The sequence below is a fragment of the Sardina pilchardus genome, chromosome 2 (assembly GCF_963854185.1).
Source record: "Sardina pilchardus chromosome 2, fSarPil1.1, whole genome shotgun sequence".
Classification (NCBI taxonomy): Eukaryota; Metazoa; Chordata; class Actinopteri; order Clupeiformes; family Clupeidae; genus Sardina; species Sardina pilchardus.
Genome location: NC_084995.1, coordinates 10,545,138 through 10,596,010, shown reverse-complemented (window position 1 = coordinate 10,596,010; position 50,873 = coordinate 10,545,138). Strand labels below are relative to the sequence as shown.

The following is a 50,873-nucleotide window of genomic DNA, read 5'->3' as shown; positions in this document are numbered from 1 at the left end:
ACAGTGATGTCCTCTCTAAGTGTTGCTTTTTATCGTGAAGTTTTGCCATTTGAACAGTATCTTGCTGAAGCACACTGCACTCAGCCATTCAGTAGTAGTAATGTACTGAGTAAGGTACAATGTCCTTGGTTGGTTGTTTCTGCCCTTGTTGATATGGAATGTGTATGCTGCTGGAGTTAAAGGTTCATGCTGAAGTCAGCACAGCTGCAGTTAAGATTCTCTCAGGACTAGCTGCATCGCATCTCTGTTGCCTTCTCAGACAGACATAATTTTGTTTAAAAAGTGTGCATTCACATTCAATGTGTTAGCTATTTGATTAACTAACTTACTTAACAAAGCCTAAATATCGCTTCCATCTGTTGTTCAATAAAGCATTCCTTTTGATTTCCTTTCATTGTGATATTTTTTTTGTTGAATAACATGTGTGGTTTGTTTTGTAATGAAAACATTTTTGGTAATGAAAACATATTTGCAGCATAATGATTTGGAATTTATTTCCCACATACAACAGACATGACAATACAGAACAGAAATGGAAAACTGGCTACTGATAACGATGAGTTCCAGCACATGGAACTTCACTTGCAGTAGCCTACAGTAGGTCTGCTTTAGAGTGAACTATCCAACTTTTGCATAGCAAAGATATATTTGGAAAAGTCTGACGGAAACAATAAAAACAATACAAATTTAAAGTAATCAGACAATAACTAGACTGAAATATAGACCATCACGAAGGTCAATGTCTAGGGGATGCTAAATACAGTTAAATACCTCTTACAACATTAGGTCGATGACCATGAAGCCAACTCCAAGATATAGCCAAAGTCCTTTCAAAGTCTTCGATAGCTTATGGCTATTACTGAACATGAAAATGTAAGTTTACTCGTGTGTGAATACACTACAGTATACAGGGAAAACGCTTAGCAGCCTACTGAATGTAACGATCAAAACAGTTCTGTCCTAGGCTACATAGATTCTGAACTTTTGTCGTCCGACGATTCATCAGAGTCATCTGTGATGGAGCAAAAGTCCTGATTGCTGTCGATGGAAGATTCGCTCCCCGTGCTCTCACCCGAGAGCAACCGTGTCACTTGCATGTCAGTTTTCAGCGTGTGTGGGTCGTTTCCCATGCACAGCTCTCCCAGGTCGTTAATGATCATACACAGTTCTTCTTTTCTGTCCTCGAAACAGTCTTCGTCTAGAAACTCGTCGCACTCGAAAAGTACAGACGTCCTCTGCTCTTCCTCCTCCCCAAGCGAGTCTTCGGTGATGGAGCCGAGTTTCGGTGCGCTCTTGCTGCGCTCCACGGGAGGTTTATAGTAGCACTGTCCATTCATCTGTTTCCTCATGGGGACCAGCGGGATTGTTTGCTCGCCTATCAGAAGTTGTTGCTGGTGTCTGGCGTCCTCTCTTCGTTTAAGTCTCTGAAATTCGGCCAGAGCCGTAGTTGAAGTTTGGTACAGGAGAAGTGCCATGGCTTTAGCTTTCTCAGGTTTCGATACAAGCACTGCATGGCATCGGAGCATTACAGCTTTATGCTTGATTTCATGCCTGTAAATCCATGCAAATATCCTTGGAAAACGTGTGTCAGCGACACAGTAAGTTATCCTGTGCATTAAGTACAAGTGGCCGGGCTTCTTCGTCTTCTCGTCCGTGTGCACCATGCGAATACCTTGTGAACTAATTGTAAGCGTCATTTTCGTGCCGTGCTTCCCATTGTCGCTCTTGGTCCAAATTTTGTTTATGGCAACGTCTGCACATCCGTCCCCTTTTGACTGAATTGTGGTTGAATTTCCAAGATACTGAACAGTGTAAGAAGGGTTGTCGTTGGAAATGCTTAACTTCTTTTTCCTTGACCTGAACATGCTTCCAATCCGATGCAGTGTGCTTTCAGGGTAAAGCTTTACAAGAGATGTCAGTGTAGAGTAGTTCAGACAAGCGCCCTTCTCTTCGTCCGGCAGCCCACAGGAACGCGTACGCTGCAGCATTATCTAGCTCTCGAACGCACAATTCAGTGTGTTGGCCTAATTCGGTGTGGTCATTTGTTGCCGCTGCCCATCATAAAATTCAGCACGTCTCCAATTGTTCAGTCAAGTTGATTGTAGACCTGATATATACACAGTGGGTTGCACCATCTAACAAGGATGTAGGGGGTGGCTCTAAAGCAGAGGCGACATCAGAGAAGCTCGCTTGCATACTTAAACCCACAATGGATATCCTACCTTTCAGTTTCATGATCATACAGTGCAGTAATACATGTTAAATCCTGAGGATATAATGGCAAAAAAATCAGACTATTATATTCGCTAATGGTACGTGCGTAATTCCTTGTAACACCTATTAGTGTGAATGCTCTGTTTCAGAGAGTAAATAGTTGATGCTTCGTGTTATTATTCTTGCTATAGATTCGGAACTTTCAAGAGGGGCGTCCTAAATACCATGTTCAGTTTACATGTAATTAATTAATGAATTCCTATCTTAGACTTGTGAACTGTATATTTATGATTTTGTTATAAAACTCACAATTTTCATGATTGACATTTGATAATGGCATTGATATTATTAGTGTTATGCTTAATGTAGGCTTTTTCCATTTCAAAAGAAAAGAGTAGCCTACATTGATTTTAGCCCTAACTGTTGTAATGTTCACATTCTGTAGCCTAAGTGACTTTGGACCAACTATGATATTCTCATCCATGTGATAGTTCTGACAGTTTCGAGGTCGCGACTGTGTGGTTGATAGCGCCATCGCTCAGCCTGATGAGGTAACTACACCAACGCTCCTTAGTTGAAGAACAACAGTTCACACAAAGTGCCTAGAACAAATAAATATGGATCAGATGCTTAAGGTCAAAGCCACAGAAAGATCCCATTTGTCCACTTTTACAGCCCTGAAAGATCCGATATAATATACATTTGTAAAGGTAATTCCTTTCAAAAAGACATGTTGTGTATATCACCTATGCATAATCTCTCAATAGCCCCACAATATCCCCTAGAGCGGAGGCTCCTCAAAAGAATGTGACCCAGGGACCAGCATTCTGAGGAAACACCTTGAGGGCCACCACTTTATGCCATAGTTAAACTACATGCTCAAGGACGTCAGCAATGCCTGCTCAGACCACCATGGGCCCATGGATGACCCCTGACATAACATACCCTACCCATAATTAATAGATTTATTTGTTGAGGCTGCATTTTATGGTCATGTCCCTTTTTCATGTTTCCAGCCTACACAAGTCGCCACACAGCCCAGCATACTGTGTGTCTGAAAAATAGCCCTGCACATGGATGCTCCCACCAAATACACACTACAGTTTATGGTGTAGGCTACAATTAAGAGGAAACTTGCACGGTAAATTCCACATTAAGACACATTAGTAATTATTCACAATGCCAGAGGTAAATAACAGAGCGAAGAAGGGAGTGATTGAAAAGCTTAAGTGTGGAAAATTATAGAAGTGTTTTTTTATGTCCTGTTGAACACCACTGGATAAATAAAAACGATATAAAAGTTGCATCACCACCCAGATGCTTTGGAGAAAACACCAGACCACTTCTCAAATATCAACTGATTGAGAATGGGTCTGGAAAGGCTTCATGGACTTATGACTACCAGAGCTGTAACCAGCATCGACATTAAACTTAAATTGGTGGATTAAACTCTCATTGAATCATTTCAGAAGTGCATCAAACACATTTTTCATGTAAAGAAAGGTTTCAAATGCGGTTACTCAATTCTAATGAAAATTCTCATCCATCTGTTCAGACTTGTCGATGTCGCCATCAGCGCATCCATTGGTTGTGAATGCACTGCCCTGTCATAAGCCTTCCCCATGCAGGATAATCAATTGTGATTGGATCCTGGGTTTCTTTTATGCGTTGGGGAAACAGGCATCAATGGGCTAGAATAGATGTTCTCCACCCTTTAAAAAAAAAAATGGTGACAAACAGCAGAACTGTGTCACTTTAGAAGACTTGTTGAAGAGTGTTGTTGCAGCAAAGGTATTTTCATGTAGCCTGCAACCATAGACTGTAAAAAATAGCCTGCAACACACTTAACATTTTCCAGATCTCCCTACTTCTACTGGGGAAAAGCCATTGTAGCCTCAATTTGTAATCAGAGGGCATTTCTTCTTTACAGTAAAATGACAATGATGTTCCAGCAGGTGGCAGTTACTGTCTAAATGTGTGATGAAAATACAAAATATATTGAAGTTGTCTGCTAAAGGGTCTATGGATTCTTGATCCTCAAGAATGGCATACTTTGGGTTATTTGTGATTTAATAATAATAATAATAATAATAATAATAATAATAATAATAATAAATAAGAATTATTAGTCAGTCAATTAGTAAATTGTGTTGTGGTCATAAGCTAAACTTTTGTTTTGCAAACATATTCATAGCCTACATACATTTTGTATTTAAAAATGTATTTAATTGCTTATCTAACATAATATTCTCAATGAGTCCACTGCATGTAAAATCAGCTATTCAATCTACAACTGGGATTTTAGAGTTTTTAGCCTATGCAGCAGTTATAACTGAAGACCTTATCACTGCTCTCTGGTTATAACATTCGACAGAATTCAAAACCAGACTGCTACTGATTTTGGAACACAAACGGACCTGGCTGGCAGTAGCGGTTCAACAGACTGGCCATTTGTCAGCTGTCTCCGATCCTAGCCGAATTTAGCGGGTTTTCGAGTTTTAAATGACCTCATATCCTGTTTTTTTTACTTCCTCTGTGCTTTGCTGGACCACCAGTCCGGAGACTCCAGAGTCTTTCTCAAACAACCTCATGCGCATTCATCTCTCCCATAGATCTCTCCCCGTAGCACCTAACCAATATCTGAAGTCTTGACGGGTATGGCCGCATGAGTTTCTGAAGAATCAAGATGCAGACTCTGCTGAAGATTTAGCCCAGCCCATTCAGAGGCGGCTTATAGTGGTAGGTCACTGTATTATTATGCTTTAATGAGAGGAGTTCACACACTTTTGTCACCTCATGAGGAGTGTAGTTTAAAGGTCTTTAATTCCACGTGAAACGTTCCGCGTGTTTGAAGGTTTATGAATTCTGGCAAGTTTTCCATCCTCTTGTTTTCACATAGCCTATACCATTTCGTGCATTTATGTATGCTTCCAGGTTAGTTTCGTTTCTAACATGCCTTATACAACTTTATCGTGGTATTAGTTGGTACAAGTCTGAACCTCGCTTACCTGCACCAGTGTTTAGATTGCTTGCCCAACAGCAGAGTGGCGTCGTTCGAAGTTTTTGTTCACGGTGTAACACATTCCACAGCTGTTGAACAATTAGGAGCAGCAAAACTATCCTAATATTCCTACAATTAAATTATTTAACTAATCAATTAGAGTAAGATGTGTCCTGCATCTGCTTTCATGCAGAATCGTTAAAGCGGAAAATTGATCACAGATAATTACCGCGTATGAGGCTACTGCTTAACACAGGCCTATTTCTGCTATTTTCGAAGTAGTAAATTATTAAGCTGGAAGTGTTTTTGCACTTGATTTGCGCTACACTGTAAATCCGAACAGTTATAGTAACTCAAATATATTGACTAACATAGCTTTAAAAAAGTAACTCATTGTTCTCTCTCTCAAAACAGTTGGTTTTATTTTGATTGCCTCCTACCTACCTAGTATCCCATGATTTTAACACACACACACACACACACACACACACACACACACACACACACACACACACACACACACACACACACACACACACACACACATTATGTGTGTAGTTTAAAAAAGTGCATTTCTGGTTCAGGTTCTAGTCTTTTGCATCCATTTGATTGGTTGTTTCTGCAGTGTTAAAATAACCAATCTTGCAGGGGGGAAGCTTAAGCCGGTTGGTACTGGTTTTGGCTCTGACTGACACATTGTTTTCAGATGTGGGAAAGAGATGACGACACTTTGACAGATCGAAGAACTGTTTTGAAAAGCTACAGATTGAAGAGTTCATTGCTCACCGAAAGAATAAAATGCATTTGGCCAAAGGTTTTTTATTCAAAGAACCTCGATGAGGCAAGCTGACACTACCACAGAAGACAGCAGTGTCACAGCAGACTTCCCTCGATGACCAATGCCCTTACGCATGTGACCCAGAGCGAGTTTTAAGTGGCATGCAATGCCAAAATATTCTGTAATCAGGTCACTGGCACTGCTTGCATTATAACGTTTTTACTTAAAAAGAGGACTTGTAAGGGAGTTAAAGAAGCCAAGTTTGGCGTCAGTGCATAATATTTTAATAATTATGTCACATATGGTCAGAGCCAAATTTGTTGACAACAGCAGCTATTTAGCATCCGATTCCAAGCAAAACACAAAAACTGCAACTTTGTAACTTAGCTCATAGTGTATATACAGTACTATCTTGCTTGCTACTAAATACTCTTTCAAACTGATGCATTTCTGCTTTTAAGTACTTATAGGACTATATTATTAGTGTATTCGATATTCTGCCCCTCAGATTTTTTTTGTTTGGACAGAATCAATAATTGCTAATCAATAATCGTTTCTGTTTTAGGTGGGTTCTTCTACATCTGTCAAAATGGAGAAGGAAGGTATGAAGATTATCAACAAAGGGCTGGAGGATGAGATGGTGAGTTTGTGGAACATTGGTGTGGAATTGCCATCCATATTTGTTTGCTGCATTGACAGAATTTTTGCATGCATTTTTGCCTCACTTGTTTCAAGTAAACACCTTTCCCAGCTATGCCATGAGTCCATAATGGATTCATAGTGAAGTATTGGAACAGTAGTGAAGTATTCGTACAAAACGATGAGTTGAAAGTCTTCTTACAAACACTTTACTGTTTAAAATTTCAATTAGGGCCGAAGCACTGTCTTGCCAGGTTGTGTGTTGATGGTTTACTGAAGTGTAAGTGTAAATTACAACCGGGGCCGTGTATCATCCCTGACTTCAGTTGCTACAGTACAGTACATGCTCTTACAGAAACTGTCTTGTGCAGTCACTGTCTTGTGCCGAGCTACAAGGGCAGTGGTGACCTCTCTGTTCTTGTAGTTCAGATATGATTATCATTTGCAACCCAAGACAAGCATGCTTTAGACTGAAATGGAAATAATGTTCATGGTCATGTGTGGGGCATGGTGGAGCAATTCCTACAGAGGGCATCAGTGTAGCAGCACCTGAGAAACAGGTGGCCCGGGTTTGACAACCCAATCCGATGTTACGAGTCCACGTTTGCTTTGGATAAAAGCAGTGGGCTTTGGATCCTGCTGACTTGTCTCCTCCTGCTCCATGCCCAATGCTGCGTGCTGGCCTGGCTGCTGTGCTGCAGGAGGTGTGGGGCTACCGCGTGAGCCGCTGGAGGCTGGTGCTGCTGGGTGTGGGGGCTCTGTGCACGGGGGGGCTGCTGCTGCTGCTGCTCTACTGGCTACCGGAGTGGGGCGTCAAGAGCACCTGCACACCCTGCCCTCTGAAAGATGCCCACATCCTGCTGCTCAGATCCACAGTAAGGCCGTATGATGTTTATGTCACACACACATACACACACACGCACACACACACACACTCAACATTATTGACGTATCCATTGAAAAACGTTAAAGATTATTACAATGTCCTCACTTCATATGACTTGCTTACACATGTATTGTTTGTTGTTTGTGCACAATTTAAAATGTTCTGTTACTATATCTACATACAAGCATACATCAACTGTTGTTAATTGACAGAAGAGATTTTTCAGGTGCATTCTGTCAGTTGTATCATTTGACTTCCCCTCATGAGATCAACTAGGCTGGGTGAACCCTGCCTGAACTTCCGGGGAATTTGAATTTCGCCCGGCAGCTCAGTCTGGATACCAGCAGATCTATTTTCGCTGTTTACTGCCAGAATCTTTGGCTCCAATCAGAAACGGCCATACTCTAGTCCTGGCACGCTATTGGCCGGTGACGCACCCAAAGCGAAACTTAAGCGACGCGAAGTGCAGTAGAAACAAAGCGCAGCTTCGCCAGACTAATGTTCAATCTTAAAAGATTGAGTTTAGTATGGTGAAAACCAGACTAGAGATCAACAGTCCTGAAGAGACACTTTGTGTAAAGATAGATTATTTGATCTGGGTAGAAAAAACTCAACTGATGAGAACATGCCTTCTTGGTCTGCCTTTTGAGAAAGATGCCAGTCAGACATGAATGATGAAATAATCTCTGTTGCCGTGGTGACAGGATGAGTTCCAGAGCTGGTTCCGAGTGCGGGTACATGTGATGCAGGCTCCGGGGCGGAACCCCTTTGATGCTGTGGATCTTCAGACCGCACCAGCCAATGGGAACAGGGGACAGCCATACCCTGACGTCTCACTTACAGAACCTCAGACCTTGCAGGTACACATATGCTAATCAACTTGAAGCTGATGCTGTTGTTTTGTAGGGGTTTCTTTTGGCCTTAGAAGTATTTGAAGAGTTTGATTCCAAAACGCTATATATCCATTTTTAAAAACATTAAAAAGTCATGTTATTTAATTGTGTATTTCAGGTAATATCAATAACAATGCAGTTGTTTTGTTTTGATTGAGTAAAGATAAATCAACTAAACATAAACCAATACAGTTCCACTGTAATTACTTGCAAAACAAAATTAAAAAAATATATTTATGAAAATTCATTAAAATGGTGGATATAGCGTTTTGGAACCAAACTCTTCATTTATTGTATTTACTTCTGTTACATTGCTGTGGTCTGGAAATGTATACGTCATGACTCATGACTGTCTGTGTCCAGGATTTATGGAAGTAGCAAGTTTTATATTTGGGACCTCTACATATGGGACCTCCAATGGATTTAAGAAAACGAGTGATTTTTGCTTCTTATTTGTTACTTGACATCATATCTATGTGCTGGAAGGGAGAGGTTGTAATCTCTGAAAAACTGTTTCCATGGGAATCATATTGGAATCATTTGCATTCTTGACTTCTTCCTCTTCACAGATTCGTTACTTCAACCATCACAGCATGCAATACTTCTGGAATGATACCATGCAGAATTTTGAAGTGATAAAGTAAGTAACATTATTTCATAACTGCCATGGTGGTAATACCCGAGAGGGTTAAAGCGGAGCGAGAGGCGCAAACGTTTCCGTGTTCTGTTTTCGCAAAGGGGAGGGGTGCAAAATCCCCCTTAAAGCAGACCCAGAAAGTGACGTTACATTTGAACTGAACTGGTTGCCGATCGATATCCCACTATGACGTCTTTCCTTAAGCAGAGAGGAACTGTTCGAATTTTGCTTCCATAGAGATGCATTATGTTGCTCTATCTTGTCAGTAATGAAGGATCTTTGGGAATATCACTGATTATTGTGTCTCAACTTTGCCAAACAGGCAAATTGTCTTCTCTTCAGAAACTCAAACAAAGAAAGAAAACAATTATCTTCTTTCCCACTGGATGTTAAAGCACTCTTATGCCTCTGTGCCCTCCCCTGAGTCAAAAATGGTGTGAAAATGCTTGTGTGTGTGTGTGTTATGTGTGGAGTAATAGATGAGACGTGTGTGTTTTGTGCCTCTCTGCAGCGGCATGGAGGACCTGAGGCTGAGCTGCTGCTCGCTCCTCTCCGAGTACAGCGCAGGACTCAGCAGACCCCAGCAGGAGTACAGGTAGCTATACCACTGTAGCTATACCACTGTAGCTATACCACCATAGCTATACCACCGGAGCTATACCACCGTAGCTATACCACTGTAGCTATACCACCGGAGCCATGCCACTGGAGCTATACCACCGTAGCTATACCACCATAGCTATACCACCATAGCTATACCACCATAGCTATACCACCATAGCTATACCACCGGAGCTATACCACCGTAGCTATACCACTGGAGCTATACCACCGGAGCTATACCACCGGAGCTATACCACCGGAGCTATACCACCGTAGCTATACCACCGTAGCTATACCACCGGAGCTATACCACCGTAGCTATACCACTGGAGCTATACCACCGGAGCTATACCACCGTAGCTATACCACCGTAGCTATACCACCGTAGCTATACCACCGGAGCCATGCCACCGGAGCTATACCACCGGAGCCATGCCACCATAGCTATAGCAATGCATGTATCGATCACTGACAGTCCTCAGTGTGTACGAGAGCAACAGAACACTGTTCACTGTCACTGTTCAAGAATATACTACTAAAGTCAATAAATCAAACCTTAACATCATTTTAGCACATCTTTGTAGACACTGGACAAGATACCGGTAGACTAGTAATAATAATAATAATAATAATAATGATAATAATAATAATAATAGTAATAATAATCTTTATGTAGCACTTTATATTGCACTGAGCCACAAAGTGCAGTACCAAGTGGTATTACGATTATTATTTACATGCCAAGGATAGGCATGTTTGAGCATTAGCCATCCACAGTAATGGAATGCAATATTTAATGAGTTATGTTATGAGCTACCCGAAGGAGCTTTTTTTAAAAAATGTGATCAACTCACTGTTTTTATTTATTTATTACTTTTTAAAAACGTGTTTCCCCATGTGTCTTTTTGTCAACAGGGAACAGTTTTTTGGAGAAAATGAGATTGCTGTACGAGTGCCTTCAATATTTAAGCTGCTAATTAAAGAGGTCAGTGTCTAATTTCATGCAGATCCACAGTAATCAATGTGACCACTAAGTATGACATGTTAACTGTGACGGGTGTGTCTAGGTATATGGATATGCAATCATGTGTTTCTTTTATTTTGTGTTATGGCAGTTGTAAGAGAAACGATATTGTCTCCTCATATGAAAAACACTCTGGGGCAGATGTACTGTCACTTTTGCACCCACTTGAGGCGTATTCTCTGCAATGTGTGCGAAAAACATGGCCTGGTGTGTACTAATAGGCCGCACATGGGTAAAACTGCAGACTGCCTGCTGCTGGAGCTGAGAGTGGGAATTTGTGCTTTTCCGTGTCATGTATACATTCATGAGGGTCAGGCGAAATTGGGAGTTTTTGGGAGTATTCCCCTCTATGTACGGAAACTGCCCATGAAAGCGCACGCCTGTCTGCGGTGAAATATTGGCGCTTTGTGAAATCAGGTGTTAATCCAAATTGCGGTTAAATACTAGCCTGAGTTCGCCTGTCTACGCACTTCGGCTCAATCTCATTTCCCTTCAGTACTCTTTCTGGGATACCTTGACCCACTTTCATGCACCTCTGCCCAATCAGAAAACAGAGGGTGAGCAATTACATTTAAGTATCGTTGTGTCCCCCGTGTGCCCCGTGGTTACATACATCATTACCAAACGTTAGTGATTGAACTCCAAAGATTTCAACCAACCACCAACCAGGGAATAAATGTTTGCGAATGGGTCTCCTGGCTAGTTACATGCGTCAATAAGAGGAACTTTCAAAGACTTTTTTTTTGTTTGTTTTGTTGACCAATCTGACATAGCCTACGTATACAAGTAATTTTCGTAGAACTACTGCTCTTCATGATCTCCCTGCTCGTTGACATCTTATGATGTAAAGTATTATTTCATGGTCACTAAACGCTTGATTCCTTTTAATGTTGTCATCAGTTAACTTCATTCAAGTGCGCTTGTGATTAAAGTATGCTGTTCAGTTGTGAACGTTCGCAAATTGTGGGAGGGGCGGAGAAAGGCGCTGATTACCCGGTAGGGGCGGAGAAAGGCGCTGATTACCCGGTAGGGGTGGAGACAGGCGCTGATTACCCGGTAGGGGTGGAGACAGGCGCTGATTACCCGGTAGGGGTGGAGACAGGCGCTGATTACCCGGTAGGGGTGGAGACAGAGGCTGATTACCCGGTAGGGGTGGAGACAGAGGCTGATTACCCGGTAGGGGCGGAGAGAGGCGCTGATTACCTGGTAGGGGGCGGTAGGGGCGGAGAGAGGCGCCGATTACCCTGAGTAGCTCAGTGTGCGTTTTCTGCCCACTGCCATGGGGCTGATAACGCCAAATCTACCCACATGTGGCCCTCTGTGTTCTGTATGATTATTGCTTGATTGTGCTTAATGTTTAGTCTTATACAATAGGTCTGTGACCCCGCATTACTGTCATTCATGGTTGTCATCATTTATGTTCTTGCATAATTAGATTAGATTAGATTCAACTTTATTGTCATTGTGCAGAGTACAAGTACAAAGACAACAAAATGCTGCCTGTGTCTAACCAGAAGTGCAAAAAAGCAGAAAAAGTGCAATGTGATGTTCGAAGTATAGACAGCTGGTGCGTGGACAGGACAGGATATATAGTGCAGTGTAGACAGTAGTATACAGCTGGTTTGCAGAAGGTAGTGTGGCAGACTATGAATATGGCTATGTAGTGTGAACAACATGTACAGATATTTGCAGTGTAGCAGCAGTAACATTATAAGAGTAGTAGTATAGAGATTGAGAATGTGACGTAAAACGCAACGCAAGTTGTTTTACTGACGTGCGGGAACAACAAAGTGCAGTTGTCGAAATTCCGTTTACCTGCTGTGTTATAAAATTCAATAGAGTAACATGAAGCTTATCTTTTATCGTTTTCCAGCATGGAAAAATAATAGTACACGCCATGTTTCAGAGTTGACAAAAAGGCGAGCAATGGCATGGATAGCATCAGTAAGGAAGCGCAAGATTATGTTCTGTTTTTCACACAATTTTTTCACACTTAGTTTTCATTATCATCATGCCAGATCATAGACCCAGAACACTAGTTTACAATACATGGGCTGGCATCAGGCGAGCCAAACATACCCATAATTCTTTGTGTTTTGATGAAGTTGGTCACATATCTTGGCGATCTCTATAAGAGATAATGAAACATAAGTGGAATATAGGATTTATATACTGTATATCCATTTTGTCCATATCAAGGACTCCATTTAGTTTTAACTCAGTTAGCTGAGACAGTTATCGGACTCCTGACCAGGTCATAGCATTAACACGTTTGGATTTAGTTTTTTTTTCTTGATTTTGTGTCTTTCAGGTGCTGAATCCGTTCTACATTTTCCAACTCTTCAGTGTGATCCTGTGGAGTGCTGAAGAGTACTACTACTATGCTGTGGCCATTGTCTTCATGTCAGTCATATCCATAGCCATTTCTCTGTACACCATTAAAAAGGTGAGAACACTATTTTGCCATCGTCTTCTCGGGACAAAACACCTCGGGTCTTCTGTTCTGGTCTTGCCTGGTATTTTCCCTTTCACCAACATGAGTGCTAACGCGTGTGTTTCAGCAATATGTGATGCTGCATGACATGGTGGCGGCCCACAGTGTTGTCCGTGTGTCCGTTTGCAGAGGGAAGAAAGGTAACCAGATATAGAAATGTTCAGTGGCTCTTAACAGAGAGCGTTACTGTATTAGCTTGTATGTGTAGTGTCAATCCGAGAGAAAATATATTTTTCTATTTTATAATATAATGTGCCATACTCAAGTTCTTTTGATCAGTGTTTTACTGCTGCCCAGTACAATTGCTCTGTTGTCTCTTTTATATCCGGTGATGTCCAGATTATTCTGTGTTTAACCGTGTTCCTGAATTGTCTTGTTTGATCACAGAGGTGGAGGAGGCCATGTCCACAGACCTGGTGCCTGGAGACGTCATTGTGATCCCAAGCAAAGGCACCATCATGCCCTGCGACGCCGTGCTCATCAGTGGAACGTGCATTGTGAACGAGAGCATGCTCACAGGTGAAGTGGAGTTCACTCAAACATGACATTGATTCTTATAGGGTCACACCAGGCTCGTTACTGAAGTGTTCCGTTCGTGTTGCGTCTGTCGCAACAGTTAGCTACTGATGTAATCAATGGAACTGGCTACCGCAGGTGAGATAGCGACGCATGTCTTCAGAAAGATGGGATCTCTTCGGAAAAACATGAAATATGACACTCCTCTAAAAGTGTTTTACGCTCATAAATGGAGTGCTTCACCAGAGGACCCGGTGTAGCCCCCATGGTACACTTAACCGCTATTTCTCAAGTGATGGCCTATCATTGACAGAGTCATAGTAACCAGGACCTATGTGACAAACAAACACAAGCACACACAGCCAGTTCTTAAGAGAGAGAAGTTTGGCAAGGTCATAGCTCTTCATTCGAATTCTAGCACTGTAGTTATGTGATTTTTCACTCATGGTTATGATTGCTATTATCTTGACCTGAATGTTCCACATAAACTTCGCAAGTAAACATATAGTAGACTTTGGCATCAATATTCCTGTGTGTGGCTTCACGCAGATACACCCAGGAAATATTGATCGCGTCACACAGCATGCTGATAGAGGCTCACCCTTGATATGGAGAGAGGAGCACACCCTGCTGTTGTCATGGTATCATGTGCTGGACCTTGTGAACAGGCTTCACATATCACAGTGTCTTTGCCCTGTGGTGATGTGTGTGCTCTGGTGTGTTCCAAACACTTTGCAGTGTTTACAAACAGTGCTGCTTCTGTGTAGACAAAGGTGGTTGGTCTTGTTCATGCGCCCATTCTACCTCTTATGCCCCCCCCCCCCCACCACCACCACCAAGAGTTTTGCATAACAAGACATATTGCAGAGTAGTCTACAGAGAGAAACTTTTCCAGGTGTTTGAGGTGCAAACCGTGGTGTGTTTTCATGTGTGTTCATACAGGGGAGAGTGTGCCTGTGACCAAAACCAGCCTGCCTAACTCGGACGTGGAGGGCAGGGAGTTGTACAGCTCCGAGCAGCACAAGAGGCACACTCTGTTCTGTGGAACCCAGGTCATCCAGACAAGGTTCTACAGCGGGGAACTGGTCAAGGCCCTAGTGGTCCGCACTGGTCAGTAACAATCAGGGTTGTTTCGCTGTCTGACTATTTTCCTTGCTCCATAAAAGCAACAGGCATGTGCTTTCCTTGTGTCGTGATAACCAGAATGGTTTAAAAAGCAATTCAAATTCTACAGAAAAAAACGTTCAAAGCCTGAATTGGATTTGTCTTTCAAATGTAGGTGTTGTTAGAAATGATTTTAGCGATATTACTGTCTCAGTCTAGCCTGGCCCTGGTTTCCTGCCGTGAGTGAGTGAGTGCTTCTGTCTCCCCTCATAGGCTTCAGCACAGAGAAGGGCCAGCTGGTGCGCTCCATCCTCTACCCCAAACCCACCGACTTCAAGCTGTACAGGGACGCCTACCTCTTTCTGCTGTGCCTGGTGGGAGTGGCGGGGATTGGGTTCATCTACACCATTGTGCTCAGTGTGATGAACCAGGTGAGATGCACACTCAGTTGGGCCCCTGGGGCTCATAGCTCATCAGTAGAACAGGAAGTCAGGGTTTATTTCATGTTTAGTCCCTCAGAACACACCTCCATCCATACGGTTCAAAGGTCAGATGCCAATGGTTCCAAGATGCCATTTGGCTGATAGCCTGGGTAGCGCCTACCGCTTCTCAAATGAGACGTGGTCTGGCAACCAAAGTTCATTTTCTCGTATTTGAAAAACTGCCCAGATCCGTTCATTGGGCGCCACGGATGTCTATCAAATGCGTCTGTGCATAGCTCACCATCGCCTGGCTTTCTCCTCTGTTCTGTGATTGGTCCCCTATCTCAAAAGTTAGGGCGGTAGTTTCCAGACTGCCTTAGCAGCGTGAATGAAATTGTGCGCAAGGCAGCATTGGGAACACCCGGGCTATTTGGCTGATCCTTCTAAAACCCAAACGATTCCAAAACAAGATGGAGACTGAAAAAGGCCTTGGGCTTCACTCCATTGCTATGAGTGGCCCTGACAGTGCTGTGCCCTGTTCTAGCTAGTCTACTGTATATGTCTCTCCTGTAATAGACACATATCTACATCAGTCTAACCGGAATTTCCACATATTAGACAGCCTGCCATAAATATCACATCTTTCTCAGGAAAGGAGTATGTGCTTCAACCAAGAGATGTAGAATTTCAGCAAGTGGCTTCAGCCAGTTGTTGGCATTATTCAGCCAGGAGGCAACTCTTAGGGTTGTGCAACACAAGGACATAAAACACGCTGACAGTCAGTGGCAGGACGTGGTTACTTACAGTATGAGATCAGCTTTTCTGCTGTGATCTGTAGGTGTGCTTCAATGCTGCCACTGCCTTGGTTGAACTAGATAGTGAATAGTACATAGGAAATAGTGCAAATGATAACAGTGGCTGTATCATTTGAAACGGTACATGAAAATCACATATATGTATTATACAAGTAATGGATTCTTCCTCAATCTATTTTGAATGGCAACTTTTAATTCCACTGGGCCACTTGATCCAAAAAAATTAACAAAAGGAGATTGTTTACTGCATTGCCTATAAGCCATGGTGTTGATAAGGACATGAACCACAAACCTGTTGAATGCAGTTGTGTAGAACTGCATATTGGAGTTGGACCTTCACCACCGGCATTTTTATCTGCATACTGCATGCTTACGCAATCAATAAAGGCTCAGAGATAAGGAAGGCCAAAGACTGGTCATATGGTATGATAACGTAAGGCACAAAATGACAAACAATAGGTACAATCTTTAGTTGATATATACCATATGTTTTACCATGTGTTATGATACATTTCTAGAGGTTTGACGCCACCCAATGGGCACAAATGCTAAAGTTGTTTCATTGTCACAAAAATGAGCTTGGAGAGGGATGACAGTGTCATGGGCCCCACCACTGATTCAACACCAGATGGTCAAAGTGTTTGTCACTTTGATAACATTAGCAAACATCCTAGATAACATTGGTAACATGTTTCTGTGCCATGGCCCATGGCTCCCCTTTGCAGGTGCCTGCTAAGACCATAATCATCGAGTCTCTGGACATCGTCACCATCACCGTGCCCCCTGCCCTGCCGGCGGCCATGACGGCTGGCATCGTGTACGCCCAGAGACGGCTCAAGCGCGTGGGCATCTACTGCATCAGTCCCCAGAGGATCAACATCTGCGGGCAGCTCAACCTCGTCTGCTTTGACAAGGTGGCCCTCACCTCTGTTGCTGCGGCGTTAAGATATGAGCCGTTGTTTTATTCTGTTACAAATTGAGTCCAGTCATTCTCTTGTGACCATAATGTAACGATATTGGTTATGACGCCTCCCTCAACAGACAGGCACGCTCACTGAAGATGGTTTGGATCTCTGGGCTGTTCAGAGAACTGAACATGGAAGGTGAGTCCTGTGTGTCTGTCTGTCTGTCTGTCTGTCTTTTATATGGTTACAAAAAGACTCGTATCTGAAGTAGCTTGTGGTCCTGGGCGCTGCAGGTTTGTCCAGCCAGAGGAGGACCCAGGTGCGCAGTGTGAGGAGGAGTCCCCGTTCCTGGCCTGCATGGCTGCCTGCCACTCCCTCACCAAGATCGACGGAGAGCTGTCAGGCGACCCGCTGGACCTGAAGATGTTCAACGCCACCGGATGGGTGAGTGTGCTCCAGTGCTGCTGCCTCTGTGTGTGTGTGTGTGTGTGTGGGGGGATGGGTGAGTGTGCTCCAGTGCTGCTGCCTCTGCTCATCCGGCACTGCAGGACGGGATTGAGCTCTTCTGCTCTGGACAGCTGACTGGTTCAATGTTCTAAACACACGGCTCCCAGACGGGAAGTGTGAGGGCTAATGCAAGCTTCAGGGTGCTGCTGAAAGACTCAATATTTCAGAGAACTGCCAGCTTGTGTGTGTGTGTGTGTGTGTGTGTGTGTGTGTGTGTGTGTGTGTGTGTGTGTGTGTGTGTGTGTGTGTGTGTGTGTGTGTGTGTGTGTGTGTGTGTGTGTGGGTGTGGGTGTGGGTGTGGGGGTGGGTGTGTGTGTGTGTGTGGGTGGGTGTGTTTACATATCTGGAGGAGAAATATTTTCTATGTGGAGGAGAACTATTTTCTATGTGCTCCTGTTTGTGAGCAGATATTGGAGGAGGCCACGGAGGAGGAGACGTCCCTCCACAACCCCATCATGCCCACGGTGGTCAGGCCTCCCAAACAGCCGCAGGGCAGACGGGGCGCTCCCTCCGAGCTCACACCCACCGCCGACCAAAGCATGGTAGGCACTCCCACCACCAGAGCCGTTTTATTATGGACATCTCACTCTCTGTGCTGCGCTCACTGGCATGTCCAGTCTTGTTTAGATCAGCAGTCAGATAGGAGTGATATGCAAGACCTCTCGCTATAGGTGCAAACATGTGGTGGTAGCATATAAATCACCCATACAGAGCTAACCTGTAGAGTATGGAGCAGTTTCTGTGAAAGCAAAATTAACTTGTTTCATTTCCCTTTTCTAGGAGCTGTATGAGCTGCCTGTAAGTAATAAACAAAGAAATCTTCTTCCTCCTCCTCCTCCTCCTCCTCCTCTTCACTCTCCCTTCACTGTTATTTGCCGTGAATCAGCCGTGTGTGATGTGTCCCCTGTGCTGCAGGACACGTACGAGCTGGGGATCGTGCGGCAGTTCCCCTTCTCCTCCGCGCTGCAGAGGATGAGCGTGGTGGTGCGGCGCCTCGGGGGGAAGCACATGGAGGCCTACCTCAAGGGGGCGCCAGAGGTGGTGGCCAGCCTCTGCAACAACTCTTCAAGTCAGTGGCAACAACGGCCATGGGTCCTGCAGCACAACATACAGTATACTGTGCAAATAGAAGATAGATGTGTACTCTGCATGTAGATAAAGAATTATGCATGTTTGAGCCTGGGACAATTGCATGTTTTTTGAAAGGTTAAAAGGGGAATTTATTTGATAATTGATTATTCATTTCATTATTTAATATTTACATGTATTCTTATAGTTAATATTAATTTCAAAATTCCACATTCCCCATACCATTATATTTTTCAGCCTTATACCTTCTTATAGCAATTGAATTGCAGCAGAATCATTTATGATAATTTATCTCTAGATGTCTGCAGATTCTAAATGTAATTGTGCTTCACCAGCTTGGTGAAGTGTACAGTATGTATATGTTATGTTTCTGAAGATTGTCATGTTCGGCCATCAGTGAATGCTTTGTTTTGTTTCCATCTGTTCACAGTTCCGGAGAACTTCACGGAGGTTCTGGAGGGCTACACCAGCCAGGGCTTCCGGGTCATCGCCTTGGCTCAGCGCCAGCTGGAGTCCAAACTGACCTGGCACAAAGTGCAGAGCCTCAACAGGTTCCAGCCAGCTGACCCTCCCGTCCATTCTCCCTCTTTTCTGTGTAAGCGTGCTGATCTGTGAGCGAGCTGACCGCTGCTTGTTGTTGTGTGCCTCAGAGACCACATCGAGAACAACATGGAGTTCCTGGGCCTCATCATCATGCAGAATAAACTCAAGCCAGAGACGGCAGAGGTGTTGGAAGATTTGCGACGAGCCAACATTCGCACCGTCATGGTTACAGGTGACTTAATTATTTCATGAATGATAAATTCATAAATTCATAATGTAGAGCAAAAAACAGTCAGTATAATCATACTTCATGCTTTAATCAAGACTAACAACTTGATTAAAAAAGAACAGAAAAGAACAGAAAGAGGACCCCAACCACATGGAACTATTTTGTAAACGTGGACTGAGCTGTTTGCTGATCATTTCAGCCATGCGTGCGCTGCAGTGGACCTCATGAGTGCACGCTCTTGTCTTGCCAAGGTGACAACCTCCTGACGGCCATCTCCGTGGCCAGGGACTGTGGCATGATCGGTCCTCAGGAGAGGGTCATCGTAGCGGACGCGCAGCCTCCTGGAGGGGGCCGGCCAGCTGTGATCCTCTGGCACTACACAGACAGCCCCACGGCACCGGCCAATAAGAACGGCCATTTCCAGGTGAGAGTCAGGAAGGAAGTTGATGTGACGTAATAATAACGTTGAATAGTCAAGCAGTAAGCGTTCTATTTTTGAATAATTGTAGGGTCGTTTCACAATGAATAGGGACATACTGTAGAGCATAATATACCACCTTTCAAAGCGAAGATAATAGACCCTGACATCCTTAGTTGTGTTTCCATAGCCTCAGTGGTTCCTGGTTGTGTTGTGTGTGTGTGTGTGTGTGTGTGTGTGTGTGTGTGTGTGTGTGTGTGTGTGTGTGTGTGTGTGTGTGTGTGTGAGCTGTCCTGTTTCCTCTGCAGCTGGTGGACGTGGAGTCGGACAGCGCTCTGTCCAACGGCAGGCTGAGGGAGCAGTACCACTTCGCCATGAGCGGGAAGTCTCTGGCCGCCATCATAGAGCACTTCCCAGACCTCGTCCCAAAGGTCAGCCATGACGCCTGCGCTGCCTTATCAGCATAGACAGCCATTTCCTTACTGAATTGGAACGCAGCCTCTTTTTTTTACTTTTTATTGAATGACAATACCCTAGTCAGCCAATACCTGTTCATGTTATAGAGGTCTTTTCCCCTCTGTCTAGGATGTTATTTGTTTTTCTCGGGGCATCTTATTGGACATTGCACAGAGGTGTTGAATCAGTGACCTTGTTGCTGAGAGTACAAGTCATCAACTGGCATTTTGTTCCAGTTGTAATGAGGGGAGTCATTTAAATATCCCACAGTGTTCTGTCTCCAGCTCTCTCACTCTCTTCCTCTCTTCCTCCCCGCTGAAGCTGGTCCTCAGAGGGACTGTCTTTGCTAGAATGGCTCCTGACCAAAAGACCCAACTGGTGGAGATTCTCCAGAGCGTGGAGTGAGTTGAGCACTCATTGTACCATGTACCGTATGTGTGTAATGCAGTAGATACAAGGGTACATTTCCTAACTTCACACGATAAAATCTGATGCCAGGACACTTTCTGTTTGGAAGTTGATGGCACTTGTAATGTTACAGAAGGACCCTGTGGAGGTGTCAGAGGAGTACTGTCTCAGTTATTTATCTCATCATAGTTGTATGATGTAGTGTGTTTTCACTTGTGTTGTTTTTCATTTTTATTTTATTTTTTGCATTCCAATCTTTGCAGCTACTTTGTGGGCATGTGTGGGGATGGTGCAAATGATTGTGGTGTAAGTGTCGCCAGTCCTTACATGAAACCTTCTCCTGTCTTAGACCAAGCCTGAGCTAGAAACACTCAGTTAGTCTGAATCATTTGACTTTTGTTGTTCTAAAATCTACCCTTGTATGTAGAATATGGTCCTCTTTCATATTATTTTTGATTACATTCATGATTTATGATCTTGAGAAGAAGATACCATTTGCGTAGTATTACTTGACCTGCCCCTAATGTTCTGCAAGATATGTAAACATCTTTCCTCATGTACTTTACTAATTGTGAGTGACTATATAAGCAGCAGAAAGTAGAATCAGTGAATGGGTTTGTTGAGACGACGCATGGATGGGGCAGGTCACTCAGCTGGTTGTTCTGCTCTGGCCCCTATGCTTTATGCTCAGGCCCTGAAGCGAGCCCATGGGGGCATCTCCCTGTCTGAGCTGGAGGCCTCGGTCGCCTCCCCGTTCACCTCCACTACGCCCAACATCTCCTGTGTCCCCAACCTCATCAGGTAGGGTCCCAGCACTGCATCAGCGCACATAGCTCAAGCTTCTGGAACCTTCCTGAGACATGAGCAGTTATGAAATAGCAAATGCCATGTCGAGTTGCATAACTTATGTGAGAGTGATGATTGTACGCAATTGCTAATGTTATTGAATTCTCTTGATCTATTGTCATAAAATAATTGCACTGAATGGGATTTATAGTTTTGCCATAAGCTTGCGTATGTTTAAAGTGTTGTGAGTGAGTGTGAATGAGTGAATGAATGAGTGACTATTTTTGTCACTTTCTATTTTTTTGTCACTCTTACGGCACTCTACCCTTTTAAATTTTCCTAGAATTGTTCTTTGAATTGCTTTGAAAGGTGTAAATAGTTTTTTCCATGATGTAAGTAGCTGTGGTTAAAAAGTGTCAGCCCAATGTAATGTAATGTAATGTAATGTAATGTAATGTAATGTAATATAATGTAATGTGATGTGATGTGAAATGTCCTTTTCTCTCCACAGGGAGGGTCGTGCTGCTCTCATCACTTCCTTCTGTGTGTTTAAGTTCATGGCCCTGTACAGCATGATCCAGTACCTTAGTGTGACGCTTCTGTACTCGGTGAGCGCCGCATCTCAGTCTTCCTCACCGCAGAGCAGAGCAGAGCAGCCATTACGAGCGTCAGAGCTCCAGTGGCTCCTGTGTGTCTGATGTTGTTGTCTAACCGGAGCTCTCTTCCTCTCATGGCCAGATCCTGAGCAACCTGGGCGACTTCCAGTTCCTCTTCATTGATGTGGTCATCATTCTCATCATAGCCTTCACAAGTGAGCAGGCGTTCTGGAGGTCTAGTTATTTGGCTATGCCAATTATTTCTGTGAAAATGTGTGGATTCTTTGTGGTTTTTGCATCTAGGTGTGTGTGTGTGTGTGTATACAGTATGTGTGTGGTTTTGGTGTTAGTGATTGGTATTGATTAATCTGTGTGTGTGTGTACACAGTATGTGTGTGGTTTTGGTGTTAGCGATTGGTATTGATTAATCTGTGTGTGTGTGTGTGTGTATGTGTGTGTGTGTGTGTGTGTGTGCGTGCGTGCGTGTGTGTGTGTGCTGTTCCGTCCCCAGTGAGCCTGAACCCCGCGTGGAGGGAGCTGGTGGCCCAGCGGCCCCCCTCCAGCCTGATCTCGGGGCCGCTGCTCTTCTCCGTGCTCACCCAGATCCTGGTGTGCCTCGGCTTCCAGGCCTCCGCCTTCGTCTGGGTGCAGCACCAGAGCTGGTACGAGAAGTGGACGCCGCTCTCAGAGTAAGTGGGCCCGGACGCTTACAGCACTCAGAACAGCCGGTACATGAGCGTTAGTGCATTTATGAGGCTGTGGCACCTCTTCAGTAGCTCAGTGAACACAGTGTATGCATGGAAGGCGGTTGAACTTTTATGAAATGTTAGATGTAAGGAATTGTCAAGTTCTCTAATTTCTATTATTATCTACAAACTATTAATCAAATTTCGATAAGAAAAATGTGATTGTCTGTTTCTATTTTATTTATTCTGGAAATACTGAAACATGTCAGTCATTGTATAACTGACACCTGTCAGTCATTGTATAAAGCCTGCCCTCATGCTGGATAAGCAGTTGTGATTGGTTCCTGAGTTTTCAGTGCTTTTGTAAATTGCTGTGACTGATCTGCAGAGCAAATTGAAATGTGATTGCAGATACAGTATGTCTGCGTAGATATGTGTACTGAAGCATATCTTCTCAAATGTCGAACTTCTTTCTCTCTGTCTTCCTCTCTCTCTCTCTCTCTCTCCCTCTCTCTCTCTCTCTCCCTCCCCTCTCTGTGTCTCGGTATGATTTGTCTCCTGTCCAGTGCTTGTAATAGATCTCGAGAAGGTTTCTCCATCGATCCAAACGTAACCCATCCCGTAGACCACAAGAACATCCGGAACTACGAGAACACCACCCTGTTCTACATCTCCTCATTCCAGTACCTGGTGGTGGCCATCATCTACTCTAAAGGGAAGCCCTTCAGACAGCCCAGCTATAAAAACTGTAAGTGCCACTTCTCTTCAACCAGCCATAGTGGCAGTTGTTTAGTGGTTTGTTTTGGTAGCTTTATAGGCTGAGGTGCTACCTCTGTCGTACAGGTGTGGTACTACCATGTACAGTATGACTGATGGTCCATATTGGTAGCTAGAGAGAAAAACAGGCCCAGTTTTCAAGGACCAAACCTTTGTGTGTGTGTGTGTGTGTGTGTGTGTGTGTGTGTGTGTGTGTGTGTGTGTGTGTGTGTGTGTGTGTGTGTGTGTGTGTGTGTGTGTGTGTGTGTGCGCCTAAAACATGTGCTGTAAAGGCAGAGTTCTTGTACACGCCTGTGTCCCTCTAACATAACAGGATAGAGTAAGCTTGGAAGAATATTGTAATAATTACTACTGAATATACGGTATATGTTATGGTATGTGTATCTCTTCTCCAGGGCCTTTCGTGTTGTCCTGTATTAGCCTGTACATCTTCCTCTTCCTCATCATGTTATTTCCTGTGTCAGCAATTGACAACTTTCTGGAGGTGGGTAAAAAATACACTTTTATGTGCCCATCTTGGAAATACTATTTTGGGCAGATACTCTGGTCTTACAAGATCGGATACCTACCTAAATGAATGTAGAAAGTAATTCCATATAGAAACGTAAAATAGACCTTAAAAGTCGGATTCAATATTTCCATGTGATAAATGGCATATATTGTTTCAAAAGTCGCTAATGTTGTTGGTTGATTTGGTCATAAGAAGTTCTAGAGAAGTAAAGTTAGTCCTTTTCCAAAACATTTTCAAAATTCACAGCAGGACTTTTAATTTAGCCATGTTTGGCTTAACAGACTTGGTTTTTCTGAGGATCAACTAGCAACACATTCATTTCTAGACAGTGAAATCTGAGATTATTGGAATTATGGATTTGCAACCTTAAAACAAAGCCAGCGGCATCCATTGTTCACATCACAATTGGATACTACATGTATTTTTCTTGTACATTTGAGAATTCTATTACTGAGTTGCTATCAATATTTCCATAAAATCGTTTGGTAGGAGACAGCAAGGTTGGGCTTCAAGTGCTCTAATTATATGAGAATTTGTTCTTGCAGATTGTTTGTGTTCCTTATGAGTGGAGAATTACCATGGTGATCATCATCTTGGTTAATGCAGTCGTGTCATTTGTCCTGGAGGTAAACAGCCTTGGTCTGAAACACATAACGTTCTAATTCTTCTTCTAGCACCACTATGTGCCTTCAGTGCTTTATAAATCTATTTTCAAATGATTCTGGCTGTCTTGTTAAATACCCAAATCAAAAACATCAAAATATCTTGACAATCAATTTCCACTTGATTGTGAAACGTTGATTATTTCTCTTCGAATTCTACGTGCTTTACTGTGTAACTCAATCGCCTGTACTGTGTATGATCGGCAGCCATCTTGTTTCCCTCCTGTCTACTGCAATATTCCGTAGACTTTGGTCCTAGACATCATCTTATGGAGGCTTGTGTTCAGCCAAGACAAGCTGGAGAAGGATGGGGTGGCCCCAGCTACCCAGAACACTCAGGTTGGCTCACGCTGGCGTTCTCATTTGCCTGCTTTGGCTTCATTTGCATCTGTTTGTTAGTTGACTAATATAATCCAGCTTTCATTAGTAGTCATATTCTCAGGGTGATGATAGAGGGGGACTTGAGCAGAATTGCCCTGCACTGGTGTTGTTTGGGCACTTTCTCATTGGTATTATTAGGCAATGCATTTTTATCTAGAACACTTTAATCAGCAGTGTGGTCAATTTCACAATCATCCAATAACAACACTCAGAACTGGTCATGTGATTTCCTGGCGACATTGCTCAAAAGTTTGCCCCGTGTATCATACTCCTTTAGGCAGCTTTTGCATGCTAAACTTTGCTGAATGTGAAATGGCTGAATAGAATAGAGTACCGCTCCTCTAAGGATGATGGTGTACATTTTGTAAAATGATTTTCATGGTATGGGTGATGCTGCGCTTACGATAGTCCGCTTTTGGATAAAGTTTCAGATTTTTGGTTTGCAACCTTGTAGCACCATGAGCATGTTGTGATTGTGATCGTATTGAACGTGTTGTTCCGTCGTCTTTGAATGCGCCAACGATTCTGTGGAACTGTTCATGCGGCTCTCCTTTGTTTTACGTGTTGTGGTGCAAGATCTCTGTCTCTTGACTAGAGTATTCAGCGCTGTCCGTTTCTGTCCCGTCTCCAGCTAAGTAATGACCGGTGGGGGTCCAGATTCCTGGCTTGGCTGTTTTGTCAGAACAGGAGCACACCCAAGACACGCTACATCCAGCTGGCCCAGGAGCTCCAGGACGACCTGGACTGGCCCCCCCGCCCCCAGACCTGCACCTACGGCAAGGCCCCCCACCACTCCATCATCCTCTGACCCATCGCTTCTCTGCCCTTGAAATCCGGCCTTAGATGACCAGACCGTGGGAGAACCAGCAAGTGTGTGCCCTGATGTTTCCACAGGTCTTCGGTCCCCATTTGCCCCCAATGCATCACTGAATGTAATCCTCCCAAAACCCCTTAGGAGCAGCGTAGTGCGCGCTCCATGGCCAGGTCTCCTCAGCGTCAGTGCTGGAGTTGCCAGAGCTCCTACGAGTCCTGTGCTTCTCTGGCCACCCAGGGTGTGCTGCAGGTGTTCACTCTTCATATAGCAGCTTGTGATTAGATGGCTGACTGCACTTTAATGATCTGAGACTGATGAAGCACGGTAACACATCAGGGCCACGCTCATATGGCAATGGTGGACAGTTGATTCACGTGCCAGTTCATTGGCAACTCCAATGACACATTATGCAACATTTGATGTTCCGGAAGACAAGAATTTTTAAACAAGATGTCTTGTTTATTTGATCTGTTCCTATATTTTCCTATCTATTTTAACATGCTACACGCTACATTGTCTCTACTTTTGGTACAAATTGGACAAATGGAACCGTTGTCAGATTTTCTTAGTGATAACAAATGTCCATCAAGACTGAATATGCTGAAACTACTGTCATTGCTCTTCATGTTGCTTTATCAGGACATTTCACATCATGCATTTGCCTTTTGCATCTCTTCCTATGGAAGAAGATTATTGCAATAATCAAGTAGAATTAATTGTCTAACTTCATCAACACTTTCTCTTCTTTTTCTGTCTTTCTCTGTATCTGCGTGATACAGAATGTGGGCGGGAAGACACATGGAGAAAAGGGAACTTTGTGTGGGTACGTTGGTGTGTGTTGTTTAGTACTAGATGTGACTGTGATATGGTGTGTCACTATGCAGATTATTGGACTGGACTATGGTACTTTTGTCTTGCACAGAGAGTCTGTGATACTGCTGAATGAAAAGAATACTGTATCTCCTAAAGGGGAATGGGGTGGTAGGGGGTGGAAGGTATTGTGATCGAGTCAATCCGTCTGTTTGGCCGTCTGTGTGAGGCGCTCATGTCCAGATGCTGGGATTTAATTTCAGTTTCTGCAGTGAGGGTGTGCAGTTGCTTTACTGCTCTTGTTTAATCAGTATAAACTAGTTGGCTGAAATAATACCAGGTGAACGGATTAGATCAAACAGGTCAGTGTTAGCATCCTACAAAAACAATAGGACCGGTGGGATCCGATTCCTGATGCATTACAGTCGGTAACACTGTCAGCATAATGATGCTGAAGTAGTTCGGACTAAAGGGCCATTCACACCAAGAACGATAGCTAAAACGGTACCCACAACTGTAACGATAAAAGTGTCCACACTGGCCAACAGTAAGCAGTCTCTTGTGTTAATGAATGTGATGGCTAAAATGTGATGGGTTCTGATTGACTGTTAGCTTTTTATCATTCTCAAAATCGTTCTGAAAGCGATCCCCAACGATATCGTTCTTCACGTCGTTATGGTTCATGTCTGAACGTCGACATTCATATTAACAAAAGCAATATTTGTTTTCAGTCATCATTATACTTATCGTTCTTGTTGTGAACGGCCCTTACGCCATATGAAACAGCCTTTCCCATCACATGAAGTACAAAGCTAATCTTGTGCACCAGGGGAGACCAGGGTTATCACTTTTTTCCCCTTCCCTCAAGAAAGATGCCAGTAATAAGCCGTGAACATGCATAGTGTATCACAACTCTGAAACATGACTTTTGAAATATGCAAACAAAATAATTACTGGCAAATATCAAGTGTTTTTTTTTTAATCGAATCCTTTTCAAAAACATATCAATGCATAGAGGTGTGTAATTAAGTGTCTGTTAGCTATTTACTGACATTTATGAGAACAGTGAACTGCAGTGACACTAATGCACACAATAAACATGGGGCATAGTGTTATTGTCAAATTAATTTGAAAGTGATTGTAGTCAGGTGCATGGCCTGATGATAATATTGAGATCATGGTTTTGTATTTTCGTATTAGTTCCTTTTTAATATCAGAATATGTCATTTTAATGGTAATTTGTACGAATTTTAGCTGCTAGTTGTTTTTGTGGGTAGATGATACTCATAGCTGTATAGCATGTCAGTGGTACTACACCTCTTTAATGAATGGGGAAAGACAATATTGTTTTTTCTGTGATTTGGGGTTTTGTAAGCAAAAGCCTGCTGAAAGGGAGTTCTATTTTGATGATATTTTGTCATTTGTCATATTCATGACAACCAGTCATAGGGAACATTTGATCATATGAAATTTGTATGGTTTCATGAGAGATCTACAGTCACATTGTACACCGTTGAATTGGTTTCACTGCACATGAATTGTATTGGACAATGGACCACACAAACATGGACCATAAATAGCACTGATTTCAACAGCTGTCAGTTTAACAGATAGAACTGATAGCATATTAATGTTTACAAATGACTTGATGAGCAGGAAAATTAATAAATTACCTTGTTGAATTACCGTGTGCTGCTGTGAAGAATCTTACTAATTATTTCCATGTAACGGATAATAAAGGCTTATAATGAGCCTTTATTGAATTGATGACAGGAATGTTGAGAGTTATGAATTCTCCAGCAGAATCGCACCACCATCACATGTCTCATATCTGACCACCAGGGGGCAGCAAAAGTGAAATGTCCTGTAGCATAATCTTTAGGAAAGATATCAGTGATCATGGAAAACTACTCAAATCTCATTTACGTTTTACTTTCTATTCTTTATGTTATGTATAGTGTGTCCAAGGGCTATTGGCTGTTTGGGTGCCCTAAGACAGACACAGAAAGAGCATTATTATAATAGTTTTAATACTTATTGACAATCATGTGAAGCTCTTCATTGTGTTATCCAGTAGGCCTACAATAAGTCACACAAATGTGCCTTTGTCTTGTAACATTCAATTAAAACGAAATGAAGCCAATTGCTTCAAAGTGTGGTGTTTTATTTAAAGGTTTATTGCCAAATTTTTTACCCCTCTCCTAAATCTTACCAAACATTTTACTGAGCAAAGTGAGCACTCACTCTGGTATCCCACCAAAGAATGCCCATGAAATATTGCACTAAACAAAAGAAAGTGCTGCGCTGTTTTACAGTTTACAAAGACATGCTTTCAGTTTTTTAACAAGACATGCTTTCGCCGCCTTTTAGGCCCATAGTTTAGATTTTACTGCCATCTATTCCTTCCTTGGACTGGAATAAGACAGAATAGACTGTAGTATGTGTCATTGCGATTAGTATAAATGCTTATATCTATGTCAATATAGACAGATGTTTATCGATCCTTTCAGAAGTTCATCTTGCACCATACAGCTCGTCAGATAGACAATAGACAACAACAGGACCACTAAATCTTCCCCTAACCCCACACAAAGACAATACATAACACCAAGCATCTCTACATTATCAAATAGTGAAGTGCAGTCTCATTAGTACCATACATTGCATTAGTAATAGAGTGCAGTATTATCACACAGAGAGATCAAATAATATTCCCTTCCTGACTTATTCAACTGTGTGATATTAAGAGTAGTCCGTGAACCGCGTTGTTGATGCTATTGGGGGGCCTTATAGGAGTTTTATTACTTATAACATGTGAATAGGATCTAGACATTTTTAGCAGATTGTGAAGTCACAAGTGAGTCTTCTGACTATTGTCAGAGGCACTTGTGCTTTGAATCCAGACCATGCAAACTGGATAGCGTTGGCCCAGCTATAACTTTATTCCATGTGTAGTAAATATAATGCATAGCACCTTCGATCCTGTCAAGATGGCAAATGTGTCTTAGGGAATGCCTGCTACCCGTGTACCTAAATGTGAGCTGACATTTTTTAAAAGACTCTAAATGTAAATAATGAAACTTTAAATGTCCTTACTATTTGCCAGGATGTTATATAAGGATTGAGCAGACTACCTAATCACATTATAATGCAGCATAGTGTAAATATTCCAACTTTTACAAAGATTGAATCGGTCTTTAAAGCCCATGAACTTGAGTGGCCCTAGTGTATTTCCAGGCGTGGTAATATGCTAAGCCCTGAGCTGGGGATGCCCATCTCCACCTCGTGGAATTCACCCCCCACGTACCCCTCGCGTACCCCCACCGCCTCCTCCTTTTAGTGGGTGCTGCTGGCACAGAGCGCCAAGGGGATTCTGCAGTCACACTGTTTCAGACTTCAATTACAGATCAATTATAGGCTTTAGCCGTGCCTGTGTCTGTGTGCATATGGGAGCTTAGAGGTCCATAAGTAGAACTACTGAGAGCGATATCATTTCATGTGGAGATCAGGAGCCAGGGGGACGTGAATGGCGGGATTTAAGGGGGGACCTGAATGAGTGAGGGGGGCTCCAGCCCAGGCGGCCAGAGAATGGAGGGGCCGGGATCAGGCCCGGGGATTATAGGAATATTCATGACGAGATAAAGCGGAGTCATGAATTGATGTGTCCACGAGATCATCCTATAGATAAACAGCATCTAAATGGGGGAGAGAAAGCCTGCTTGTTTTTGGCCAGTACCGGGGGGAAGCTCCCCTCCATGGGCACGGAGGAAGGTTCAGCGAGGACTTTTCCGCATTCCTGCCTTAATGTAACAGATGGTGGCGGACAATAAGAGTCCACGGAACTCCTAGATTAACTAGCGCGGGCATTCACACCCCGGGCTCTCGCTCCGCTGGGTAGGGACCGGCGGCAGAGTCACGCTGGTGGTGGCACTGTACTGGAGTAAATATGACCCAAATAAACACCGGTACGGTTACGCCTCCGCCACTGGACACTGTAAAAACGCCATTGATGGCACGGAGAGGTTCCTAATGGTCTTCCTGTATGGAACTCTTCCCCCTGGGGGAAAGAAATTGGGAATCGAAACATCATCGCTCAGACTGTGGCCCTTACAGAAGCCAGTGACCAGATGTCCCATGAGACACATCTAAATTTGGGTTTCCCACAGTCTGCAATGATTTAATTACGCACCCTGTTATTAATCATGAAAGATCTGAATTGAGCTAATCATTTTTCTCTGGAGTGGACCTTGACATTCATGTAGTTTTGTCCCTTGGCAAAATCAAAGCTTCTGTTCCAGTCAAACAGCTGTGGAGGATGCCTGTTAGATTCTTTTGAGCTGTAGAACAGCAATGCAATGCCATTAAAATGAGTGGCATCAGTGTAAACTGGACATGTCTGTAGTAAAGTCAGCAGTCTGAAATCAACTGCTTGGGCGATGCAAGAAAACTAATGTGTAGGGTTGCAAATCAAAGGTTTTTTCTCTGACAATGGTTTGAAGACTGTTCTATTTTATGTTTTTATTTAAAAATGTCATCCACGTTCTTCCTTTGATACCCTTCATGAGAGCCAGCCAAAGCCCTATACCTAGACCGTAATACCTATTTAAAGTAATCACCCCTACCATAATAATGCAAATACAGTACGTTAACTAAAGTGGCAAGTGTAAAATGGTGCGTCATGACACGGCCTGTTTGGGATGAAGCTGAAATCACTTGAATGACTTGCTGCGCACATGACCTTGTGTGTAAACAAGGGCGGGGCAGCAGCATGTGCAGGTGTGTCAGCACCATGACGACAGATTTGGACATTCTCTGTAATGATATCCTCCAAAGCCACGCCGTTTCTGTGAAACTTTTAACACAGTTAAGACAGCCAGTTATCAATAAAGTCAACTTCCGTCATGTTCAATCACTGTGTATATGGTAAAAGGTGTTAGTGATTACTCAACCCATTTATGTTGGACTGCCCCCTGAGCTGTGTCATTGAATTAGAGCATATTTAGCACTGCCTGTTCGCTCTGTGTGGTAGTGGCCACAGTGCTGGAGCCTGTTTGTTTCACTTGCCCACGCCTTGTTTTACTCATACGACCTTCCATTTAAATGTTTGTCTTTGTGCCGGTGAAGGCGCTGTTTAGGCCACTGATTGATGACTCAGGGTTGAGGTCACCATTCCCGACGCTTCCTCGCGCATCTCATAAGATCCCAATTGTCTCAATACGTCCTGCACACAAGTTACAAAAAAGATTCTTGTGTGGGGAGCCAACTTGCGCTAACTGGAGCACTTTGACCTTCACTTTGTGGTCTCATTCATGTTCCCCCAAAAAGAAGACCCAGATTTGCCCCCTTTCCCCCACCCCCCACCCCCCCACACACACTCCCCATCCCACGCTTTTGCCCCTTTGTGCCCTTAGCTTATTGCCCCCCGTGACACAGAAACTCCACTGACCATCCATTAGCATGTGTAAAAGCCAAAGTATTGAGTCGCGTCCGGGCCTCTGGTCCAGTGGCCAGTGTTCCTGGGTGTCGGGGCATTATGTGGCCAATGCTGAGGGGGTCTGGTAAAAGGCTGTTGCGTTGCGGGGCCACAGCAGATGGACACAAAGCCGCGCTCCTCCCCAGTCCCGACCTCTTCGGGGTCTCCACTCCTTCTGCTTTTTGGGGGGCATCGCTATGAATGGGGCTCGGGGAGGGTTAATAAATTCAGTGATTCAGGGGGCGGACAGTAGCAGTCGTGTAAGCATTTGTTCGCCTGCTTGTTGGAGGGACGGGCTCGGCCCCTTGTCTTATTATGCCAATGCAGGTTAGGAGTTAATGGAAGGGCCTTGTGTTTGGGAGACGGGCAGAACCTACTGCAGACTGGAGGGAGAGGATCAGTCTGTCTGACCCACTAACACTGGCCAGGACTCATCAACATGTCTCTGTTAGCATGGGGTGGGTCTCTGCCTAAACCTGACACGTTCTGAAAGGATCATGCCTTTATAACTTTATTATAGCTTTGCATTTATCAGTGGATGGCCCCACATAGCTGTGTTGTTTTGAATCGGCCATGTCGTTGCCTAATTGATAGCAATAGTCCGAACTGCAGTTGACTTACCATTTACAAGCAATTTTATGTTGTTAAATCTGTGTCACATGGATATACAGTATATAGTATACGATTTTGTTACTGACATGTAGTACCATCCTCTATAGGTTTCTCTTGAGCGTTCTAGCCAGGGTTAGTAGTACAGGGCCAGGCCTGTTAGGACTGTATTGCACAGACTGATCTACATTTAAATCACTTGTATGCTGAACGTTCAACTGAAGTCCACAGTTTTACTGCCTTTGAAAACAAAATGTTAAAAATCGAACCACTAAATTTGGATCAATATTATATTATGCTATCAAATTGAACCAGATGGTTTCATAAGTGTCATACAAGAAATGGCATCTGAGTGTGATTATTGAATATGTATAGCATGTTTATAGAGGTGCCCAGACTAGCGCTCCAGCCCTTGTGTGTGTGGGCCGAGCGGAGGGAGGAGTGGGCGGGTGGACGGAAGCGCTGGAGGATCAGCAGGAGAGAGAGAGAGGCCTCCGTCCATGACAGAGACCTACTTTCATGTGCAGATGAGTCTCCATGGAGACTGGCCAGCCTTGGCACAGACATGTGGGAAAGGGGGCCACCAGGACCACGGCAGGCTTCAGCCCTGGAGAGGCCGTGTCAGCACGTGAGGGAACGGGAGCGCAGGTCACCGGGGTCGCATGGTGAACCCAGGGGATCAGCTGATGTGTCAACAGCGCTGAGGAGATGGCGCTTCCACCCGAGTCGGAGTCTTGACTGCTGGTTACAGTACACAGGCACTTGAGGGGCTCTCAGCCGAGCGTTTATGGGCAGATGTGTGTGTGTGTGTGTGTGTGTGTGCGAGTGGGGCGCTCGCACGTCCCTGGGGCCGGTTGTAAAGTGTCCCGAGTTACACTGAAGCAAGCGAGGACTGTCAAGGAATGTCCACTTGTGTAATGAGTCAATCTCAGCACAGTGAGAGTGAGAGTGAGAGTGGCCCTTGGCTGGTGCTGGTGATTTGTATGAGGTACTTCTGAAGCTCACTTGTGCCTCAAGACAATCTGGTGAAGGAGCTCAGCCAACATGGATGCTTGTTTTGTTTCTGAAATACGCCTAAAGCGAGTATTATGTCATGTTGCCTCTTACCGTAATGGACCACTCTTCAAAATGGATTGCTGTTATTGCCTTTTGAGTTTTGACCATTTTTATTGCTAAATCGGTTTCATATATGTAATGGACTATGCCCAGTACTTATCAAGGAAGTTATTTTTTCATTACTGACAAATCGTAATGAAGTTTTTCTTTTGCAGTTATGGCAGCATAGCTCCACTCTGCATAATCTCTTTATGTGAGATAACATAGGTTGCTTTCAAAAATGTAACAAACAAGAACCTCCTTATTTAGTATTTTGTGGTCTCTCCAAAGCACCCATGACAAATCAGACACATCTTCCATTCTTATTGCACAGCTGAATTCATTTATACCCATTCATTTGTCTTGAACAAGACATCAGAACAGATCCGTATGAGGTGAATATTTGAGCCACACTTTGAAAGGACCTAAAACAATTACAGACTATGAGGGACAAATTCAAAAGCGCCATGAGCATGCCTGTGTGTGCAATCCAAACTAATCCTCAGACATGAAACTCTGGGAATGTGTTTGGGATTTAAATTAGATCATGATTGCGCTTTTACCAAGTCTTGTGTTTCAAAGAGAGATTCATCTTAAATTCCTTGCACACTGTTGTGCTAGAATCCCTCCAAGACCTCTTCAAGCAGTTGGCTTCTCCAAACATATTATCATTTAAATACACATAGAAACTTTGTCAATGCACCGAAACGGCATATAATCTACATGCTAAGTAGGCCATTGAGGTTGGCCAGTCGTATTTGCTGGGAAACACTTTCATGTTGAGATGGAAAGACTTACATGCAAACTCCATTCGGACACTTTTCTGAATTTGTTAAGGGCATTTGAACCCTAAGACAAAAGCGAGTTATGCATGCTCTCCACTGGCGCTCTTTCTCTTAGTGGCCCTATTTAATTCCATGTTGGCGGATTCTGCGTGCGCACACTGGACAGGGGGCCTCCGGCTGGGGCCCGGCTCCCTCTGCTGCCCCACGCTCCGCTCACCTGACCGATGGGCACATAGCAAATTAAACATCAATGCATTACACAGGATATGATAGACATGTTAAAGATTGTGTGAAGAGTGTTGAAGAGTGTGAATATAGATATTTTTGTGTGTATCTGTGAAGGTGTGTGTGCGTGTGTGTGTGTGAATGTGTGTGTGTATGCGCGTGTGTGTATGAATATGTGCGTGTATGCGTGTGTTTGTGTGTGTGTGTGTGTGTGTGTGTGTGTATGCGCGTGTGTGTATGAATATGTGCGTGTGTGTGTGTGTGTGTGTGCGCGCGCACGCATGTGTGTGTGTATGTATGTGTGTATGTGGCGTGTGTGTGTGTGTGTGCGTGCATGTGTGTTCTGTATGTGTGTGTGTGGATATGTGTGTGCATTTGTGCGTGTAGCTGTGCATACGATTTGCACATAGCCTAGTATATAAGAACCCACTTCTAATTCCTACGAAACAGGAGACTTTACCTCAGAGGTTATTCCAATTGTTCATCTCACTGAACCTCTGCAATTATGTTTGAGTAATTTAGGATGAAGGATGACCCTTTAGCCAGTACCGTCACACTGATGGAAATGTTGGAAAATAACATTATAATACCTGGGTTCGTCAAATACCAGATGGAATTTTAGAACCTTAAATTGTGGCAGAACAGAATCTTTTGTTAGAATATCCAAAACGTCCCTGCTGAAGGATCTTGGTTCTAACAATAAAAACAGATGACATTGTTCTGTCATCGCTTTGCAAGTGTTATCCTCATCCATTTATCATAGTCCAATCCTTTTACTGTCAATTGCCGTTATTACGCTGAGGAGTTGGACCTAAGCAAGTAAAAGTGATCTAAAGTCAGAGACGTAATGTAAAAGTATCTCAAATGCCAGTTTGGCAATTCACCAGATAAAATCAATCACAATAAGCCATTTTTGGTTTGTGGTCAATTGTTCTGTCATTGCTTTGCAAAATATCCTCGTCCATTTATCAGTCCAATCATTTTACATCAATTGCCATTATTATGCTGAGAAGTTGGACGTAAGCCAATAAAAATGATCTAAAGTCAGAAACACAAGGTAAAAGCATCTTAAATGTATTACCAGTTTGGCAATACACCAGATAAAATAAATCACAATAAATTAAGCCATTTTTGTTTTGTGGTCAAAATCTGAGTATATTCCAAATAAATTAGAATAAAAGAAGGGTACAATGGACAGTTTCATATTAAAAAAAAGGTTGAGAAGAAAACGTAAAAACAAAAAGTTTAAACATGTAGTCTGACAGAAGTAAATTTAGTCTGAAAGAATAAGTAAATATTACTGAAAAAAAAACTATACACTGAGTAGTCTCAAAAAGGAAAATGTATTTTTGTTTGAGATCAGCAACAAGCGCACGAGACGCGTGTGGTGTGGCGACATGAAGCGTGTTACGGCTGAATGGGGCTCCTGTGTTTACGGACACTTCACGCAGCATCAGACCAGCAGAGCACAGGAAACATGCTGCACTGGTGTGAGCCGAGAAATTCTGCTTTGGAATGGAAGGATCTCACAAGACGGAGATCAAGAACTTACTTTTTTCTTCCATATTTTTTCATGATAATCTAATCCTTATTTTGTCCATTATTCAACTGACAGTTTCTTCATTATTTTTGTCAGAGACACCTTACACATAGACTCAGGTGACAGATGAACTCATAAGTTATTGTTATTATAGAAAACAAATCCATGTGGAAAAGCAGAATCAGGATCAGCAGTGCGACTTCAAAGAGTGACTTTCATTTTTACTCACAATTTTGTTCATCAAGCTGCCATTTCTGAATTCTAAAACACTTGTCCAAGAAACATCTTGCATGTTACATTGAATAAATAACATATAAAAGATTAATTCATGAGTTTCAAGATATGAAATTGTTCTAAATTACAGGCATGCAATGATTCCTAGAGCAATCTGATTTTATCATAATCTTGTATGACAACTTCACCCATTATGAAAACCATAATTTCTGATAAAATATATTTGAAAAATATAGATGAGTAGTGTGTGTCATAACTCATATAACTCTGTAATATCTCACAGAAGCAAGTAATTCCGATTCCGGTATATTTAAGGGCACTACCGCCTTTGATTTTCAGTGACTCTGACGAAGATGTAAAATAAAAGTACCTGATAGCTGGTAATGTTTAGCATTTATACTACAAACTAACATAAAATGGAAATATATTTTCTTACTTCAATACATTTGACAAATTTCTTCAAATGTAACCAATTAGCAACTATTGATTAATAAAGCACAGTTTAACATTATCACATTAGTCAAAACAATGATTTGACTTTCAGTGATTTATAATCACAGATCTGAAAATCTTTCCAAATCTCCTTATTAGAAAATAACCATCAACATGTATGTGAACATGACAATGTGAGTCAGACGACTCCAGATGCTTACCTTCACCAAAGCAACACCAAACTTCAGTGTCTACATTCTGAGCCAGATCTGTAAGATCATAGGCATTGTATAAAAATACCTCAGCCCTGTACCTTTTAAGATATGTTGCGAGGGATGGACGGACAGACAGATGGACGGACCTGATTACAGCACCCTTTCCTCCTATACCCTGGGGCCAGGATACAAATACAACATATAGTGCTTCTTAAATTCGTAAAAAATCTATTTGCATTTATTTATGATGAAAACGTATAGATATATGTTAAGAAAAATATAGATTATGAAGAAGTTGCCATTGACAGGTCATTATATTTTAAAACCCTTGGGTTGATAAATATTTGCCTTTGCTATTTTCAGCATTATATGCTTCTGAGATTAGCTTTCCATGTTATGAGGCATGGGCTATGATGGTATCAGTTAAACAATGTTTATTAAAGTTATTAAAATGTGAAGAAAATGCATAAAAATAAATGCCATTTGATCACGTATAATCACACTACTGTTTCACGTATAATGATCACTACTGTTTCAGAATTATATATTCTTTGTCAGACATTAATTTTCATGTAGTTAATGAAATTAGCACATCAATAATTAATATTTCTGCATACACGTAAAGGTTCACTTGGAAAGTGATAGTTTTCATATAGATAAAATGACCAATCTAAAATATTTGGAGAGACTTCAATTCAATTTTATTTGAATGGGCACGGAAATGTTACCAAAATCTAGCCGGTTTGTATATTTGTTGACACCAATTGCAAAAAATGTGCTCGTATTCATTATGCAATTTTGATCTATACGTCTGTAATGTGTCTAAAATTACACAGATGTAGATTTGCAGCATTTCGTAATTCAGTCATTCATTGAGCTGCCTTTTATTTCTCACCTATTCTCAGACCACCTGTGGGCTTAACACAGACAGCCCTCAGCTGTTGCGCTCTCTCTCCCTCTCTCTCTCTCTCTCTCTCTCTCTCTCTCTCGCTCTCTCTCTCTCCCAGGTCCCAAGTCCTGTCTTTCTCTGTGGGGATGGGAGGGGATGTGGGGGGGGACACACTCCCATTCATCCCCTGCTGATTGTGCCTCTTCATCCTCATTCCCAGTAAAAGGCACCATATTTTCTGCTGAGATGGTAGCTGTGGAGACAAGGTCTATTTTCCCAGCTAAAGCCTGCGCGCCCCCTCCCGTCCCTCCCCGCGTGGAGAGATCCCTTTATTCTCCCCCCCACATAAAACAAAGGCAGGCCTGAATGCTCTCCGAGGTAGGTAAATGTATTCAGTGACATCAGCCGGATGATTCCATTCTGCTGGCTCCCTGTGCCCTGTTTGTTTCCGGCCTTGTCCCACGTGCTCCACACACTGGTCCTGCTTGTCTGAGGCCCCTGGAGCGCACAAAAGACCCAAGGCTTCTGACGTGTGGACGCTGGTGGATGTGTGTGTGTGTGTGTGTGTGTGTGTGTGTGTGTGTTGGGGGGGGGGGGGGAGGTTATGGGGAGCTCCTCATGTGGAGAGCTACTGGGAAAGGGAGTGAGAGGGAGAGAGGGGGTCAAATAGGATACAGTTATACTGTAGCCCTTGGTGAAGGCTGCGAGGAGGATTTCTCCAGTCCCAACCCATCTGCCTGTAGCTCGCCTCTCTTCCTCCTCCTCCTCCTTCTCCTCCTCCTCACAAATACTCCATTCCTCCACCCCAACACTCTCCACCAGCCCCTTTGATCTGGTGTACTTAGGGTTGTTGTTACAGTTATGTTTTGTGTGTGTGTGTGTGTGTATTTTGACTGACTAAACAGGCATGTGTCTTAGCACCTGTTGGTATTACAGGCAATTCTGCTATATACATTCCACCATATGGTAGCCTTTCCGAATATGTCCGTTCACATTTATTACTACTTTCCTCTCCCAGTTTTAGCCAGTGTCTGTTTCACTGGATAAGGCATTCGCCATCCAAGGACCCACTCAAAAGCCATCATTTTGGAATGTAAGTACTTGACAAGTGGGTGAAATAAATCTACAAGGACTCCTCCTATTTACCTCTGCTTCTCTTACCACTTGCTCGCCAACAGCACGGAATATCACTGCATGCCATTTGCCAGTAGGCCTATACCTTAACCGGGGGTGGAGCGGCTATTAGCCTGTTTGTAATACAGATTGGCAGACATCCTTAAGGGTCTCTCAGACAGACTCTTCCTGCCCGTCATTATGTTTGGTGGGAGAGACATGTTAAGTGAAATGACAAACACAAGCTTCATTCAGCTTTGGAGAGAGGACATGTGAGACAAGCCCTTCGGGGCTGCTCTGATACTGTTTGCACATGTAAATGCCCGCGGGCTCAGGCTCAGGCGAGGGTGCTGCTGCTGCTGCTGCTGCTGCTGCTGCTGCTGCTGCTGCTGTGGCTGCTGTGGAGGCCCATAATGCACCTCACCGCGGGGCCATTCTGATGTCCGCCCGACGGACAGGATTAGCTAACAGTGAGTCTTGTGAGGGGTCGAAGATTAGCGTCTCTTCTCGGCAGGACATGACGGATTAAACTGGCGCACGCTGAGGAGAGGAGGCTGGAGGAGCCAGAGATGAGGGACTTGCTGATGGGAGATAAGCTGCTCCTCGGGGGAAAGGCAGGCATCTTTCAGGCCTTTCTTTCAGGAATGAGAGGAGGGGAAAAGCCATTCTTCTGAAGCACGCCAGAGTAACAGAGAGCTGGGTCCACATCGCCACATGTGTTAAAGTCCAGCCGCTATGTAACTGATGTTTCCCATCAGCACTTAAGACTCAGTAAGACTGCATTGTGACTGCTTTTGTGCTGCATTGTGATATGCTGTGCTCAGATTTGGTTGTTATCTGGATGTTAAGCTGTAATACTATAAAGTGGCGATAACTGTTTTCCAACTGGGTCCTGAGTGGCTTGTTTACAGTAACAAACACTTTTTTCTCTTTTTTCACTTTTCATAGTCATTACACTACTCATGGTTACGCAGCTATAAACTCTTTTGGACAAAATAGCTGTTGGGTCCAGAAACGACGTGACATTGGACTTAACAATGGAATGTTTCACCACGTAATATAGCACTGATTCTTGAGAATTTGCCTAAAACAATTTTTTCAATTTTGAAAAAAAAAGTTAGTTAAATTACAAAATCTGAAGGTATGTCATTATAGACCAAGGTCTTAGCTGTTCAGCAATGTACCGGTGCAACCTCCCCTTTTTGGATTTTTTTCATAAAATAGACACTTTTCCAGTTATGCAACGTTTACTTTAAGCCTAAATAGAAAAACTATTCTTTTTTTATTCAACAACCATATTTTTGTATTAAAACACACTATTACTTTAATAACTACACCACTGAAGAAACATATTGTAAGCATATTTATTTAAAACAAATACAAATTAATCTGACGGTGGTGACACTAATATGATGGTGTTGACAGTGGTTTCATTACAACATAAAATTCCAAAATGAATCCCACTCAAGTCTTGCTTGACAACTTTATTTAACTATTTGGTCCAAAAAGCCTCCGTTGAGGATCATTTATTGGAGGCTTTTTTCACCACCATTAAGCAGAAAACCTGACGGTGGTGACATATGACGGTGGTGACAAAAATCTTCTCTTTCACATGATATTCATGAATTGTTCACATTATCAACCTCAAAACCTCAAATCTCTTCTTAAAAAGTATACATTTATTTTATAATCTAATCTAATATTTTGTATACAAAAGAGACGGTGTTGACATGTTATGTTTGTGACAGTAGCAGTGTCCAAAAAATATGAACAACCTTAAGAGAAAATAGCAAACTAATGGGAGCTTGAGTGATCTTAAAGCATGCAGTACGGCTGAAGGTTTGAAAATGGGGTCCTCAAGAATGTAGTTGACCTTGTAGTTGCCTGATTTTGTTGCCTTTTATAAATATCTGACGGTGGTGACGAATATGTGGGACACATTTTGAGCAGCCACAAAATAATTGTAAATATTGTTCAAAACGTACTGTTTGGATGTTCTAATACATATTACAATGTACTCTTTCATGTGGTAAAGATATCATTAAATTAAATTATTGCTTTTAGTGTTTTTAATCAAGTCAAAATGATTATCTCCTATTCGAGGACAACTGATTTTGTAGGGTATGGGCCGGCATATAATCATTAAATGAATACAAAAATAAAATAAACCTTTAAAAGAACCTCACATATTTGCAAAGGACCCCCTGATTATAACCTTGATTCTTTTTGTTCATGGAAATGGTATCAATTTCCAACAGAATAAGCACTTTTCTTAGTGAGACATGTTTTAGGCAAATTCTCAAGAATGAGTGACAGTTTAATGTATTTTTTTGTTTTGTGTTGTTATTTTGTTGCTGTAATGATGTGTTGTGTTGTGTTGTGTTGTGTTGTGTTGTGTTGTGTTGTGTTGTGTTGTGTTGTGTTGTGTTGTGTTGTGTTGTGTTTTGGGGGATTACAGTAAAATGAAAGAATAGCTCTCACACTACACTGGCCAATCACACTGTGTATGGATTCACACTCCCTCCTCTTGGCAGATTCCCTGGTTCCCACATTAAAGAGGTAAAGCCAAGGTTTACTGGTAACATCTTCAATGCAAACAAATCAAGTGTATTTTTGTCTTGTGAGGTATGGAACTTTGGCAGAAAACTCGGACAGAACCGTAAACATTATCTGTGATGTACACGCTTCATCTCTATGGAGGCAAGATAGCCATTTTGACATCTCTATGCAGTAAGGCGATTTGTATGGTGCCAAAAGGGCAGCTCTCTCAGCAGGTGGAGCCGCGCGTCTCCTGGTGAGAGGTTAAGGAGCAGGAGCGGATTCTCCCAGTGTGACTGTGACTGGGCTGCTGCTCGCTCCCCCTCCTGGGGTCTAATCGAGTTATCGCGTCTACAAATCTCTCATCAGGGGCCCGTGCTGACACTCGCCCCCCAAAAAGAAAGCCACAAGGCAACAAATTTACACCAGCAGGGAGCTGGAGCACGACAGTCCAGTGGGGCTGGATGAAAAGCTCCGCTAACCTCTGGTCACATTCCCCCTCCACACCCCACTGACAGTGCCCTCACAACGGGCAACAGGTCTCTGGTGTCCATTTGAGGTAGACTAGGAATGCAAACACACACATCCACCTCATAATGAAAATGATCCATAGCCAGTCTGCCCTTCACAGGTTGAAATAGACACAAGTCTCACTCACTGCTCAGGGCACAGTCACAGTGTTGAGTCTTGTTCTGACCATACTTACACTGCACTGACCATACATCAGATTTAATAGTATGCTGTGTCCTATTTTGTGTACTAGTATACTGCATAATGCAGTTTAATGCTCACTAATCGATTGTTCTTTGATTCCCGAAAGCCTTGAAGTCCTAATGGGCTTCTTCCTTTCACAAAGAATGGAGCTAAAAAAAACACACACACACACACACACAATCTCATCAAAGCCTCCGAGGCCCTCATACGTGGCCTTTGTACGCGTGAAGGGCACACAATGTGCAGGGAGCCCAGTGGAGTGAAAACGCCGAGGCCAGCTGCGGTCCCGCGTGTGTGTGTGTGTGCTGGTCAGTGGGACTTGTGCTGACCCTGTGGAGGAGCCTATAAATCAGCGCCCAAAGGCCTGGCTCTGGCTCTGGCCCTGGCCGGAGGGAGCACGGCCTGCGTCCACGGCGCACTCTGACCTCTGACCTGTCCACAGCAGGACGGGCCGCTCTCTCTGTGTCCGGCCGGCCAGCTCGCCCGTGGCCAGGGCAGCTACCTGCTGCTGGGCACAATGCAATTGGACACAGTTCTCAAGATGATATAGGGCGTCAGATTCTCCATGCCGGCAGGAAAAAAAGGAGGGAGCTTCGCCCGAGTGACTTTTTGTTGTGTGGCTCTTATCACTGACAAAGCGTTGCATTTTACAGGTCATATTTCACTGTGGACTTTTTTGTTTTGAGTTTAGGCTTTAGGGCCAGATGCACTAGCACACTGCCGTTTGACTGGGCATCAGAGCATCTGTTTTTGTTGTGCAGTGAAAGCTAGAAATGAGAATGGAGAGAGACCATTCCACACGACTCAGATTATTTGAACAATTTGGAGTGGAAAGACAAATAGAGATCATGTACTGTGAAGCTCTGAGGTGATCTGAACAGTGTTTTTGTAATTGGTTTCACACCAGAATATGAGCGCCAAGTGCACAGCTTGTCCTCCGCTGTAATTGTGGAATCCTAAATCCATAGAGCACTGAGTGACGCTCAGGTATGTGGGGAAGCTGTGCAGCGTCATCCCAGCGTGACAGCACATAACACCTTCAGTGGGCAGCATCTGCTGGCCTCATAGTGAAAGGCAAGCAAAACACACACACGCACACACACACACACAACCTCTCTGAGGACACGAGAGGGGGAGTGAGATGGATAGGCTGCAGTTTATGGCTTCCTTAGAGACAAAACCTCAGCATCTTATCTATGGTCCACAGTGGCCAATTGATTTGCTCTGGGCCATTACTCACTGATCAGAGGCGCCATTCCCCCCTGTCGTCATCACAGGCTTGGCGCACTCCGCAGGGCTCTCCTACTTGGCACAGAAACATCCGGAAATGTGTTGATATTGGATAACAAGATTGTGCTTTGAGAGAATATATACTTTAATCACATATTTTTGCGCCAACTGCACCCACGAAGTGGATTTTACACCATAACTTTTTGGGGGACCATGGAGAGTTCCAGTTATTGCCAATGAGTACTTGAGCCTGTTCAATTTCTATTCTATATAGTCATTCCTTGTGTACATGAACTTAAAAATGTTTATTTACATTCATTGTGGCTGACCATTCACAGAGATTGTCCAAGATGTAATCATTTCACAAAGTTGTATTTGACAAACAAAGCTTTATTTTGACACAACCTAACACTCCCCTACATTTGCAAACCTGGCTGTATCTGGTCACATCAGTGCCAAATCTATCAAATTTCTATACATAAACCCCCAAGAAATAAAATGTAAGAGCCCGTGGCCAATCAAATCTGAGGAACACACAACCTTCTCCATGACAACCTCAGCAACACGAAAAACAGGGAATCAAAACAAAACAACTACATAAAGTGCCATAAACCGTAAATGACAACAATGGCACGGAGTCCAGATAAGGGGCCTTGTCTGGGAGCAGTGCAGGGGCCACAAAGGCAGGCCCTCCCAGTAAAGAGCCAAACAACAGCAGGGGAGAGAGCCGGCCACAGGGCTCTAATGAGCTCCACTATGGGCAGATGAGGATGTTCACAGGGAGGGCGATGACCTTACTAATGTACATAGCTGGAGTGTGTGTGTGTGTGTGTGTGTGTGTGTGTGTGTGTGTGTGTGTGTGTGTGTGTGTGTGTGTGTGTGTGTGTGTGTGTGTGTGTGTGTGTGTGTGTGTGTGTGTGTGTGTGTGTGTGTGTGGAGGGGGTTGTCCGCCCATTGTGTGTATGTTAATTGCCTGCTGACAGTTTGGCTTCCAGTGTGTCAACAGTGAGGTTGTTTTCCTCTGGTTGGGAGCAGGACGAGTAGCGTGTAGTGCAGAGTGTAGTGCATGTACTGTAATGTAGCACTGGCCACAGGGAGCGGGCAGAGCAGCGGGCCACAGGGAGCGGGCAGAGCAGCGGGCGCCCTGAAGTGTGTTCCTGCCCCAACTCCATAACACACACGTATAGAGTCCTCACAGGCTGGGATCAGCACAAAGTGTTGGTCTTGTGACGATTAAGCAAAGGATGAATAAAGTCCACTGAATTTAAAAGAAAGATGCGCTTGCTGTACTTTTTAAATGTTTTTAGAAAGAGTGTAATGTACCAACTAAATTCATTTTCACCAAATTGATCCAATGGGAACTGATATAGTTCCTTACGGGGACTTAGTGTGGTATTATTTATCGAATCATCATTAACATTTGTAAAACAGTCATTTCTAGAACAATACGAACACAAAACACCACTAATGGGGCCAGTTAGCGAAGGCGCATTCACTCTTAGAACCTAATAAAGCGGATTTAGGACTTTAATTCTGTGAAACTTATCATTTAGCTTAACTAACCAATTCCGTGCCAAAACTCAGCTCAGGCTCAGAAGAAAGATATTTTTGCATTGCCATGCAAATCATTGTGATAAAAATGCAAAACTACTGGAGGGACTGGATAGAACGTGCGCGTATGAAAGGACGTCTTGAATAAAATCTCATCACTCCTCTAATGTTTTGATCTGAGCGAGCAGCATCCAGCCTCCTCAGTCAGATTAGGCATTTAGCTGCACAGAGCCAGATCTACTCTCTCTTAACTGCAGATGCTAATTCATGTCCCAGACCATTTGAATGACAGTGGGTTCTTTGTACAGTTGGCCACCCATGTTGACATATGGCTGGGTGGTGAATGTGATCTCCCTCATGTACAATATGACTGTCTCATCAAACTCGTCTTTGTGTGGAAAGATTTCGTGAAAGTCTTCTTTTTTTCCTTTGTAGGCATTTCAGATGGGTTGTATGAATATATGGATGATTATCTATCACTCTGACAACACGTCTGTACACACAGACACATGCACGCACACACACAGACATACATGAGTGCACGCATGCACACACACATACACACACGCACGCACACACACATACACACACATGCACGCACGCACGCACGCACGCACGCACACACACACACACACACACACACACTAATTTGCATCCAACATGTACACAAACACACACCTTGTAGCACTCATTTGTCAAAACAAAAGCAGCTCAGTGCACACTAAATAGAACTGTGTGGAGGTCATTTAGGTGTTCCAAGCACAGCCCACACACACACACACACACACACACACACACCCTTCAGGAGCAGAAACCTTGAAGGTCCTCAGACAGCTGGGCTGAAGGTCCACAGAATGTGATTGCTTGGAGACGAGTCAAACATCTCCTCGTATTGACGAGTGTCCCAGTGGAGAGGCTGGTCAGTGGGAAAAAAACATTTACTCTGTTCCCAGGGAGGGTAACTCAAGGATGCTGGATCGTGTGTGTGTGTGTGTGTGTGTGTGTGTGTGTGTGTGATGTGGTGTCTGTGTACATACTCGGGGACACTTGTTTAGAGAGGCCAGTGGGGAAAGTGGGTAAATCACCTAATTGCAATTCACTGTTTACAAAAGGCTGCTCTGACACTAACTACAGTGTAAAGCACTCTCCTGAGAGATGCTGGCAACACAACAGTCTTATCTGCAGCTACAGGTTTTATGGGACACTCATTAACAGAATGAGAAGACATGGATTATTATTCATCAGCTACACATCAGCCAAGATTGGGGACAAACATGCTTGAAAAAGTCTCAGTAAGATTCCAAGCAACAGTTAAATACAGGAAGCCCTTTAACCTGGTAAACCGTTTTAAACAGCCTTTAGGCATTTAGTGTCATACATCTGACACAACACATTTATAGATTCATTACATATATACTGTACATTTGCATACATTTCTATACATTGATACATTCTGCAGTCCCATAAATGAAAGCATGTGATGTCCAGTATAATCGTAATAAAGTAACTCCATATTCCAATTCCCTCCGGCGCTCCTTGGTGTGTCTGTGGCTCAGACCCGTCTCCTGGCTGCTGGCCCGGGCCTGTGTTCCCGCGGGCGGCCCCTTGTGTTTCCCACACTGATAGGGATCTGGAGTGTGCCATAAAGCCCTGCGGGGGCCAGGGGCAGCACAGGGGCAGCACAGGGGCAGCAGCACAGCGCAGCGCACGGCCCATTCACTCCACAGCAGCCTGATAAGATCCACGCGGCGCCTCTCCTTATGCTCACTCTCTCCACACCAGGCCGCTCATGCTGCCTTTATCAGGGAAAGCACCAACTCCCTCTTACACACACACACACACACAGACACGGACGGACACACACACAGAGACACTAAGAGGGAGAGAGAGAGAAAGAGAGACTCCTATGTGTGTTTGTGTATCCCATGTCTGTGCCATGTCTGCCATGTCTGTGCCATGCACGTTCAGTAAACCTCTTGTAACATGCTGTATTTGATTATTGCACAAGTGCCTGTGCACCTGTACAAACCTTTTCAGATCAAATAGATATGGTATGAAGTCACACATAGACTCATTCAGACAATATGAGGAAACACTTGGAAAGTTCTAATTCAGTTCAGTTAATTTCATATTACTGTAATTTTACCAAGCCAAGGGTGCTTTAGGATGATATTGTTATTGTGTCTATATGTCTTGTCTGTTTGTGTTTGCCTTTTAATAATACGCTTTCTCGTGAATTTATCTGTATATCTGTAGGCTGTGTCTCCTGATGTAAGAGAGCTTGTGCCTGCGTGTGTGCTTTCACTGACACATCCATGTAAGTGTGTGTGTGTGTATGTTTGTGTGTATGTGTGTGTATGTGTGTGTGTGTGTGTGTGTGCGTGTGTATGTGTGTGAGCGTGTGCGTGTGCGTGTGCGTGTGTGAGTGTGTGTGTGTGTGTGTGTGTGTGTGGATGTGTGTGTGAGCGTGTGTCTACGTGTGTGTGCCTGCGTGCCGGGGAGCAGGGGACGGCTGCAGTTCAGCAGAGAGCAGCTCTTTCCCACAGTCTGCAGCACTGACACATGGCCCACACACACACATTCCACAAGCTGCGGTCGACGGGCCAGACGACCGGGCCAAGCCGTGTGCAGCGGAGGAGGTCCTGGAGAGTGTGTGTGGTGAAGGGAGGCGGGGGGAGGAAGGAGGGGGAGTGTATCGGAGAGAGAGAGAGAGATAACGATAGAGAGAATGAGAGAGGAGAGAGGGAGGGAGGACGAGAGAGAGAAAGCGGGAGCTCTCCTCCTCCATCAGTGGCTGCCCTACCACTGTAACGTTGGCCTCTTGTTGCACTTTGAGGAGCGCATATATTATCCAAGTGAGACCTGGTACTCCAACTGCATAACATCACAACAAATTCACTTTGAATGATTTTTTGAAGATAATTTGTGTGTGTCTAAGAGTATGTGTGTGTGTGTGTGTGTGTGTGTGTGTGTGTGTGTGTGTGTGTGTGTGTGTGTGTGTGTGTGTGAGTGTGTGTGTGTGTGTGGGGGGGGGGGTGTAATCATGGTACTGTTTTGGTTCTTAGTCCTCTTAGAGGGTGAGTCCTTCATAACTCTTAGACCCACTGGAGTAACCTTTGTATAAGAAAATACACAAGGAAGACATAAGTCAGCCATTTCTATTAAGCTCTGCATCTCATGTTGTTTCATAACTTCCGTCACAGGACACAATTAAACAGCCAAATTTGCATTTTAGTCTGAGACGCTTAGTTGCTGCTGCACTTCACTGGGATGTCTTAATACAGAGGACGCGCAATCTGTTACTACATGTGCAGCATATTAGTTACATACAAAACACAATCTGAATGCAATTCGATAGCCGGAATGATGAATACAAATGTGCAGGAGAACACAATTTGCACAATGTGTCTGGATCCTGCCATTGACATGTGTATGCCAACAAAAGCCACCGTAGGCTTGTGGAACCTGAACATTTCGTCTCACCAATGGAACAAAGCCAGTACTGTTTCAAGGGGCCCAAGCTTGACAACAAAATGAGGCAAAGCACATTTTCCAACCAAATACATCTGCACTAATAAGACATGGGAGACACTTGCCAAGCGGCACTTGGATTTCCGCAGATGGCTCAAATTGGCGTTCTAAATTAACTTCAATCTCAGACATGAACATTAGCTTCAAGTAGGCAGTGTTGACAGTCACACTCTATGAGCACAAATCTTTCTTCCCCTGTGACATATATTGTGTTCCATATGTTTCCTGAGTCATCTCTGAATGCTGATACTCCTCCAGGTGGGCCTCTACAAACCTGGGTGTGAAAAGTCTGGCTCAGTGCACAACTGGCCCTATAGGTAAACTGAGATTCCCCACATTGCTGAGCGTGGGCACTGAATGGAACCAGGGTGTTCAAGGTTGCCAACAAACCAGAACTAAAAGGGCTTAGCCTGGTCTCTGAGGTGAAGGTGATACTTGAGGATTGCGGTACTGGGGTGTAGGGTCAAACTCCTGAGTTTGTGTGAAAATGCAAGATGAAAAGACCCTCACTATAAAGGCGCTATTTTGAGATGAAGACAGATTTAATATGCCACTAATGTAAAAACTGCAATATCTACAGTATATACATTGGCTATTTGGTTCAACAAATAAATGTACTCTTTAACATGTAATGTTCTAAAGCAGTGGATCCAGTCATTAAAGAGAGCATGGCACTCAAAACACATATTACCGATTTTTATAAGAGGGTACAGGTAGTCTTCATTGTTAACATTGGCTTATAAATATTGCTGACATTAACCATAGTGCTAATCTCTTCGCACACCACTGTCAACAGCTTTTGCGTGCACATTACAAATATAACATTGAAATAAAATCTTAAAAGGACCAACGTGGATAATAAGTTCCCAATATGCAAAGCTGATATCTAGTCACTGAGACGTGAATGATTTGTCTACAGATATTGGCCCGTGCAAGCATAACCTTCAAGGAAAATAAAGCATTCTTCAACACGCAAAAAATGTTTTACTAAATCTAGTACCGGGTGTCAACCAAACATTTGCCTATACAAATATATTTTTCTAAATTGATTTGCACAATTCTGTAATTTCAGAAACTGCACTGAAGTCATTGTAAGCATAAATAGGCGGTAATATAACAGTGGAGATAAGTGTCTCGGTATAATGTCTTTGGATCTCTTTGGTACATTTTAGTCAAGCTCAACGTTCTTTAATTCCACCCATGGTATTTATGTAATCATGTTCTGCACCGCTTCTGCAAATTAGACCATTAATCAAATGACTACTACAAAACTTATTTCAAAGCACAATTCATTCACATATTGATAACATTTACTGAATGGTTCAACATGGTGTAGTTGATGGTGACACTCCATCCGTGGTTACAGGGAGGACTAGTGCTGCTGGTGTCCCAACACCGCGGCGAAGCTCGCGCGCAACGCCACCCCCACGCCAATAGCCAATGGTATGATATTGTGCACGCGCCGCCTGCTCTACATCGTGTGTCTCTTCCAGTGATTGGAGGAAAGTTACTGTGGGAAATAAACTTTGGGAAATTTCACACGAGCTGTTCGCGTGCAGTTTGGGAGACATAAATAAGGGCTGCTGAGCGAACAGGGAGATGTCAGATTCTCCCAAGCCACTGTGGAGGCAAGAACACCATAAAGCGCCTGCCTGTTTACTGGATCCGTTTAAACCTATGAATGAACTGTAATTTACTGAATACAGACAAACTCCAAATAAAGTATCAGGCAAAGGATTCTGATCAATACATTTGGATTATATATATGTGGGCTCCTGTGACATATCAGAGGACGACTTTCGCGGGAAACTTATTTTGATATAGAAACATGCCAGCGGATAACATGGAGAAATCATCTGGATCTCCAGTTGCTGCCACTCCGGCAAATTTGGTAACGACACCTGACAAACCCAAGACAGCCACGGAACACAGAAAGGTACAGTGAACGGCCCAGATGAAAGATGCACAAGGTTAAAAGTAGCATGATACACAACTTGCCAGATGTCAGGTTGTTAATGTCATTTTTCTCTGTCATGTCTCTAGTCATCTAAACCAATCATGGAGAAAAGAAGACGAGCGCGCATCAACGAAAGCC

At 43.5% G+C, this 50,873-nt stretch overlaps 3 protein-coding genes across 5 annotated transcripts in view; 2 read left to right on the top strand and 1 right to left on the bottom strand.

Moving 5' to 3' along the window:
* Nucleotides 1-468: 468 nt before the first annotated feature.
* Nucleotides 469-2,066, bottom strand: LOC134100603 (protein FAM43A-like). The gene has a single exon (XM_062553898.1). The coding sequence runs from the start codon at nucleotides 1,986-1,988 to the stop codon at nucleotides 966-968; it is 1,023 nt and encodes a 340-aa protein (XP_062409882.1). The 5' UTR covers nucleotides 1,989-2,066; the 3' UTR covers nucleotides 469-965.
* Nucleotides 2,067-4,827: 2,761 nt separating this feature from the next.
* On the top strand, nucleotides 4,828-28,729 carry LOC134062475 (polyamine-transporting ATPase 13A3-like). 3 transcript variants are annotated; one of them, XM_062518494.1, is made up of 33 exons: nucleotides 4,828-4,953; nucleotides 6,559-6,633; nucleotides 7,334-7,507; nucleotides 8,223-8,378; nucleotides 8,981-9,051; nucleotides 9,560-9,643; nucleotides 10,567-10,636; nucleotides 12,987-13,121; nucleotides 13,237-13,309; nucleotides 13,557-13,688; nucleotides 14,628-14,795; nucleotides 15,063-15,220; nucleotides 16,752-16,940; nucleotides 17,068-17,129; nucleotides 17,225-17,375; nucleotides 17,846-17,980; nucleotides 18,219-18,236; nucleotides 18,354-18,507; nucleotides 18,958-19,078; nucleotides 19,178-19,302; nucleotides 19,551-19,723; nucleotides 20,026-20,148; nucleotides 20,495-20,574; nucleotides 20,845-20,887; nucleotides 21,273-21,382; nucleotides 21,879-21,975; nucleotides 22,106-22,178; nucleotides 22,475-22,652; nucleotides 23,216-23,397; nucleotides 23,822-23,910; nucleotides 24,483-24,563; nucleotides 24,846-24,938; nucleotides 25,612-28,729. In XM_062518494.1, the coding sequence occupies exons 2-33, from the start codon at nucleotides 6,583-6,585 to the stop codon at nucleotides 25,786-25,788; spliced, it is 3,726 nt and encodes a 1,241-aa protein (XP_062374478.1). In that variant the 5' UTR covers nucleotides 4,828-4,953; nucleotides 6,559-6,582; the 3' UTR covers nucleotides 25,789-28,729. The 3 variants fall into 3 exon arrangements, with proteins under 3 accessions (XP_062374478.1, XP_062374485.1, XP_062374493.1); XM_062518501.1 differs by having other exon boundaries at nucleotides 4,828-4,957; XM_062518509.1 differs by lacking the exon at nucleotides 25,612-28,729 and having other exon boundaries at nucleotides 24,807-24,932.
* Nucleotides 28,730-50,394: 21,665 nt separating this feature from the next.
* LOC134100596 (transcription factor HES-1-B-like) overlaps nucleotides 50,395-50,873 on the top strand; it is a 1,756-nt gene continuing 1,277 nt past the window's right edge. The window contains exons 1-2 of the mRNA XM_062553884.1: nucleotides 50,395-50,714; nucleotides 50,822-50,873. The exon at nucleotides 50,822-50,873 is cut by the window's right edge and continues 44 nt beyond it. Coding sequence (XP_062409868.1) covers nucleotides 50,607-50,714; nucleotides 50,822-50,873 — 160 coding nt within the window. The 5' untranslated portion in view covers nucleotides 50,395-50,606. The remainder of the gene's footprint in view (nucleotides 50,715-50,821) is intronic.

What these genes read in the sequence shown, in the direction of transcription:
- LOC134062475 (XM_062518494.1), top strand. Translation starts at nt 6,583, where the DNA reads ATGGAGAAGGAAGGTATGAAGATTATCAACAAAGGGCTGGAGGATGAG. An exon ending in CAGAACCTCAGACCTTGCAG is followed by an intron (nt 8,379 to 8,980) that starts GTACACATATGC and finishes TCCTCTTCACAG; the next exon opens with ATTCGTTACTTCAACCATCA. An exon ending in CAGCTACCCAGAACACTCAG is followed by an intron (nt 24,939 to 25,611) that starts GTTGGCTCACGC and finishes TCCCGTCTCCAG; the next exon opens with CTAAGTAATGACCGGTGGGG.
- LOC134100603 (XM_062553898.1), bottom strand. Translation starts at nt 1,988, where the DNA reads ATGCTGCAGCGTACGCGTTCCTGTGGGCTGCCGGACGAAGAGAAGGGC.